The sequence below is a fragment of the Hyperoodon ampullatus genome, assembly GCF_949752795.1.
Source record: "Hyperoodon ampullatus genome assembly, chromosome: 1".
NCBI classification, from domain to species: domain Eukaryota; kingdom Metazoa; phylum Chordata; class Mammalia; order Artiodactyla; family Ziphiidae; genus Hyperoodon; species Hyperoodon ampullatus.
The window spans coordinates 94,378,912-94,431,981 of NC_136914.1; the positions used below are offsets into that span (position 1 = coordinate 94,378,912).

Sequence of the window (53,070 nt, forward strand, 5' to 3'; positions counted from 1 at the left end):
GTTAAGTGAATAGAACAGTTTGCACAACAGTGGACGCATTATGAGACCATTTTGTAAACATCACGTCTATAAGTGTATATGTGATGTCTATAAGTATATGTACACTTACAGACATGTGATGTGGCTAAGCAAAACACAGGGAGAAGATATTTCAGAAGGTTAACAATGGCGTCTCGTGGTTGTGAGAATTCCAGTGGTATTTTCAAAATTTAATTCATGCTCTGCATGTTTCCCAAGTTTTCTCCGTTAGGGATACACTATTTTTATAACTGGGGGGAAAGAGATTAAGAAAGAAATAAGCTATCTACCTTACAGCCATATTTTAATGCAAATGATAAATTCTTAGCAAGGTATATGGTTTAACCCTCATTGTTGCAACACCCATTTGTGTTTTATTTTTTAAACACAAAATTTTGAACATGAATCAATCTGTATTTTCATTTTCTACTATTTTGGATGGGAATTAAAAATGTACATATCTGATTAAATGTGCCCTCTTTGAAAAAGATGGGAATTTTTGTCTTATTCTTGGATCTTATTAATATAAAAATGAGAAAATATTTCTGAAAAATAAAAGGTAAATCACATTCTAAACAGTATCCTATGAAAGTCAAAAATAATACATAAAAATTTATTTTTTACAAGTGATTTTTCTGTAGACTTCTAAGACTTAAAATAACAAGTAGACTTACATCTTTATGAAATACACACCTAAAATAACTAATAACTCAAAGTTGATACTATAGTTATGAGGAGTTTAGGTAATTTAACATTCGCATAATCAAAAACATGGAGAAAAACAGCAATCTCTTACCCACCTAATTCACAGGAGTTATACCTAACAGAGCTATAAAAATAAGTAACAAATGGTTGTAAAGCAACCTATAAATATAAATGCCATTATAAAAATCAATCAATTAGCAAGAATTAAATTGCTCTGACACTTAAAATGTATTCTGTAATTCATACAATCCATCTAGAATTTTAGACTCAGAAAAGGAGAAAATACAATGTCCACTGGTACAGTGCTTACAAGAAACTGCACTTTAAAATTATTTTTTTACTTTATGCATCTGCAAAGAACTGGAAAGAGACACAAACAATAAAAGGTAGTTTTGCTGTGGAACTCTTGAGTTTTCACCATATTGTTGTTTGCTTTCATAGTTTAAAATGCATACAGCAAATAAATATTTTATTTGACATAGCACCAGAAGTAAAAATGTGGGAGAGAGGTGACATTAAATATGTGCTTTGAAGGAAAAAAAAACATGATAGGAAAAAACAATTTACTTTTAATACTAACACTGCCTGACATATTAGATAGTAGACAATAGTTAACTGGCAGAATTAAATCTCCTATTCTAAAATCCTGAAATCTAAGAGAGGCTGTATTATAATGATCAAATAAAACATCAAATGGTTCTTTCCAGTGGGAGAGAGTAAAAAGCAAACAAACAAAAATAAACTATCAATTAGTGTTCATAAGTGCCTGCTATGAGGATGCAATTTAACTCCTTACTTCCTTACCTTACCCCTTAAGACTTAAGATTTGAGCTTTATAAGTTTTTTCTATCCTTTCTTAACTATTAAAAACGTTGAGATATCTACTCTCCCTCCAAGCTCCATGCCCACAAAAATAAAAAGCTAGAAACAGTCTTACCCTTACAAACCTCATGTATGTTTTTCTTCTGGAATCTATCATTTCCCATCTTGTGTTATAATCATTACATACATGCTCTTTTAACCATACTAGATTTCAAACCCTCTGAGGGCAGGGTCAATTATACTGCATCTTTCTATGTATCTCACATAGCTTAGTAAAGTATCTTGACTAATACTCAACTTTCTATCACCTAAAAAGAATTAAGTCTTGGTAATTATTTGCAGCTTGGTTTAAAAAAACAAAACAAAACCAAAAAAACCACCACCTCTGGAACTATTATAAGGGCAATGTTCTCTCTGAGTGGAAGTATGCACGCAACTTGTCTGCTGTCAGTAAAGCACAAACCGGACCAAAATGCCTCTTCTCCCCTTTCCGCTTCAAAGGCTGGATTCCATCCAAGGCTGGATTCCATCCAAGTCAATCAATGTCTCTTAGTTAAGGACAAAGCCTGCCTAGGTTCACTTCAGAGGACCAGGAGAGGCTGATGTAATCTAAGGGGCTTTCTAGTGGTCTGCAAGTACAGGAGAATAAAATCAAAGTTTAACCTGTGAGCTACTGACCAGGTCAAAACCCAAAGAAAACGCTAGAATGTGGACCCTAAAGAGTCCTATAAAAGCCATGGAATCCATGTCTTACAGGTGAATTCAATCTACATCACACAAAGCTCACACCAGTTAAGACCTCAGTACAAACTCTGTAAATGTACCCCAAACCAACCAGCCCCTCACAAGTGAAAAGATGAGAATGTCCTAAGGTGTACACTACACGTTAAACTTTCTCACATACTCCAGGTCATTTCCCTGTCCTGTGGGTTAGTAACAGCCCACAGTAGAGGCAAAGTGGCAAAGTAGACGATCAATCAATATAATTCTATTTTCAAGATTGAAAAGTCTATGTTTGTAAATGCACAGAAAAAAGAACTGGAAGGTTATGTAACAGTGTTTAGCAGCAGTTATCTCTGGGGAGAGATATGACATAAAGTGGAAGTGTGCAAAGGGCGTTTTCTCTTATTATATATACATTGTATTGTTTTAATTCTTCATGAACATTGATTTACTTCTATAATGTTAAAAACAAAATTTTAAGTAAAATTTTGAAATGCGATTCTGTTTTTTCAAAAAGACTGAATAGACCCACATGGAATTCAACCGAAAAATAAATGCCATTTATTTGCAAAAGTTTGGCTACTAGAGACCTACAGATCAAACAGAAATAACACAATTATCCTATCCTACAAAATAAAAAGGAATGTTGGTAACATAACAAAAATGCCCATAGCAACTGTCACTCAACATTCACTACTTTTCATTATACAACATTAGCCACCAGAGGAATTTTGAGTACCCACCTCCCAAAATTACATACTGCTTATAACAATCCATAAGTTGTAAGAAGTTTTTAGTGTTTTGCACCAACAGATCATTGACTTATCGGTCTAATTTTCCATAAGTAGTACTATATACATATATACAAATATAAATTTACATGTCACTGAGGTTCATGTCTGATTGCCTTGAGAAAACCATTTCCCAATCTGAAAAGCAAACTACCTGGACAATCAATTCTTTTATCATTTTAATGGAGTATTCATATTCTCCAACTATTTGTCATGACAACTTTGGAGTTAAAATAAGTAAAAGTAAAATTTTATACAACTACGATTCCTGGGGAAGAAAGGAAGGGAGGACAAACTATGCTCTGAAAACAGCATAATGCAGCCATAATGCCAAATGTAAAGAACGTCATACATTTTAGCAAAGCAAAATAAGACTAAACATCTTTAAGAGTTAAACTGGTGAGCTCAGCCTCTTAAAAACTGAAGTATAGATAGCCAAACTTATCCTAAAGTTTCTTTCAATTTTAGTTCATTTTCTAAAAAATTTAAAAGAAACTATATTGAAAATAGCCAAAATTACCGTAAATTAGGAAGGAAAGACAAGCAACAGAAAAAAACCACATAGCAAATTATTTTGGAGAGGAGAAGTTTGTTTAACCTAGTTTATAAACCCATAATATAGTCACAGATATTTTAAAATATAAGGACATACAGTGTGCATGTCATTTCCCACTATCCCCTCATCAGGCTACTTTCTCCCTCTGCCCCATCATTGTTAGTTTTCCACTATCCCTCCAGATTTTCTTTGTACTTAGAAAAACAAACACAAATCTGTATTCTTATTCCACGGGTGCCCCCTTAACACACAAAGTAGCACATTATTCACACTGTCCTACATCTTGCTTTTTTTCGCTTTATAACATATTTTGGAGATCTTTCCATGTCATTACACAGAAAGCTTCCTCATTCTTCTTTTCACAGCTGAGCATGACTAGTTCTACCACAACTTCCATCTATCTTCTTCAGGCTAACCTTTAATGACATTCTGTTCAGTCAACTACTTAACACCTGAGTTAGTTCCCCCCCCCCAAAGATTTTTAAACAGAGAAAGCACCTCATTACCTAAATTTTATCCTTTTTAGAACCTTTTCAACGGGGTAGAGGGAAAACGCCGCACAATTTTCTCCTCTTATCACTTAAAATGAAGCTACAAATTAGAACGCAGACTTAAGTGAAATTACCTTTTTTTGATTCGGGGGATCAGCATAATAGCCAAATCAACAATTACTGTAAAAGTTTCTCTACTTCTTGGGCTTTTCCTTCACTGTAAAAGAAGACATTGGGGTTTCTTTCTTTCTTTCTTTCTTTTTAAGGTTAGGAAGGCTTAAAGTCGTAGAGCGTGGCATTCTGATAGCAAGAAACCGCCACCTGATTCGATCTTTCATTTGCCAGGTCAGAGGCCAAGGCTTTTACCTTTCAGGATTCTGCTCACTATTACTAACAGGACGACTTCTACACCGGCGAAAACGCACTCAAGAATATAAGCTCTGCGGCGCTACGCGTTGCAAACTACACTCCTGGGGCCAGAGCTCCAGGACGAGCTATACGGCTTCGCCGGCGGAAAGGCAGCTAGAAGAGCCAGCTGCCGCGGTGACAGGGAGCAGGCGGGAGCGGGTGGACGGAAGGAAGGAGCGGCGCCGCGCGGGGAACCCTCGAACCCGCGCAGTCGCTCGAGTCGGACGCGCGGAGCCGCGCGCTCCCCGGGGACCGAGGCCCAGACCGCGACCACTAACGGAACCAGCCCACGGGCGGCGGTGGCCGCTGCATGGACTGCGGACCGCGGCGCGAGGGCCGAGGGCCGGCAGGGCGGGGGTTCCCCGGAGGAGCTGGCCGTCCTGGCGCCCCATTGGGCTCCGCTCCAAACGTGCCCGAGTTGTGACAGGAATAAAGTGGGTCACAAGGCCTAACGGGTCCCCAGCGAAAGCCCTCTCCGCACCCGGTCTCCGGCTTTCCCGGCCGCTCTGCCGCTCGAATCGGCCCCAGCCCAAGAGCGCGCTCCAGCCACCCGGCCCCGCCGTGCACCCCAATCCCGCCCCTGCCCCGCAGGTAACCCCAGCTTTTCCGGAGGGCCCCTCAACCGGGGCGGGCCTCCGTCCCAACTCCCGAGAAAAGGCACATTAGGGCGACAGGCAAAACTTGGGCTTCAGCACCCGCCCGCCCCTCCCCTGGCCGCCGCCCCCCGGCCCCGTACACACCGCCCCCCGCTCCCTCCCCTTCCCCGCGCCCTCACCGTGTGGCTTGCGGCAGCTCCGGCTTCTTCCCTCCCCCACCCTGGAGCCTAGCTGCGGTGACTCGGAACAGCTAACCCGGCTGCGCCCGGAAGACGCCGTGGCTCCCAGCTCAGGCAGTACCTGGGCTGAGCGGCGCCCCCCACCCACCCCCAAACAATTCCCCGCGACTGCCTCCCGCTCCTCCTCCCCCTCCCTTTCCTTCCCCTCCTCCACCAGCACCGGTAGCACGCATGCGCCATCCAGGCAAGCCTACCGGCGGACGTCACGCCCCAGGCCCACCCGGTGGGGCGCCACTTACCGGGAGCGCGCACGCGTCGGCAGCCAGCTTTCGTTCGCCCTCTCGGTCTCGGGTGTTTCCTTTTTTAAGCCGGTCGCCGCAAGCCGAGGCTGTGATTGCACTCCTTCTCGGCGCATGCGTCATCAGTGACCCCCGCGGGCTCCGAAGGCTGGTGCTCTGCGTTCGCCCCTCCCCTCACTCTCCCTTTCCCCGGCGCGTCTCGGTGCGCATGCGACTTGCCTCGTTAGGCAGCCGTGAGCTGCGGAGGGATTCCCGGGCGCCGGAGGAGACTCCCGCTCCCTTGGGCCGCGCGTTTGCGCGATCCGCGGCCGCCGCCGGCAGTGCAGGAAAACCGAGATCTCCCTGGCGCTCCTTCCCCGCACCGGTTACTGGAAAGCAGGGGAGGCGGGGCCTGGTCGGCTGAGGGTGCGGCCGAACCCGGGAGTGTTAACTTTGGGTCAGGGCGGCTTTGGTTTTCACCCTGGATTCGAGGAGCGAGGAGGAGAGAAAGGGATCCAGAGGCCAAAAAGCGGACCCTCTCTCTCTTGAAAAGCAAATCATTTTGCCAACGCCAGGAAAAAACTTTCGGGTGTTGGCGGGCGAAAGACTTTTTTCCCCTTCCAATGGTATCACTTGCGTTTTGTCTCCTTGGACTGGAAGAGGGGATTTGTGAAGGTGACTGCATCTCCAGACTCTTCCCTTCCCCTCTCCTTCAGGTGCACTGCTTTAGTCGCTTCTGATTGGAGGCTGGGCCTGGGGAGACCGGACGTGAATCCTTGGCTGGAGGAGGGAAGCCAAAGAAGGTATGGACGTGCTCCTTTGGAGTTTTTACCTGGCCCTAAAGGCCAGGTGACAGTATAAAGGAAGATAGGAGATGAAGCAGTGGGGATAAACCAGGACCCTAATTTGCACTGCTTCCCATGTTGGAAAAACGTGTGAATCTCCCCCTTATCTTAGGGGGCAATTACTTCCCTCGATGGTTAAGACACACTTGGTCCACAAGGGAAAGCACATTTCAGTAGTTGAAAATTATTGGAAAAGAGATCTTTTACTTTCCTAATTCCTAATAGTTTTCATATTTTAATGAATGTCCTTGGGGTTTGAAATAGAAGCTATTTTCTTGTTTCAAAAAATAAACAACTGTTGTGACTATAAAATCCTCCCTTCAAGGTAACATTCATCTCAGTAAACATTTCAAATTCTTGCAGTGTACTCAAGATAAAAGGAACATCAGAATTGAGGAACTTATTCAGATCCCTGATCATTCACCTGAGGATTTTTCTGTCGACAGTGGGAAAGCATGATGGAGTCATCATATGACAGGATTTTAGTAGACATTTTTTTTCCTGCTTAGCAGTCTTTCCCTATTCTGATCATTTCCTTTGGAGAACTATCCTTTCTTCACTCTCAGACCATATGGTTGGGGCAGGACTCCAGAGGAAAACATTTGAGTTAATCCTCTGCCTTAGTTTAGACTTACTAAGAAGGGTGATCTCTCTTTTCCAGTGGATTTAAGTCTGGAAAAATGGAAGCCTGAAGCCATCTTCCCACTCACAGATTCTGAGAAAGAAGGCAACATGGAAGAAAGATTCAAAAATGGAGATTTGGCCTGGAGACATGTTTGATGCCCTGAATCCATTGCGGACTAGATAATTATGGAAATTTCAGCTAAGTTACTCAATAAATTCTTTCATGTATTTATTGCTTAAACCAATGAGGAGTTTTCTATCACTTGCGATCATGAGTCCTAACATACTGGTAGCAAGAGATGAGGCAAGATTAATAATACTGATAAGGAAGGTTTCAACTAGACAAGAGGGTTTGAATGCTTTTCCTAGGATGTGGATGTTTGGATTTTATTCTAGAGAAAGTGATCTCATATTCTGCATCGTCTAGAACCACATATCTTCAAAAATACCTTTGCAGGCTTCCCTGGTGGCGCAGTGGTTGAGAGTCCGCCTGCCGATGCAGGGGACACGGGTTCGTGCCCCAGTCCGGGAGGATCCCACATGCCGCGGAGCGGCCGGGCCCGTGAGCCATGGCCACTGGGCCTGCGCGTCCGGAGCCTGTGCTCCGCAGCAGAAGAGGCCACAACAGAAGAGGGCCCAACAGTGAGAGGCCCGCGTACCGCAAAAAAAAAAAAAAAAAAATACCTTTGCCCTTTTTAATGGTTCCATTGTCCTCTTACTCCCTAGGAATATATCATGTTCATCTTTGACTCCTTCCTCTCTTACTTTATGTATTTAATCATTTACCAAGACCTGTTGATAATCCCGTTTTTCTGCTCACTCCTCTGCCACCACTCAGACATTTCCCATGGCTCAGTTCACAACTTATCCTTCTGCCCATATTCTCTCAAAGACGAAAACTATCAGATATTTTTAATCACATTTCCAACTGCCAGACTCCACTTTTCCCTAAAAGAAAAATCCTGCCTCATAGTTTCATAGACCCTAAATTGTCCCCCAGCCTAAATCCTCTCCTTAAACACAATTTATGTAATTCAAATATTGTTCATTTCTTCTTGTCCACCTTGCTATAATTTAAACTGAGCATTTCCAACTCCCTTCCCAACTGATCTCCACAGGTGATGTCTTGATGGAGGCAATATAGCTTAGTGGCTAAGAGTACAGAATTGGGAATTAAAGGCCAGGATTTATTCCAGCCCCACTACTTAATATCTGCATGACTCTGAGTAAGTTATTTATCTGTTCTTCACTTTCCTCATCTGTAAATGAAGGATAATAATCCTGTCTCATAGGATAATTGAGAGAAGATATAGAATATAGAGAGTGTGTGTGTGTGTTTGTGTGTGTGTGTGTGTGCATTGTACTACCTGGTACATAAGAAATCCCATATTGGCTATTATTAATGATGTTCCTTTTTGTGTAGGTCTTACATCTCTTGCTCAATTTCTTCCCCTAGTTCCCTGTGTCCTTATGTCCTTTCTGTTCTTTCATAATACCTCTCTCATCCATCCTTTCCTTGACATTCCTAGTTTTACCACTGTACTTTAAGGTGAATTGGAACATGGGAAGTTTGATATGCATAATAGGGAATATACTGTTAGGGTTTGTTTTTTTTTTAAGAATCCTTCATGGTTTAATCAATTACTCTTATCCTTTCTAGATCCTTTAAAATAGAGGGAAGTCAATAATATGAGGTGGTATTATAGACTTTGTAATCAAAAGTCTAGGCTTAAATCCTGACTAATACTAAGAGACACTGAGCAAGTTAAGTAATTTCTCTGAGCATCAGGGTATTTATCTGTAAAGTGAGAAGAAAAGCATCTCAGAATTGTGATGATTAAGTGTAAATTACAAACTACTGCAGAAAGGTTAGGTGATAAGGATGGGTGGTTTTAGATTTTTATGATTTGTGGTTGAAACCCTAGGAATGGTTGAAACAACTCATAGATTTGCAGCTCCAGCCTACACCTCTCCTTTGGGTTCCAAACACATATCCAATTGTCTATCTGATGTCTCCTCTTGACTATCTCAAATATCTTAGATGCTCCCTTCAATCTGTTCTCCACAGAGCAGCAAGAATATTCTTTTAAAAATATAAATAAAATCACATGTTCCTACTTAAAATCCTTATTGTTTCCCATTATATCCAAATTCCTAATTGTGGCCATAATAACCTCTTTGATCTAGCCCCTGCTACCTCTCCAACCTCATGTCCTACCATTTTCTTCTTTTCCTGTAACACTTCCAGTTCCTTGCTAATCTCTCTGTATTCTCAGACTTTGGTACACGCTGTGCTCTTGCCTGGACCACCCTCCTACCTTTTATCCTGGCTGGTTCCTCCTCAATCTTCGTGTCTCAAAGATCTAACTACCCTATTTAAGAGGTCTTCCTCCTACCTCTCACCTGCCCCCTGCACATAGTACGCACAGTTATTCTCTATTACTGTGCTTTATTTGATATTTGTTTTCTTATCTATTAACTAGCTTCCCCCTGTCACCACTACATGGTAAATTCCAGGAGGCAAGAACCATGTGTTTTCCTCACCACTGTACATGCAGCATCCATTTCAATGCTTGAGTTAAATGAATGACTGAATGAATGAATGAATGAGATGAAAGTTAAAACATGCTAGAAGATTTTTAGGATCATTCTTATATTCCAAATTATGATTGTAGGCAGATTATAGTCTTGTCAGGAGGTAAACTTAGCAATGTGTATTAAAGTACAAAGGAGAGGTAAACTGAAAACGGTTAGTAAAACACTAGTACTGTGTTAGTAATTGAGTATTTGAGGACCCACAAGAATATATAACACTATAATAGACACAGCTAACACCTGTATGAGAGGCTGCTGAATGAGGTCCAAAATAGGCAACACAGAACATGAAGCACTCACCCTCTAAACAGCTGCTTACATTTGGACCCAGATACTTACTCCTTCAGCCAAGACTACAAGCTGGACAAAACTGGACCTAACATGGTCAAAACCTCCCACTCCCACTTTCAGGCCTATAAGCAGAACACATGAGAAGAGGGGGACGAGAGAATCATTGGAGCCACGTCTTACGAGGTTCCTGGAGAGCACTGTGGCTTTTCATTTCCCATTTATTCCCCACCACACTCTAAGTGAACAAGGCTCCAACAGAATCAGCTAGAGAAACTGCAGTGACTGTAAGAAGAGACTGGCATCTCACCTCTTGCAGGTTGTTGATATGCTCTGCATCCAACTACATGAACAGGAAGATAGAGACTTGGAGAGAAACAGCTAGCCAGGAAGTGGGCTGGAATAATATAACTCCTACAATCTGGCATGGCAGGGATATGTAAATTTCTGCAGGGTCCATCAATGCTGCGGAGAAAGTGCCGACCGGGTTTGAAACACCTTGACACCCAAGGGGAAAAGAAATTCTAGCAGCAAGAGGCTGGTATACTTCTGGGAGTGGGAACTGAGAGAGATCAAAAGAGAAAGAGCTGCAGAAAGAACTGATCGCCCATATCAAGGAACCATGCAGTGGAGAGGCTGCCTCTGAGTTTCTAGAACTCAATGTGCCCATTAAAAAGTGAACATTTTGATGCAATGTGGATTGTATTTACCCAGTTAGGAGAAACTTATCCCTTTCTTCCTTAATCTCCTTCCCAGTCCCCAAACCACAGAGAATGGAACTTGAATAGAGAGGGAAGTAATTGGCTAAAAACAAACTCCACCTTCCATCTTCAGAGTTCCTGAGTCACAAGTTCAGCCAGAGAACACCTGCTTGGGACCTGAGACTGGAGTTTTAAACCAGACAGACTTTTCATAACCAAAAGTGTGAGAGAAGAGTTAAAGAATATGTTCAAGATGTCTTTAGGGGACTTGCTAACTAGTGCAGCTTAATCAAATGATCTCATTAACACAAAAATTCCAATTCAGCTAGTCTGGGATGGGGCCAGAGATTGCATTTCTAACAAGTTCCCTGGGGCTGCTGCTGATTCTAGGACCACACTTTGACCAATAAGAGACACGATAAAGTAGGGAAGGGAGTTTCAGTAAAGCATGGTTGGCAGCAAGGAATAGAGAAAAATATTAGGTTGGCTATATGAAATATCCATTTTTGTAGGTCAAAATGTTTGAATATTGGCAATTTCAAAAAACCTTTTTAAGTTTGTATCCAAGCAAATAAAAATTCATTCAATAAAATGGGAAACACAATATTAAATATTAAATAATTCCCCCACATTCTAACAATTATTTATTTATACCCTACTTAAGTGAGAATGCATAAATGAAGTAGGGTATGAAATAGTACTGACCTGTATTGGCAAGCACAAGTACTTGCTAGAAGAATGTATTTATGTGTGTGTGTGCATTACTTGAAAAAGGCTGAGGCTGGAATCAAAACCAGCCACCTCTAACATGTTATAATTTTATGAATTTTACAAATGTTAAAGTTTTCATGAACTGTGCTTGTATGTAAAAACTACTGCCACCTGGTGGATTTGAGTTCAGAGTTAAAAGAAATATGGATTTTTTTATTCAGACATCTTAAATACTTTTAGTACTTCCTCTGTTAATTTTAACTTAAAAAAGGAAATAGGCAAATATGGATTTACTAAAAAAGATTACATTTAGGGGAACCTTTTGCATTTAGTTTCAACTGGAAGGGAAATAATGTTTATACTTATATTTATTAGATGGCATTAAAGTTACATTTTAACTTTATGATAATATGGCTTTTCCCTTAATTTCCACAACTGTTTTATCCTCAATAGGAATTTTTTCCATCCATTTGTTAGAGAATTTCAGGAGTTGGGTCTTATAGGTAATTATGTCTCTGATATGTGTGCATAAAGCTATAATAAAGACCACTGTGTGCAACTCCCAACTTTCCTTCCCTTCATCCCAATATGTATGTTTTCAAAACCTTTCTTTGCTATCTCAGAAGGGGTCTTCCTGATTCTTTTCAAAGTTAGATCATTTAATTTTACCTTTTCTGGTGAAATAAATTATCATTACCTTACTCAATCTGTATTTAACTTCCCTTCTACTTCATCATTCTCTGCAGCTTCTGTGATCCCAACTCACCCCCAAGAAGAGCAAAGAGCCTTTTCTGATTCCGTGTTAAACTGCCTCAATTCTCACCAATTTATTTTTGTAATCTAATCATTTAAAGTCTAGATTCTCTCACAGATATCAGTGAATATCCATAATCAGAATGATGGGTCATCAATACAAAAATAGTAGAAGAATAAAATCTGTTATTGAACTATTATTACATGCTGGATTTAACACCATTTTCTCTAAAAGTGGTGTTAATTATTAAGCCAAGATAAAACATCCTGCAGGTCTTCTTCAGTGTCCTCGTATTATATATTTTCTCATGATGAATTCTTCTATGATTACTATTAAAACATATGTAAGCCTCACAATATATTTTTCTCACTTCTCTTCATGATTTAGAAACTTACATTGTATGACATACAATGTCATACAGTTCTAATGATTCTGTTGCCTAACTGTGAGTGAGTATACTTAGTAAGTCAATATTTTCTAACTTAATAATAGAACTACTATTAAAAACTACAATAATGAGTGGAGAAGTTTCTTGTGTACTTTTCAGAATCTTTTTTTTTTTTTTTTTTTTGGTGCCGCGACTAGGATCAGAATCTTTAAATTGCATTTTTTCTATTGATTGGTTAATTTTTTTAATAGGTAAGAGATTTCAAAGAAAAGTCATATGGTCATAAGTTTAAGTATTTTCATTCAAAGCCCCTAAATAATAGACTTTAATATTGAAGTAAATTAAATGAAATTTCATGGTCCTCTTTCAACACTTTTATCCACAGGCCTCTTTGGAAGTGAGCAGGCAACACAGAGGACTTGTAATATTTTTGTTTTTGTCCAATAAGGATCCGAAAAAAAATAAATCACAAAAAAATATTAAGAGTTCAGTACAAATTCTAGTTTTGTTGGAGGCAATGAATATTCTAAAATACCTGAAAGTTTTTATAATGACATATAAGCTATAATTCTAATATAAAAAAGAAAAGAAACTTATTTATGAATTTTCTGATCTTTGATTATAAAGGCAGTGGCAAATAAAATATTCCATATATAAACACTTTAAAGCTACTTATTAAATATTTCTATTTGGTATCATCATTATCACTGTTTGAGCTATTAGTGTCATCATAAATAGAAGTGTTTCTAATTGAAGATACCATCACATCTACAATGACTTTTTGGGGGTTTTCTTCCAAATCAGTCTGTATTGCTCCAACTTCTGCTAGCTTCCATTCAAGTTCTGCAATAAATAATCCATCAATAAATCAGATAAAAATCTTGGAACATCTATATGAAACAGAAGTTGACTCTAATAAAATAAATGTGGAAATGATGATATATTTAGAACTAGATTACAATGAAAGTACTACAATATCAAGATACACATTGGATACAGCAAAGTTATACTTAAAGGGAGAAATTATGGTTAATATGTTTATTTTAAAATGACTGAAAATAGTGCTTTGAAAGTACAAATCAAGAAGTTAGGAAAAAAAAACAATAAAGTAAACCCAAAGAAAGCAGAATGAGGCATATAATGAAGAAAAGACTTTAGCAAAAGTAGAAAAACAAAATCAGTAGAGGTGACCAACAAAATCAAAAGTTGATTCTTTGAGGAGACTAATAGACACACCTTGGGCAAAAATGATCACAAGTAAAGGAAAGAAACCAAATAGTATAAAGATTTTACATGGGGCATAACCAAGTAAAGATTTTAAAGCCATGAGACTACTATGAGAAAAAAAGTATGCCAGTACATTTGAAAATTTTAGTGGGAAAATTTCAACAAAAATGTGAATTACGAAAACATATTCAAGAGAGAAACTGAAAAGAACTGAACTGATAACCAAAATCCCCCAACCCTGCAAATTCCATATTTGTTAAATTTATTCCTAAGCACTGTATAAATGAACAGACCATTTGTGAGGAAAATTACAAAATACACCTATGAGGAAAATTACAAAATATATTACATTATGAAAAGTAATACAATTGACCCTCGAACAATACAGGTTTGAACTGCAGGGGTTCACTTATACGTGGATTTTCTTTCAGTAAATGTATATTATAGTACTACGTGATCCATGGTTGGTTGAATCCACAGATGCAGAACCGCAGATATAGAGGGCCAACTGTAAAGTTATGTGTGGATTTTCGACTGCATGGGGTCAGTGCTCCTAACCCCTGTGTTGTTCAAGGGCCAACTGTAAATATATTATATTTATGAGGAAAATTACCAAAAAATGAAAGAAGACCAAAATAAGTGACATGCTATATCTTATTCATGGATAGGAACATTCACTGTTATTAGGATATCAAGTCTCCAACAATTAATCTATAAATATAATTCTAATAACTAACCAACAGTATTTCTCACAGAACTTGACTAATTCCAACATTTATATTAAATTTTGAAAAAGACTTGCTCTACTAGAGACAACTAGATTGTTAGAAAGGTACAGTAATTAACACAGTGCTGTATTGATTCAGGGATAGACAAACAGACCAGTGGAACATAGGAGAAATTTCAGAAACAGATTGAAGCTTTTTTTTTTTTTTTTTTTTTTTTGTGCAGTACGCGGGCCTCTCACTGCTGTGGCCTCTCCCGCTGCGGAGCACAGGCTCCGGACGCGCAGGCTCAGCGGCCATGGCTCACGGGCCCTGCCGCTCCGCGGCATGTGGGATCTTCCCAGACCTGGGCACGAACCCGTGTCCCCTGCATTGGCAGGTGGACTCTCAACCACTGCGCCACCAGGGAAGCCCTGAAGCATTTTTTTTAATCCTGAAAAATGACACTGGAAATATTAAAAGCCAGTGGGGGAAAAACACATCACATACATTAGGATGGTTACTATTTTAAAAAATAAAACAACGTAACAGGTGTTGGTGTGGATACAGAGAAATTAGAACTCCTGTGTATTGTTGGTGGGAGTGCAATATGGTGCAGCCCCTATGGAAAACAGTATGCTGTGGCTCAGAAAATTAAAGTAGAATTATCATATGATCTAGCAACTCTACTTCTGAGTATACACTCAAAAGAACTGAAAACAGGGACTAGAACAGGTTATTTGCACATCCATGTTCATAGCAGCGTTATTTGCAACAGCCAAAGATAGAAGCAACAAATCTTTCCATCAACACATTAATGGGTAAACAAAATGTGCTATAAAAACATACAATGGAATATTATTCAGCCTTAAAGCCTTAAAGAGGAAGGAAATCCTGACCCATGCTACAACATGGATTAACCTTGAGGACATTATGCCGAGTGAAATAAGCCAGTCACAAAAGGACAAACACTCCTCACTGAGAGGAGTCAAATTCAGAGGTAGAAAGCAGAATGGTGGTTGCCAGGGGCTGAAGGGAACAGAGAATAGGGAGTTATTGTTTAAGGATATAGAGTTGCAGTTATGAAAGATGCAAAGAGTTCTAGAGATGGATAATGGTGATGATAGCAACACAACAGTGAAAATATATCAATACTTAATGTCACTTAAAGATATACTTTAAAATGATTAAATAAAATAACATTATTTATAAATTAAGTCCCAGGTATGTAATGTATACCACAATAACTATAGTTAATAATACTGTATTGTACATTTTTAAATGGTTAAAATGGTAAATTTCATGTTATGTGTATTTTACAATTAAAATTTTTTTTTCAAATATAAAAATTAAAAAAAAACATGGACCAGATAACACACTATTCATGATAGTGATTGCTTAGTGAGGCAGGGAGGGGAACAGGATTAGGAATGGAAATACAGGTAACCTCAACAATATCTGTACTGTTTTTTCAATAATAAACAAATAGCTGAAGCAAACATGAACAAATGTTCACATTTGTTATTTTTGGTAATGATTACATGAATAGTTACTATATTATGGTCTGTATTCTTATGTAGTTTTTAAATTTAGAGGATAAGGTACAAGCTGAAAAAACAAGGTAGTAAAACAAAGAGGGGCCTTAGAGACTGGGAGAAGGAAAATTCTGGAACAATCAAAATACTGGAGGTCTTAGTAAGGCCAAAAGCAGTTTTAGGGGAATGAGAGAGTGAAAGAAAAGCTGTTAAAAATAGCTATTCACAATGGCTTTAATACGATTGTCTGAGAGAAAGATTTTAATAATACAGGATTAAAGCAGTTCCAAGAAATGACTAACTGAAGAATATGGTCTTAGAACTAGGTTAGAAAGTAAACATTATTTAAAAAGGTAAAAATATAAAGTCCTGTGCTGTGTACTGTCAAAAAGAAAATAGTAGTAGGCATAGTCCTCGTACCTGTTAGGGAGACAAAACTCAAAGGGAATTGGTTAACCAACAAAATCTGACAGTATGTAGGTAAGTGGAAAATAAGTTGTATAGAGAATATATGCTATAGAAATTCAGTAGAGAAGATGAAAACAGATTATAAATTGGTCCAGAATCACATAATGGAATAAATGGTAACCTAGGAGACCCATGAAGGAATAGGGTTTGGATGGAAGAAAAAAGTAGGGTAGGGTATTTGGGGTATAGGGAAAGAGTATGAAACAAAGTATAAAGCCATAAATGAGTTAAGTGCATCTGAGGTAGTGGTTGAAGACCAGCCTGGCTGGAGCAGCAACTAGGAAGCACTGAGAAGTATAATTGTATAGATGGGCTGAAAATTTCAAGCATATGATTCTGAATTTTTAACTTATTTGAAACAAGGAACCATTAAGGATTTAAGGAAATGCATGTTATGATAGTATTAATGTAGGAAAATTAATCTGGAGGCATCTAAGAAGAAAAAGAAGTAAGAGGAAATAAGAAATAAGAGGAAAAAACTTATGTTTTATGAAAATAAACTTTCATGATATATGTTATAGAAGTTGTTTTACAAATGAATTTAAAAGTAACATCATTACCTTCCAGCTTGAGATTTATCCCTCCACATTCTATAATTCCAATGAATTTGCCTTCTATCTGACCATTTTTATAAACAAAAATTGTTGGTAAACAATTGTCATGGCAGTGTTGAATACAGCTATTCACAATGGCTTTAACAAATTTAGTTTCAGGAAACTTTCTTGCTAGGAGACTAAGATGCTGGTTAACCAACGAACACATTGGGATGCTAAAAAGAGAAACAGTACACACAACGTTGTTAAAAAACAAGACTACTCATCTCAATCTAATAAAATAAGTGAAACATCTCCATGACAAAAATATATCTTTAGATATTCTTTTAATATAAGAGCATATCAATTGCTATCCTCTATTTTTACCTTTAATAAGGATGAACTATAGAGTTCTCTGATTTTTTTAAAAAATATATTTATTTATTTATTTGCCTGCACTGGGTCTTAGTTGTGGCACGCAGGATCTTTGTTGCAGCATGAGGGATCTTTTAGTTGCGGCATGCAGTTTCTTTAGTTGCGTCTTGTGGGATATTTAGTTCCGTCTTGTGGGAGCTTTAGTTGCACCTTGTGGAATCTTTAGTTGCATCTTGTGGAATCTTTAGTTGCATATTGTGGGATCTAGTTCCCTGACCAGGGATTGAACCCGGGTCCCCTGCATTGGGAGCATGGAGCCTTAGCTACTGGACCACCAGGGAAGTCCCAAGTTCTCTCATTTTTATTACAAACACCGTTATAGCCTGGGAATGAAGCTTGCTACCACAGGAATTTGCTGCCTAACTGAAGCTAACCACGTCTGACTTAGTATCAATTTAATCGAGCCAGTTCCTATTTTATAGCACATGATGGGGGGGCAGTGGTGGGGAGGAGAAAGAAAGAAAAAAGAAAAGAAAAACAAAGGACATATCTAGGGACTCCTTAGCGGCTCTGAATTGAAACAAGGGGATCCCAACTCTTCATCAAGGGTTTATTTCCACATGAGATCATCACATCTGAAGTTCTTATTTCCAGCTTCCTTGAATTCCTTTACTCTAACAAACTTCATCCATCCTTCTCTTTGACATGCCATATCCTGTTCCCCATCATCCAGAACTATTCTTCATCAGAAATTTAAAATTGATTGGAAATGTAACCAAAACCTACAATTCTTCCTGCTCTATCACTTAACTCTCATTACACTCACACTTTAATTAGTCCCTTTTCTCTCAGTCTATCACTCACTCACAGATTTATCAAATTCTTTCAAAGCTAATCCTCTGCTTTATCCCACACTCTTTCCATTTCCTATGGGGCCTTTATTTGTTATTCTGCTTCCCTCTCTTCCTGTTTTCTTAACCTTTCCTTCTCCACTTTACATAAACATATTCAAATTACTAAATTTTTAAAAAAGTCCCTTCTTACTCTCCCTCTAATAAACTACTCTCTCTCCTTCTGGTCACAGCCTAGATGAAAAAGCTAAAAAAAAATCTCTATGTTCTGTTCACTTCCCTTGTTAAAGGGCTCTCCTTTTTTGACTTCTGTGATAACACTTTCTATTAATTTCCTTTTGACTCCTTTGACTTCCTTCTTCTGTCTATACCTCAAATGTAGATATTCCTAGTAATTATGTCCTAGACCCTTTTCTAATTCTAGACACATTCACTGGGCAGTCCTACCCATTCTGATATCAACAGCTGATGAACTTCATCTCCCCTCCTCCCTCAACCAAAAAAAAAATTGGATCTTTATCAGTATTTTCTTAAAAAAAAAAAAAAACTCCAATAAAGATGTAAAAAAACCCCACAACAACACTGAATTTCATACATGTATTTCTCCTTTGTATGCATTTTCTCATCATTCATATACAGCATATTTGAAACAACAGTGTAGAGGAAAGAAATATTTGTGTGAACTGATGTTAATTAGGGAAAAGTTCTTTAAACAGACAAAATTAGTACTTTTTTCTCTTGTACTACACTTTATATGTCCTTTCAAAATATATATATAATGTTTAATTGGCCTCTTGTACTATACCATAAAAGCATCTTATTCCCCTTTGTATTCTCAACTCCTAAAACTTGTCACACCTATAGTTGAAGTCGAAGCTCTCTTAACTGAGTGGCTCATGCCAGGGCATACTGCATGCCCCAGGCAGGTGGTAACCCTTCTGGACTTTTGTCTGTTTTTTCCCTCTACACCTATTTATGCCCATTGCACATTTTATTATAATTAACAAATAAATAAAAATGGGACAACAAAAATCGTTGTAGTTCTTAAGAAAATCAAATGCATGCTTTGGAAAAACATGATAAAGCTGAACCACTAAGAAAAAAATTGCAGTTTAGTTCATTGTAAGCCAGACAAACATAAATGATAGAGGAAGAATAAGGATTTCTGCACTCAAATTGCTTCACATGTACTTTTGAGTTCTTGCTCCATTTTTAAACAGACGCTGAAAACTGAAATCAATGGTAATGCGCTAGGTCTTATCAATATTTGGGGGAAGACTTGTATATTTTTTAATTTGGCTTTTCTTTACCAGTTTCTGGCCTTTATCCTCAATATATTTTGCTAAACTTGTTTCACAAATTAAAAAAAAAATCTCAACAAAGTGGGTATAGAGGGAATGTATCTCAACATAATAAAGGCCATATATGACAAGCCCACAGATTATGTCATACTCAACAGTGAAAAGCTGAAAGCCTTTCCTCAAGATGAGGAACAAGACAAGAATGCCCACTCTTACCACTTTTATTCAACATAATATTGGAAGTCCTAGCCAGAGCAATTAGGCAAGATACATAAATAAATAAAGAAATGGCATCCAAATAGGAAAGGAAGAAGTAAAATTGTCACTATTTGCAGATGACATGATATTATATGTGAAAACCCTAAAGACTCCATCAAAAAAAAACTGAATAAAAGAATTCAGTAAAGTTGCAAGATAAAACAAATCAATTCACAAAACCCAGCTGTGTTTCTATACACTAATAATGAACTATCAGAAGGAGAAATAAAGAAAACAATCCCATTTATAATTGCATCAGAAAGAATAAAATACCCAGGAATAAACTTACCCAAGGATGTGAAAGACCTGCATATTGAAAATTACAAGACATTAATGAAAGAAATTGAAAAAGAAACAAACATGAAAGATACTTTGTGCTCATGGACTGGAAATTATTTTTGTTAAAATGTTCATAGTACCCAAAGCAATCTACAGATTTGATGCAATCCTTATCAAAATGCCAATGGAATTTTTCACAGAAAGAGAACAAATAATCCTAAAATATGAATAGAATCACAAAAAATCCAAATAGTCAAAGCAATCTTGAGAAAGAACAAAGCTGGAGGCATCTTGCTTCCTGATTTCAAACTGTATTATAAAGGTATAGTAATTAAAATGTTATGGCACTGGCATAAAAATAGACACAAAGATCAATGGAACAGCATAGGGAGCCCAGAAATAAACCCACACCTTATATGGTTAATTTATGACAAAAAAAGGCAAGAATATACAATGGGGAAAGGACAGTCTCTTCAATAAATGGTGTTGGGAAAACTGGACAGCCACATGCAGAAAAATGAAACTTGATCCCTATCTTACACCATACACAAAAATTAACTCAAATTGGATTAAAGACTTGAATGTAAGACCTGAAACCACAGAACTCCTAGAAGAGAACATAAGCAATGACATAGGTCTTGGTAATGATTTTTTGAATCTGACACCAAAAGCAAAAGCAAGGAAAGCAGAAGTAAATGAGACTACATTACACTAAAAAGCTTCTGCACACCAAAAGAAACTATCAATAAAATGAAAGGCAACCTACTGAATGGGAGAAAATATTTGCAAATCATATGTCTGATAAGGAGCTAATATCAAAATATATAAAGAACTCATATAACTCAATGGCAAAAAAAAAAATCTGATTTAAAAATGGGCAGAAGATCTGAATACACATTTTTCCAAAGAAGACATACAGACGGCCAACAGGTACATGAAAATATACTCAACATTGTTAATCATCAGGGAAATGCAAATCAAAACCACAGTGAGATATCACCTCACACCTATTAAAATGGCTATTATCAGAAAGACAGGAAATAACATGTTGGCAAGGATATGGAGAAAAGAGAATTCTTGTGCACTGTTGGTGGGAATGTAAACTGGTACAGCCACTATGGAAAAAGTATAGAGGTTCCTCAAAAAATTAAAAATAGAACTACCATATGATCTAGCAATTCTACCTTTGGTTATTTATCTGGAGAAAAAAACCACTAACTCGAGAAGATACATGCACTCCCATATTCATTGCAGCATTATTTACAACAGCCAAGATATGGAAACAACCTATATGTCCATCAATGGATGAATGGACAAAGAAATTGTGGTATATATACATTGGAATATTATTCAGCCATAAAAAAGAACAAAAATTTGCCTTTTGGGACAACACGAATGTACCTAAAGGGTATTATGATAAGTGAAATAAGTTAGAGAAAAGCAAATGCCATATGATCTCTCTTATATGTGGAATCTAGAAAGAAAGAAAAAAAAGCTCATAGATACAGAGCACAGACTGGTGGCTGCCAGAGGTGGGGGAAATGGATAAAGCAGGACCAAAGGTAAAAAAGTCAAAGCAGGGAATCACACAAAAATAATTTTAACTTAAATATTTTACTTTCATCTGACATATATAAACATACATTAATTTAGTAATCTTTGATACTGGCTCATGAGCTGCTCATCTATAGCTTTTCTCATCTAAACTATACCATAATACATTGTACCATAATACATCTGTATTTTCTCAGTGCACTCAGGCCAAAAAATCTCCCTTTCCTCTACAATATCTAATAAGTCATCAAGTTATATTGATTCTACCTCCTTATCTTATACCTATCCTCTCCTCTCTTTCTCTACTGCTTTCCTCCTTTCCTGTCTCATCTGAGCAACATCAGATTGTCCTAATTGGTCTCTGTGTTTCCAGTCATGGTTCCCCAAACCCATCCTAGACCCTACTGACAAAGTTGGCTCAGCAGGAAAATCTCATCATGCAACAAATGCCCTTCCCTCGATTGTAAAATCCTCCAATGGCTCCTCACTGCCTTCAGGATAAAGTCTGGGCTCCTCAGGGTAGCTTTCAAGGTTCTCTGTGGTCTGGCTCCTGCCTATCTCTCCAGCATTATTGTCTGCCTGCCACCATATTGCTCAAGGTCCTCTAAAGCAAGATGATCCCTCTTATTACTGTACCTTTGTTCAAGCTGCATACCCCATCGGAAATACCCCATTCAGTCTGTCTACTTCCTCCAACTCTGTAAACTCGGGGAATCTTTTCTTAATTTTTGAGGTCAAGACCAAGAATTATTTCACAGAAAGTTCTGTACTTCCACCCTCTAAGAGTAGAACTTACTACTCCCTCTTCAGTGCCTTTACTCTACTCTGTATAGAATTCAATCATAGCACCTAAAAGATATTATTATTACATCTAATTGTCTCCCTCTACTGAAATATCTTTAATGGGAGAGATAGATGCCTTATATGCCTTTGCACCTTCAGCATCTACAAAATCCTCAGAAATCAGCTTAACACTAAGTGATGTTATATGTGTATATGTATATATGTATATGTTACAATTTATGTAACAAAAAGCTAAGAGAAAAACAAATTAAATGCATTATATATTTAATTTACATTTCAGAATATATGTATACATATGTATTCTGATAAGTATAACCTGCAACAAATCTAGATACTGCTTTATTTTAGTGGACAGCATACTAAAAGTAATATTAGAAAAACATGTACTGCCTAACTTAAATCAGTTTTCCACACAAAGCAACGACATAAGTACTTTATAAGTTTCAGTTTCCCTCAAATAGGTGAAATGCACCCACAAATATCTAATTTAGAAGAATTTTATGATTACTATCACAATGAGAGCTGAGTCGGTGGTATGACCCACTTATGGGGTGGGTGGTGTTAATGGAGGAAGGCAGGTGGGCATTGGTGGTGGTGGTGAAAAGTATGGAATTAGGAGAGTATGGCACAACAGACTGCAGTGCAGGGAGAAAGTGGCTACCTGAAGGCAGTTCTGACAGCAAGCGGTAGGGAAAAGACTTGGTGTTGGGGTTCAAGGGCCAGAATTGAACCCCAGAAGATCTGTAAAAACTAAGGGAGACCTATGACATCCGAAAACAAGTTAAGGGCCTAGTTATGATATTTGAGGTTCAAAATATACAGTTGGGTACAGGAATAATGTAGAAGCCCCAAATTAGAACTTGGACACAGGCGTAAGACTGAATAAAATCGAAAACAAGGATGACTTGAAGTTAAGCCACTAGGTTCACTGGCCCAGAGTGAACTAGATCCCTTTAAGGTAACCTAAGCAGGCTGAGCCTATAAACTTAATGGCAAAGAGACATTAAAATTACAGAACTTAGGAATCTAGTTAAAAAACAAACTCTTACCCTCCTGTAAAATTTTTAGAAGGCAGCTAGAAGCACAAATTTATCAGTTATACTTTACATTATTAAAAAGTTATTAAAAACTAGACTTTTCTAAAGAACATGTGTAACAAATAATTGTTTTCTGCTTTATAACTTTGATTATAGATTAATTTTCTTAATTTTGTACTAACACATTAATACATTTTCTTAATGTCAAGAAAACTAATTTTATTTTTTCTTGGCTGCGCTGGGTCTTAGTTGCGGCACGCGGGATCTTCGTTGCGGTGTGTGGAATCTTTTAGTTGCAGCATGCGAACTCTTAGTTGCAGCATGTGGGATCTAGTTCCCTGACCAGGGATCGAACCCGGGCCCACTACATTGGGAGTGTGGAGTCTTAGCCACTGGACCACCAGGGAAGTCCCAAAACATGTATTTTATGTAACTATCTTAGACTGCCCCCCAGGAACTTTCTGAGAAGGTCATAAATACTTAAACTATTATGAAAACAGATTCTTACTCTTTGAGTCCATCAAAGCATAACAGTTTGAAACAGACTAGATGAGACTAAAACACATTCAACCTCTTTTATGAATTTTTGAAAATTATTGGTCAAAACTAGTTATTTATCTAGAAATAACCATTAAAGTAAATTTTATACTATGGTATGAGCATTCAAAACCAACATCTATTCTGCTAATCAGAATGCATCTCAGAAAAGACATTCAGTGCATCACTTCAGTATATAACATTTATCACACACAGATCCCAGTATTATAAATGTCAGTGTTTCTCATACCTATTTGTGAAGAATGAATATCAGCAGCATTTACATGTTGGTTTTACCATATAAGTGGTACAGGTAAAATGGGAATTGATTCTTTTTAAGGCTTTAAACTACTCAAAAATTAATTACCAATCTTTTTAGTTACAAGAAAAGTAATGTCTTCTTTTATGGGGCATGGTGTCCTATTAAAATTTGTTTGAGAAACTGGTGAGTTGGTAAACAGCAGGGTTCTAATTTGCCTAAGTTGCTCTGTTCAGAATTTCTCTGAGGATCTGAAGAGAGAAGAAATTTTTTATACAGAGAATGAGATGAGGACATGAGGGCTACTGTCATGACCTCTGTTCTTATTTGGCTTGGAGCCCAGGCAGAGGGGCTGGGACCAAAAGCTAGAGGGGCTATTTCCATGAGAGATGTGTGAAACTATGGGAGCTAGCAGCTCCTCTGGCCAGGAGTTAGGGAAAAGTCCACTCTTCCTGGTAACTGTTACAGCAGGCTGGTGAGGCCTGGGGACATATGGGTTATACTTAATACAACTAGGCACTCTAAAATTATCTGTTTTGGGGGAATAAGGGAATGCAAGGGAATTATTCAGTTAAAGGAGACTTAAGAGCTGAATTCCCTAGCAGTCCAGGGGTTAGGACTCAGTGCTTTCTCTGCCATGGCCCCAATATCTGGTCATGGAGCTAAGATCCTGCAAGCCATGTGGCTCGGCCAAGAAAAAAAACAAGAGAGAGGCTTAAGAGACCTGATATATCCAAATGCACTGCATGATCCTTGATTGGACCCTTGTTCAAAAATATATGTATTTATGAAAGAGATTTTGAAGTCAGTTGAAGAAATTTGAGTAAGGACTGCCTAGGTATTAGGTGAGAAAATGGTTATATAGAAAAATGCCCTTATATTTTGAAGATGCATGCTGAGGTACTTCAGATTAAAGCATCGCATAATTTATTTTGAAATGGTTCTACAAATACACACACATACACATATAAACAAAATGATACAAATATGGCAAAATGTTCATTGTTGAATCTACCTGGCTGGTATTTAGGGTGCTCATTTTATCATTCTTTTTACTTTTCTGTATGTTTGAAATTTTCTATAAGTTTTTTAAATTAACTGTCAAACAGTACTTATTTTTCTAAGAAGTATGACAAGTTCTTTAAATTAGACATGAAGGGCTTCCCTCGTGGCGCAGTGGTTGAGGATCTGCCCGCTAATGCAGGGGACACGGGTTCGAGCCCTGGTCTGGGAAGATCCCACATGCCGCGGAGCAACTAGGCCCGTGAGCCACAACTACTGAGCCTGCGCGTCTGGAGCCTGTGCTCCGCAACAAGAGAGCCCGCGATAGTGAGAGGCCCGCGCACCGCGATGAAGAGTGGCCCCTGCTTGCCACAACAAGAGAAAGCCCTCGCACAGAAATGAAGACCCAACACAGCCAAAAATAAATAAATAAATAAATAGACATGAAAATATATTAAAATACCTAATTTAATCCCTGAAGCCAGTGACTCTACACATATATTTTTATTTATTTATTTTTGGCTGTGTTGGGTCCTTGTTGCTGCGCGTGGGCTTTCTCTAGTTGTGGCAAGCGAGGGCTACTCTTCGTTGCGGTGCATGGGCTTCTCATTGCAGTGGCTTCCCTTGTTGCGGAGCACGGGCTCTAGGCACGCGGGCTTCAGTAGTTGTGGCATGCAGGCTCAGTAGTTGTGGCGCACGGGCTTAGTTGCTCCGCGGCATGTGGGATCTTCCCAGACCAGGGCTCGAACCCGTGTCCCCTGCATTGGCAGGTGGATTCTTAACCACTGCGCCACCAGGGAAGCCCATATTTTTCTTTTTTTAATTGAAGTATGGTTGATTTACTTTATTTTTCTTGATTAATCTTTGTTATATGCTTTATACAACATTAAAACCAGAAATACGTATACTAAAAATTAGTATATTAGCCTTTTGCAAAAAGCTATGGTAATTACCTTGATCTGTATAGGTGAATTATAACCCACACATCCTTTTCTGCATTTGTGACTTCATTCACATACTGATTTCCAGAAATTTCTCTTAATTCCCCAAATTTTTGTTTTTTCTTAAGAGCTTTCCATTCCTGTAACCGCTTTTCTCTATTAAAAAAAAGAAATTAAATTACATAAGAATATTGTTATATTCTTAAGGCCACCCCCATATACAGTAATAATTTAGAGCAATGAATGTAATGCTAGTACATATCAAACACTTTAAAGAGTAACTATTAACAGCTTTACAATGCCAGTTTCTCTTTTTATGTGGGTATTTGCTTTATCATGGGTATTGTAAAGTATAAGAAATTAGCTACTGACTTTATTTTTGTTTAAGACTAAGTCAATCATAGCTATAGAGAGTTTATTTAGACATTGGGCCAACAAATTCTCATATACGGCTTAAATAAATAAAGGGAGAGTATACATAATAACTAACATTTATTGAGGGCTTACTATGTTGCTAGGTGCTGTTTTAAGTGCGTTAACTAATTTAATCCTTGCAAAAACTTTGTGAAGTTAGTACTATTACTATCTCCATTGACATGCTCTTAATTATCATGCTAAGCTGACTTTCAGTTCAAAGCCTTTGTGAATATATGCAATTAATTGTTATAAATGTATTGCAGGTAGAGAGGTGGTAGAGAAAGAGTGATTATGAGTATGGACTCTAAGGTCAGACTGAACTGGGTTTAAGTGCCAGCTCCCACTTACTAGTAGCGTGGACTTGGGCAAGTTATTTAATCTTTCCAAGCTTCAGTTTCCCCCAATGTGAATAAAACTAAAATCTGCTTGCATGGGATTGTTCGGGATTAAGTGTAAACACATAAACTTTTTAGGGCAGTGTCTAGCACACCATGAGCCTTTCATAAATGTTACCTAGTTATTCATCTATAGAGAACCTTAAAACCTTGTTAAACAAATCTCAAAATTTACATACTTTGATTTAGCTGTTGAATACTTGAGTTTATGAAGCAAATCCAAATGGTTCTGACATATCTGCAAGTATGTTAAAAGTTACTGACTGTGTATCTCTAAGTACCTGGAAGTACTTACTCCCATTCTTTCTCTGTGTATTAACTATATTTTCTTGTTTTCTGTACAGTAAGTCCTCTACATACGAACGAGTTCCATTCTGAGAGCACATTCATTAAATCCAATTTGTTTGCAAGTCCAACAAAGTCAGCCTAGGTATCCAACTAACAATTGGCTATATAGTACTGTACAGTAATAAGTTTATAATACTTTTCACACAAATAATACATAAATTACAAACACAAAAAATAAAACATTTTTGATCTTACAGTACAGTACCCTGAAAAGTACAGTAGTGCAGTACAATAGCTGGCATACAGGGGCACTTTGGCATCTTTGAAAGTTCTCAACTTGAAGGTTTGTATGTAGGGGACTTACTATATTTAGCTCTGGCATCTGGGGTCTTCCTGATCCTAGAGAGACTGCCCCTCTCTGAGCTAGCTAGTTCCCAAAGATAGCAAACACTCACCAGAGAGCACAGTCCTCAAATGCAAACCAACCAATCCAGAGCCCAGTCCCTCAACTACTTCCTTTACTGGGCTGAGCCACTATCCCCCTGCCCAAATCATCCCCTGGGCTTGGTACCAGACAATTAGAGATAGGCACTACAGTCCAGAGCTTGCCAAATTTTTTCCAACTAGCCAATCCTAAATCTGCTTACCCTTCCTAGCTCGTCTTTCCCACAGAAACTACATAAAGGCTCATATCCATCTTAGCCTCTCCCTCCTCCTGCCTCTTGACCAACTGGTGCTTCCCTGTGTGGCCCTGCATTGTGGGGCATGCCCCCTACTCTTGAGACCTGTGAATAATAATGGCAATTATCTCCTGATCTGTTGGCTTCACCAAACCTGAATATATACAAAATCCTGGGTCTCTTTTAAAACACTGTGTCCTTATTTCACATATTAGAAACATGTCCAGCGAGACCACTCACTTTATATAACAAGTAATCCAAGCAAAATTAAGCCTAGAGGAGAATGTCAAGAACAGTAATCCAAGTCTAGGGCCCTCTCAGTCTTCAAACTGAAGGTCTTCAATTTTCCTTCTACTGGCCCAGATATTCAGAACTTACAGTCACTCCAGAGAGCCTTTGGGAGCCCTATTTTGTTTGCATTGAGTATTTGGCATCACTAATGTCTCTCATTTGATCTCATTGGCTTAATATCTTTCAGAATTTTCAAGAAGTTTTTGTTCCAATGATGGCACTATGCCCTACTTAATGGTGCAGCTATCAACTACTTTTCTTCTTCCTCCGCTCTTCCACCTTCTCCTCCTCATTCTTCTTTACTTTCAACAGAATTGGGCAGGGAAAGACATAAAAACCTGGATTAGCTTTGCCATCAGGAAGTGACAGAGTGTTCAATGGCCTGCATTTTTCACCTAACAGTCATACCAGTTGTGATTCAGTCACATAAACAGAAAGCCCTCTATAGCTATTTTAAGCAGCAAGAAGCTTAATCTGAGGAATTAAGTGCTTTACAAACTTAATGGAAGGATGAAGGAGGAGGCTCCAGACTGGGCTACCAGGAAGACTCCCAGAACAACTTTGCAAAACTGGTCTGCCAATGGAACAGCTTTCTCCGCTGCAATCCAGAAACTGGGGAATCTGGAACTAACGTTCCAATTGGGCCCTAGTATCCCCTACTCTGGTGATCAGAAAACCCCTGTAACAGTTGTCTCTAGGAACCTATCTCCTTAGCAGAGACTGGGAGAAAATATTTGCAAAAGTCGTATCTGAACTGGACTGTTATTTGAAATATACAAAACTCTAAAAACTCCACAATAAGAAAACAACCTGATTTAAAAAATGGGCCAAAGGTCTTAACAGACACCTCACTAAAGAAGATATACAGATGATAAATAAGCATATGAAAGGATGCTCCACATCTATGTCAACAGGAAAACAAAATTAAAACAATGAGAGGCCACTACACTCCTATTAGAATGGCCAATATCTGGAACACTGATAACACCAAATGCTGGAGAGGACTGGAGAAACAGGAACTCTCGTTCGTTGCTGATGGGAATGCAAAATGGTACAGGCACTTTGGAAGACAGTTTGGCCGTTTGGTTTTTTTTTTTTTACAAAACTAAACATACTCTTATCATTTGATCCAGCTATCAAGCTCCTTGATATTTACCCAGAGGTACTGAAAACATGTCCACACAAAAACCTGCACACAGATGTTTACAGCAACTTTACTCATAATTGCCAAAAGTTGGGGACTTCCCTGGTGGCGCAGTGGTTAAGAATCCACCTGCCAATGCAGGGGGAACACGGGTTCGATCCCTGTTCTAGGAAGATCCCACATGCCACAGAGCAAGTAAGCCCGTGCACCACAGCTGCTGAGCCTGCGCTCTAGAGCCTGCAGGCCATGACTACTGAAGCCCACACGCCTAGAGCCCGTGCTCCACAACGAGAAGCCACCACAATGAGAAGCCCGCGCACCACAACGGAGAGTAGCCCCCACTCACCGCAACTAGATATAGCCCATGCACAGCAACGAAGACCCAATGCAGCAATCAATCAATCAATCAATCAATAAAATAAATTGCCAAAAGCTGAAAGCAACTAAGATGTCCTTCAGTAGGTGAATGGATAAATAAACTGTGGTATATCCAGATAATGAAATATTATTCAGTGCTAAAAAGAAATGAGCTATCAGGCCATGGAAAGACATGGAGAAACCTTAAATGCATATTACTAAGTGAAAGAAGCCAATCTAAGAAGGCTACATACTATATGATCCCAACTATATGACAGACTGGAAAAGGCAGAACAGTGGAGACAGTACAAAGATCAGGGGTTGGCAGGGGAGAGGAATGAATAGGCAGACCACAGAGGATTTTTAGGGCAGTGAAAATACTGTGAATGGTACCATAATGATGGATATATGTCATCATACATTTGTCCAAACCCAAGAATGAACTGTAATGTACATTATGGACTTCGGGTGATTCTGATGTATCAATGTAGGTTCATCAGTTATAACAAATATATCACTCTGGTGGGGAATATTGACAATGGGGGAGGTTATGTTATGTGTGAGGCAGGAGGTATATTATATAGGAAATCTATACCTTCCATCAATTTTGCTGTGAACCTAAAACTGCTTTATAAAAAGTCTTAAAGTTTTTTTTTGTCATTGCTCTTTTGTTTTGGCTTTAAATGAGGGATTTGCTTTAAATCAGCACTATCAAGACTACTACAGAATTTTCTCTTAACAATAAGTAAAATTTTAAAAGGCTACAGGTTCCTTTTTCCTTAGATCCAAAGTGACAGCAGAGATACTGAAATAATATTAGAATTTGGTGACCAGAATTAGAGTTGTACTTTTGATGTGGAATATGCAAGGGAAAGAACTTCTGTGTGTAATATCTCTTTAATCTCTGTGGCAGAGACTGTTTGGGTGTTCATCAGTATAGCTTCCTCTTCCAGGACTCACAGGAAGACTATATTTGCCAGCGTCCTTGGCAGTTAGATTAGGGCCATGAGACTGGATTACGTCCAGTGGAACATGTGTGAAAATGATATGTACATTTCTATGACTTATCCCTGAAATGTCCCATCCCATCTTTCATAATGTCTTCCTGGTCCACAAGCCTGGATGTTAAGGATTCTGAGATGATGAAGCCCCTAATGAAATGTTCATTGCAGCACTATTTACATTAGCCAGGACATGGAAACAACCTAAATGTCCATCGACAGATGAATGGATAAGGAAGATGTGGTACATATATACAATGGAATATTACTCAGCCATAAAAAGGAACGAAATTGGGTCACTTGTAGAGATGTGGATGGACCTAGAGTCTGTCATATAGAGTGAAGTCAGAAAGAGAAAAACAAATATCGTATATTAACACATATATGTGCAATCTAGAAAAATGGTACAGATGAACTTATTGGCAGAGCAGGAATAGAGACGCAGACATAGAGAATGGACTTGTGGACACAGTGGGGGAAGGGGATGGTGGGATGAATTGGGAGATTAGGTTTGACATAAATACACTACCACATGTAAAACAGATAGCTAGCGGGAACCTGCAGTATAGCCCAGAGAGCTCAGCTCTGTGCTCTGGGATGACCTAGATGGGTGGGATGGGGTGGGAGGTGGGAGGTGGGAGGGAGGTCCAAGAGGGAGGGGATATATGTATACATATGGCTGATTCTTTTCATTGTACAGCAGAAAGTAACACAACATTGTAAAGCAATTATACTCCAATTAAAAAAAAAAAAAAAAGAGCCCAGGTTCCTAGTCATCACCTGGAGAAGAGCTGCTCAGAAGAAGCTTGTAAAACATGCATCATCTGTGAGTGAGGAACTTTCTTGTGTGAAACCACTAAGATTTTGCATTTGTTTGTTACAGGAGCTAGCATTATCTTAATAAATTCTGCTGACGTGACTGTATCAATAGATTTATGATTGTTGAATGATCCTTGCATTCCTCGAATAAACCTTAATTATTCACTATATATGCTTATTTTAATACACTGTTTTATTTGCTAATATTTCATTTAAGATTTTTGCATCTATGTTTCAAAAGTGAGATTAATCTAAAGCAGTATTTATCAAGTTGAGGCATGTGGACATCCCACATGAGAATTACTTGGGAATGGCAGGTTCCACAGATGGGCATATTCCTGAGACTCAACCCAAAGTAACTGAATATTACCTCTTGGTACTGGTCTCAGGAATGTGTATTTTTAACTTCATATTATGGATGGTTATTAACACAGTAGTAAAGCGACCCCAGATGTGTGCATCTTCCATCAATAATTTCTATGGCCAATTCTCTTTCATCTCAACCCCCACTAACTCCCCATTTCAAGGGCTATTTTGAAGCAAATATAAGACATCATGTCATTTCATCTGTAAATATTTCATTATATATCTCTAAAAGACGAGGATACTTTAAAATTTTTGATTCACATGGCATAATCATATCTAAAACAATGGTAATTCCTTAATATATTCAGATATTGTTCAAATAATCCTATTTTCTCCATTTAAAATTTTTATTTAATTGTTATAAAATATCCATAACATAAAATTTACCATGTTAACCATTTTTAAGTATACAGTTCAGTAGCATTAAGTTCTGGCCCCATTTTTAAAGTTTGTTTATTCAAATGGGAATCCAAATTAGATTTATAGAGTGGTTATTATATCTCTTAAATCTCATTTAATACACAGATTCTTTTCCATCTATTTTTCCCCTAGAAATTTCTTTGTTGAAGGAAACTAGATTGCTTGTCCAAACTTTCCCACAGTCTGAATTTAGCTTATTATATTATCATGAAATCAATTCACACAAGAAATCAAAATTTTTAGTAGTAAAGCTAGGTGATTATTTTGACTAACCAACTTAAGATCCATGAGTCTATTATTTCCCGTCTGTACTAGCCTTGTTTGATTGTGATAGTAAGATTATATTATCAATAAATGTAACAATGTCATATGCAATTTATTAGTAAGCTTTTCATCTTAGTAAAAACATAGGGATTATCTGTGCCTTGAAAAGTAGAGAAAAATCAGCTATACAATAAATTTTAGGAAGCAGGCTATCTTCTTAATTATGCTTTCCTCTCTCTTATTGTATCAATTTTGGAAAATATTTTTTCATTTTAAAAATGATGTATATGTTCATGTATCAGATACTCTCCTGTGTCTGGCTTCTTTAATTCCATATAATGTTTTCAAATTTCACCAAAGTTTGTGAGTATCAGTAGTTTGCTTACTTTCTTACAGAGTAGTATTCCCTTTCATGAACACACTACAGTTTGTTTATTCATTCACCTTGCATTCATTTATCATATCGATGGACTTTTGGGTTGTTTCCAGTTTCTGGCTATTATGAATATTCATGTACAAGTCTTTGTATTGACAGATACCTTCAATTCTCTCAAGTAAATATCCAGGAATTTAATTGATAGGTTATATGTTAAATGCATATATAACTTTAGAAGAAATTGCCAAACTATTTCCCAAAGTTATCATATTATGAGAATTGCAGTTCCTCCAAACTATTTAGTTTTAAATTGTAACATAATTCATATACAATAAAATTCAACGATTTAAAGTGTATTACTCAGTGATTTTTAAAATATTCACAAAGCTGTGCATCCATTACCACTATCTAGTTCCAGAACAGTTTTACTGTACTAAAAGAAACCCCATATCCATTTGTAGTTATTCTCTATCCCCTCCATCCCAGGCCCTGGAAATTAATAATCTGCTTTTTGTCTCTATAAATTTTCCTATTCTGAACATTTCATATAAGTAGAATCATGTAAAATGTGACCTTTTATCACTGGCTTCCTTCCTTAGCATAACATTTACAAGGTTCAGTCCTGTTGTAGCATGTACCAGTTCATCATTTCTTTACATGGCTGAATAATTTTCCATTGTACGAATACACCATATTTTGTTTATCCACTCACCAGTTGATGGACAGTAAGTTTCTTTGTACTTTTTGGCTATTGTGAATGCTGCTACTATGAACATTCATGTACACGTTTTGTGTTTTCGATTCTCTTGGGTGTACATATCTAGGAGTGGAATTGTTGGATCATGGTAATTCTATGTTTAATATTTGAAGAAATTCCAGACTGCACCATTTTACATTCCCACCAGCAATGTATGGTGATTCAAAATTCTCCACCTGTTCACCAACACTTTTGTTATTTTTCTGTCTTCTTTATTATAACCACCCTGGTGGGAGTGAAATGGAAACTCACTGTGGTTTTGATTTGCATTTCCTTAATAACTAATGATATTAAGCATTTTTTCATGTGCTTATTTTCCATTTATATACCTTCTTTGGAGAAATGTCTATTCAAATCCTTTGCATGTTTTTTAATTAAGTTATTTGTTTTTTTGTTGTTGAGTTTTATGAGTTCTTTATATATTCTTAGTAATCCCTTATCGTATATCTAATTTGCAAATATTTTCTCCCATTCTGTGGGTTGTCTTTTCACTTTCTTGATAGTGTCCTTTGATGCACAGATATTTTAAATTTTGATGAAGTCAAATTTATCTATTTTTTCCTTTTTGTTGCCTTTTGTTATTTTTGGTGTCATCCGAGAAATCATTTCCAAATCCAATGTCATGGACATATTCCCGTGTTTTGTTTGAAGAGTTTTATAGTTTTAGTTCTTACATTTGGGTCTTTGATCCATTTTGAGTTAATCTTTATATATGATATGAGGTAGGAGTCCAACTTTATTCTTCTGCATGTGGATATCCAGTTTGCCTAGCACCATTGGTTGAAAAGATTGTCCTTTCCCCATTGAATGTTCTTGACACCTCGTTGAAAAATCATTTGACTATTTATGAGAGAGTTTCCTTCTGGTCTCTCTATTCTATTCCTCTGGTTTGTATGTCTATCCTTACGTCACTATAACACTGTTTTGATTACTGTTGCTTTGTAGTAAGTTTTGAAATCAGGAAGTATTGGTCTTCCAACATTGTTCTTTCTCAAGATTGCTTACTTTCCAGGATCTGGATGTGTTTCTTTTTATTCATTCTGCCAATTTCTGCCTTTAATTTTAGATTACTTGGCTTAATTTAAAATCCATATACATTTAAAGTATGTAATGTAAGTGCCTGACATTAAGCTTTTGATTACTGAGGCACCTATTTTAAAAGACATCCATCTTGAAAACCATACTGCCAGCTGTATGACACAGCTACTAGCAAAACAACCAGATAAGGAATTAGGCTGCTCCCACCCATGAAAGTCTTTCTTTCAGAGAGCCCTGGGTAACCTAGATAACTGACCACTTGAGTGACCCCTCTTCTCCCTTCCTGTGCTCTAATTCCAGCTCTTATGCTCTACATTAGCCAATAAAGAGTGAACACATGAAACCTAGATACCCCATCAATGGACTCTAATAAAGGCACAGACGCAGGTCCCACTCCCACCCCTCCACCAGACCTGGCTGAGTGGCCCTCAGGCATGCTATGTGTTCTTCAGGATTTCTGAGGAATAAATCTTTTTCCTCGAAGTTCTCTCAAAGTTTCTTGCTGAAGTGCATCCTACAGTCATAATACAAACCACAGGAACCAGTCCAGTCACAGCTATGAGTAATACAGGAGGTGAGTGCCTCAGGCATTCCTAGCCAATAGCATCACTATCGATAGGCTGGGACTGACACAACAAAGTAATTACTGAAAAGGAAGGACTTACTTCTGCCATTTAGCTATTTTCTGTATTTCTATATCTTATATGCTTTTTGTTCCTCAATTCTTCCATCATTGCTTCTTTTTGTATTTTTGTATTGTGGTATACCATTTTGATTTCCTTTCTCTTTCCTTTTCTGTATTCTTTTAGTTATTTCTTAGTGATTACCTTAAGGATTAAAATTAATTTCTTACAATAACCTACTGTGAATAATGCCAACTTAGCTTCAATAGCATACAAACACTCTGCTCTTATACATCTTGATCCCTCCCTCTTTATATCATTATTGTTACAGACTACATTGTTATATACTGTGTCCATTAATATCGATTTATAATTATTGTTTTATAAACTTGCCTTTTAAATCATATAGAAAAAAGGGAGTTAAAAACCAAAAATACAGTAATATTGGCTTTTATATTTACCTATACAGTTACCTTTACCTATGATATTTATTCTTCGTATGGTTTTGAGTTACTGTCTAGTGCCCTTTAATTTCAGGCTGACAGACTCCTTTAGCTAATTTTTAGGGGAATTCTAGTACAGTAAGTCCCCAACATACGAACCTTCAAGTTGCAAACTTTAAAAGATGCGAAGGTGCATTTGCATGTCCAATCACGTAAGTTAGTTCATGTGTCTGGTGTACATTGTCACATGCATGCATCCTCTACAAGTGGTTGTACTTTTGGTACTTTACTGTACAGTACTGCATACAGTACAATAGTACAGTAGTACAGTATCTTTATTTCAAGCCCAGGATGTCCAGAAACAAGTGTAAAAGCAGCAGTGATGTAGCTGGTACTGCTAAGAAGTGCCAGCTGTTGTACTATACTACTGTACTTTCCAAGGTTAAGATTAAAAATGTTTTATTTTTTGTGTTTGTTTTTTATGTTTTGTGTGAAAGGTTTATAAACCTATTACAGTACAGTATTATATAGCCAATTGTGTTAGTTGGGTACCTAGGCTACCTTTGTTGGACTTATGAACAAATTAGACTTACGAATGTGCTCTCAGAATGGAACTCGTTCATATGTAGGGGACTTGCTGTAGTAAGAAACTCACTTAGATTTTATCTAGGAATGTCTTAATTTCTCCTTCATCCTTGTAGCATAGTTTTGTCAAATACGGAATTCTTGACTGACAGGTGTTTTTTTTTTCTCTTGCAGCCTCTAAGATTTCTGAGGAGAAATTGGCTGATAGTCTTTTAAAGGGATGTGTCTTTGTGTGGGTCTCTGAGTTTACCCTACTTGGAGTCCATTGAGCACCTTGGATTTGTAGACTTATGTCTTTTGTCAAATTTGGGGAGTTTTCAGCCATTATTTCTACAAATATGATTTGTGCTTCTTTCTTTCTCTTTTCCTCTGCTGGGACCCCCATACTATATATGCTAGTTCACCTAGTAGTGTACCACAAGGCCAGTTAGGCTCTGTTCTCTCTTCTTTATTCTCAGACTCAATACTTTCAATTGTCCTATCTTCAAATTTTCCCTATCTTCTCTATCTTCATATCTGCTTTTGAAGCTCTAGAGTGTATATTTCAATTCAATTATTGTACTTTTTGGTATCAGAATGTCTTCTTGGTTCCTTTTTATAATTCCGATCTCTTTATTGTTATTCTCATTTTGTTCATATGATGTTTTCCTGTCTTTGTCCATGTCTTCCTTTAGCTCTTTGAGCATCTTTAAGTTGTCTTAAAGTCTTTGTCTAGTAAGTCTGACACTTTGGCTTCCTCAGGTATATTTTGTATTGATTTACTTTGTTCCTTTGTCTGGGCCATACTTTCCTGTTTCTTTTTATGCCTGCTTTTTTTGTTGTTGTTGAAAACTGAATATTTCATTCAATTGGTAACTCGAGAAATCAGATTCTTCTTCCAACCCATGTTTTTGTTTTTGTTTTTGTTTTTTTATATCGGGTGTGTCTGTGCCAGGATCAGCCTCAGGTGAAAGCATAAGGTCTTCTCAGGTCTTTTCTGAGCCTTCAACTTTCCCAAGGCTTTCTAAATTCCCCCATATATATGGTTGTTTTTGAATGTTAAAAAAAAGAAACCAGAAGTGGCTCCTTAAAATCTCCCGGAAGCCACTTGAGCCAGTGAGGGTTGACAGAATGACTGCCAGTCTCTGGGTCTGTACCTCTGCATTCAGAGCAGCAGTCTGCAATCAGATCACAGAATCCTGATATTTGAGGACAAAGTCCTTATTGCCTACCCTGGCTCCAGCAAGAAACACAGGATGCTGTTGAAACAGCTGCCTTCCATGGGGCTGGGGGGTGAGGGATGGATAGCTGTTACTACACTGAGGACTGAAATCAACCAATACTAACTGAAATTTACCAGACAAGCTTTATGCTGTAAGCTACAAGTGTTCAAATAGACTCCAGAGTTCCAAAGCCATAATTTCAGACCATTTCTGCCAGTACAATTGCTACCTAGGTGGACAGATGGATTCTTGGAGCTTTCTACTTCACCTTTGCTGCTGTCCACTTGGCCAGTCATTTTTGGAAAATCCCTCAAATTTGGGTTTCTATTTAAACTTTCACGAACTCATTTTAGCATCTATCAGCAGATCTTGCCCATGGGGGATTACTACTATGGTGTTTTAATGGTGATCTTTCTATTTTCCTCATTCTGTCTACACTTATTAATTGGAATTCTTCAGTGAGGAAGAATTGTTACTTCTTCTGAATTTGTTCATGTATTCATTTACTTATCTATGTCACTATAGGATAAGGACTCAAGGATAATTACTTTATTACTTATTTTATAATTCAATATTATAGTAATTAATTTGGTTGTTCAAGTTGTTCCAACTCTGGCCAATCTGAGATCTTTTAGTTTGGCTCCTGTGCCTTGAAAAAAGTTTTTAGCACTTCCTTAACTTTCTGATACTACAAAATGCCCCAGACTCATACTGTTCTTTCTCAACTCACACTGTTGAATAAAGCAGTTCTTTAAGAATCACTGGTTCCGGAGGAGACCTTCAAGATGGCGGAGGAGTAAGACGTGGAGATCACCTTCCTCCTCGCAAATACATCAGAAATACATCTACATGTGGAACAACTCCTACAGAACACCTACTGAATGCTGGCAGAAGACCTCAGACTTCCCAAAAGGCAAGAAACTCCCCACATACCTGGCCACATGGCTGACAGGGTCTTGGTGCTCCAGCAGGGTGTCAGGCCTGTGCCTCTGAGGTGGGACAGCCAAGTTCAGGACATTGGTCCACCAGAGGCCTCCTGGCTCCATGTAATATCAAATGGCAAAAGCTCTCCCAGAGATCTCCATCTCAACACTAAGACCCAGCTCCACTCAACGGCCAGCAAGCTACAGTGCTGGACACGCCATTCCAAACAACTAGCAAGACAGGAACACAACCCCATCCATTAGCAGAGAGGCTACCTAAAATCATGATAAGGTCACAGACATCCCAAACACACCACCGGACATGGTCCTGCCCACCAGAAGGACAAGATCCAGCCTCATCCACCAGAACACAGGCACCAGTCCCCTCCACCAGGAAGCCTACAACCGACTGAACCAACCTTAGCCACGGGGGGCAGACACCAAAAACAATGGGAACTATGAACCTGCAGCCTGCGGAAAGGAAACCCCAAACACAGTAAGTTAAGCAAAATGAGAAGACAGAGAAACACACAGCAGATGAAGGGGCAAGGTTAAAAACCCACCAGACCAAACAAATGAAGAGGAAATAGGCAGTCTACCTGAAAAAGAATTCAGAGTAATGACAGTAAAGATGATCCAAAATCTTGGAAACAGAATGGAGAAATTACATGAAATGTTTAACAAGGACCTAGAAGAGCTAAAAAGCAAACAAACAATGATGAATAACACAATAAATGAAATTAAAAATTCTCTAGAAGGAATCAATAGCAGAATAAGTGAGGCAGAAGAATGGATAAGTAACCTGGAAGATAAAATAGTAGAAAAAACTACCACAGAGCAGAATAAAGAAAAAAGAATGAAAAGAATTAAGGACAGTCTCAGAGACCTCTGGGACAACATTAAATGCACCAACATTTGAATTATAGGGATCCCAGAAGAAGAAGAGAAAAAGAAAGGGACTGAGAAAATATTTGAAGAGATTATAGTTGAAAACTTCCCTAACATGGGAAAGGAAATAATCAAGTCCAGGAAGCACAGAGAGTCCCATACAGGATAAATCCAAGGAGAAACACGCCAAGACACATATTAACCAAACTATCAAAAATTAAATACAAAGAAAAAATATTAAAAGCAGCAAGGAAAAAACAACAAATAACATATGAGGGAATCCCCATAAGGTTAGCAGCTGATCTTTCAGCAGAAACTCTGTAAGCTAGAAGGGAGTGGCAGGACATATTTAAAGTGATGAAAGGGAAAAAACTACAACCAAGATTACTCTACCCAGAAAGGTTCTCATGCAGATTCGATAGAGAAATTAAAACCTTTACAGATAAGCAAAAGCTAAGAGAATTCAGCATCACCAAACCAGCTTTACAACAAATTCTAAAGGAACTTCTATAGGCAGGAAACACAAAAGAAGGAAAAGACCTACAATAACAAACCCAAAACAATTAAGAAAATGGTAATAGGAACATACATATCGATAATTACCTTAAATGTGAATGGAATAAATGCTCCAACCAAAAGACACAGGCTCACGGAATGGAAACAAAAACAAGACCTGTATATATGCTGTCTACAAGAGACCCACTTCAGGCCTAGGGACACATACAGACTGAAAGTGAGGGGATGGAAAAAGATATTCCACACAAATGGAAATCAAAAGAAAGCTGGAGTAGCAATTCTCGTATTCTTAGTTTCATTCTTACAATACTTCATTCAAAAACTCATAAATTATCCAAATGAATCACTGTACCTATATATTTCAATAGCTCTCATATCTTCATCATCAAATTCATCTTCAGCTTCCTTCAACTGTGCAAGAGTCATCTTTTCATATGGTTTAACTAAAACAAAATAAGTTGTAGATAACTGAGTTATTTAAAAGCCAATTTTACTTTAGAGTCACATGTCTAGAAAAAACAATATATTAGATAAATGGAGATCAAGAATATCTTTAATGTTTCAGTTTCTCCAGCATATAAACTATATTGTGGCTGACTGCTTCAGGTTTGTTTAAAGTGCTATTACTGCCTCAGAGTTCACAGAACTACCAGGCTGCATTTAAAAGCAGATGTGAAAATCAATTAGACCTCATAAATTTAGATTTCCTCAAGTACCTGGAAATTTTAACAAATAAGACATTTTATATAGAATGATCAAAACAGAAAGTAATCAGAAGGTAGAGAAATATGATAGAGAAAAAAAAGCTCACTAGGTTAGATACCAGGGCATTTCAGCTCTGATATTAACTAGCATGTAACTTTCAACACATGAATTAGAAATTTTAGGTGTCAGCATCCTAATTTCAAAAGTATGGGTGGGATTTATATTAAATTATTTCTAATGTCCTCTCTCCCTCTAAATTCATGAAATACATGATCACTGTCATAACTGTATAATTCCCTTCACCCAGCCCACCAAATGCACAACTATACCCATTGCTTCTTTCTGTAAACGTAAAACCATTTCTTCAATTTCATCTTTTGGCTCTTCTTTTGGAGGAAGAATGCCAAAACCTCTTAAAATTTCATTCCATTCTGTATCTTCATTTGGATCCTATATAAAAAATAAATAAAAAATCTATTAGCACAGTTGTGCATTTTAATATATGTAAAATCGATTTCCAACCATGTAATTGTTCATGAACTCTACAGGTAAACTAGAAAATTAGTTTCAAAGAATAGAACAAAATGGCCTACTTTTTTCCCATTTCCCAGTTCCGTAATGCAACTACATACTTTGATAAAAAGAATACATCCTCTATCCTCAAAGTTACACTGAGATGTTTAGTAAAAAATAAATCTAAAAAACATATATCAAATGTTAATGAAGAAACTTGTAAGTCATGGAAAATTCTCTGAAGACTATTAATAGGCAAAACTAATTCACATCATGCAAAATACTGTTTTCTTTTTCTACATAAGCATTCAAGACCTCAAGGTGGACTTGCTTCTTTTCAGCTATATAGCTTCATGGAATTCTTACTCCCAAGTTAAATCTTAGAAGAGGTTAGGAATCGTTTCATAATTCAATTTTTGTCTAACCATAATTTCTTTCTTTGAAACTTAACCTTGTTTTCCATGTTACTTAGGCTTTGATGTTTTATTTGCTGCTCTTCCTGAAACTGTCTGTCATATATCAACTATATTGTCTTTCTAGTCTGCTGTCCCTTTTCTCTGAGGTTTTCAGAGAAAAGGAGAACTTAATTATATACATGAGTAAATACTGCTGCAAATAAAGTAAAGGATAGCCTTGAATGAGCTCCACCTCTGGGTATTCACATCCTGCATAATCCCCTCTCCTTGATTATGGGTGGGGACCATGGCATGCTTCTAATCAATAGAATATGGCAAAGGTAAAGGAATATAATTTCTTTGATTTCATTCCATAAGATAGTAACTTTCATCTTGCCAGCATTCTCTCACACTTGCTGGCTTTGATAAAGCAAGCTGACATACTGTGAGGTCCCCCATGGAGAGAACTATGTGACAAGGAAAATGTAGTCAACAATCAGCTAGACACTGAGATCCTCAGTCAAATAGCTCCAAAAGAACTGAATTCTGCCAACTACCATGTAAATAAACTTAGAAGGGGATCCTTCAGATGTACTCTGTTGTACCTTCAGATTCAACCCCAGCTCTAGCTGACACTTTAATTGCAACCTTGTTGGAGACTCTAAGCAATGCCTGGATCCTTGACCCATAAAAGCTCTGAGATAATAATTGTGTTATTTTAAGTCACCAAGTTTGTGGTGATTTGTTATGCAACAATGGATAACTAATACAAGTATCATATTATTTCTCCTCTTCATCCTATTCTTTGGGCAAAGTTTTGGGTTTTTATTCACACTGGTCTTTTACTGGTCTCTCTATCCACAAAATCTTCTGATCTCCATTCTTTCTATATGTCTTAAAACAATTAAGTCACCATCAGCAGGAGTTCTGCACTTGGTAATGGCAGACTAGATAATTTGGATCAAGCCTCTTACTGAGAACAGCTAGTAAAACTGGACAAAATAGATGAAAATTAATTTGAAGGCACTGAAGAATCAACAAAGCAGTGAAGAGAATTATGGTAAGAAAATCCTGGATGAGAAGTAGACCCAGAGAAAGAAGCTCTATGTTTGGGTCCATTCCCCTTCAATCAACTACCAGTTCTGAAAGAGGCCAAGACGCTGAGAAATTGAATAAAGGTGCACAGATTCGAGCACAGTGACCAAAGACAGAAATCAATAAGAAAATGATAACTAGGAGATCATCATATATTTGGAATTAAAAAAAAATTCTAAATGACCAAAGGGTCAAAGAAGAAACCACAATGGAAATTTAAAAGCATTAGGAATGGAATGATAATAAAGCCACGTATCAAAAATATGTGGGCTATAAAGAGAGCAGTTCATGAAAGGAATTTTACACCCTGAATTTAACATATTAGAAAATGGAAAAGGCTTACAAATTAATATATAAGCATCCAACCTAAAAAGCTGGGAAAAGAACATCAAAATAAACCAAAGGTAGAAGGAAGGAAATAATAAAGATGAAAACAGAAATTAATGAAATAAGAATCGAATATATAATACAGTGGGTTAACAAGGCCAAAAATTGGGTCTTAGAGAAGACTAATAAACACTTGCCAAGATTGATAAAGAAAAAAAGTGAGAAGACATCACCAGTATTAAAAATGAAAGAGGGGAACTCCTGACAGATAATACAAATATTTAAAAAGAGAAGCCTCTCTATTGTGTTTTGCTCATATTTTTTTCTACTTTAAGGTGGAAGCTTAGAGCAAACTATAAACCTTTTTTTTTCTTTTCAAGCACACATAGAATTTTATTTAAAAAAATTTTTAACATCTTTATTGGAGTTCTTTTCTAATTATAACCACTTAAGCTACAAATATTCCTTTAACAAATTCTTTAGCTGCATCCTACAAGTTTTGGTATGCTGTATTTTTATTATTATTCAGTTAAAAATACTTCTAATCTTATGATTTTTTGCTGACATTTTTATTTGGAAGGATACTGCTTAATTTTCAAATATTTTGGACTTTTCTAGGTATCTTATTAATAATTTCTAAGTTACTTCTGCATGGTCGGAAAACATACTTTGTGAAGATTTTGATTTTTTGAAATGCATTTACTTGTTTTATGACCCAGCATATGGCATATCTTAGTGAATGTTCTACATAGTGTGAAAAGAATGTGTATTTTGCCACTGATGGGCTTTTTTCTCCACAAATCAATAGATTGTTGACAGATTTGTTCAGATCTTCTATTCTGCGATTTCTGTATCTAGTTGTTCTATCAATTACTAGGAGGAGGGGTGTTAAAATCTCTAGTTATGATGTGGATTTGTCTATTTCTCCATCAGTTTTTGCTTTATGTGTTTGAAGCTTGATTATGCAAATCCACAGCTATATTTATGATATTTTCCTGATGAATTTCTCCTATCATTATAAAATGTAGTAATCCTCATCTTGATGTCTATTTTGTTTGTTACTAATACAGTTTATACCCCTTATTCCTAAGTACTGTTTAAATAACATGTCTTTTTCAATCCTTTTACTTTAACCCATGTTTCTTTGTATTTAAAGTGTATCTCTTTTAGCAATATGTAGCTATGTATTGCTTTTTAAACTATTCTGATAATCTCTACTTTTTAATTTAAGTGTTTACTCCATTTATACTTACTATAATTGTCTTTTTAATTTTTATTGGAGTATAGTTGCTTTACAGTTTTGTGTTAGTTTCTGCTGTGCAGCAAATTAATATAATTGTTAATATTAGATGTAGAGCTACTATTTTCCTGTTTTTAATTAGTATTGTTTGCTTTTTTGTTCCTCTGTCCCTTCTTTGCCTTCTTTCGGTTAATTAAATATTTTCTAGAATTATGTTCTTTGCAACTGGCCTTTTAGGTATACATCTTTGCATTATTGCTTTAATAATTGTTCTAGAAATTATAATGGTATCTTTAACATATTACAGTTAATATTGTAGTATTTTACATAAAATATGGGAAACTCACTTAGTATAGTTCCATTTACCACTATCCCATCCTTTGCCTTACTGCTGTTATATATATTAACATTTACAATATATTTGAACCCCTATAATACAATGTTACAATTTCTACCCTAAACAGTTATAATGTCTTTTAAGAAAATTAAGAGAATAAATATATTTAGTTTTTAGAATTTACCCACATATTTACCATTTAAGGTGCTCTTCACACTTACTTTTAGATCCAGTTTTCCACCTGATGTAATTTTCTTTCAGTCTGAAAAAACTTCTTTGCATTTCTTACCCTTCAGATCTGTGGAACCTAATTCTCTCGGTTTTCATATTTCTGAAAATGTCTATTTTTTCCCAGTTTTTTTGATGGATAGTTTAGCTGGATATAGAATTTTGGTTTGAAAGTTTTCCCTCCAGCATTTAAAGCACTTTAAAAGCCTTCTGGCCTCCAATGTTTCTGATAAGAAGTCAGCTGTCAATCATATTGCTGTTCTCCTGTATATACATAACATACACATCTTTACATTATGTCTTTTCTCTGGATGTTTTCAAGATTTTATCTTTTGATTTCAGAAGTGTGTCTATGTGCTTGGTGTGGTTTTATTTGTATTTACCCTGTTTGGAGTTCCCTGAACTTCTTAGATTGTTAAGTTTATGTCTTCCCTCAAACTCTGGACAATTTTACCCATCATCTTTTTAATTTTTTCCTGCCCCCCCCACCCCATCTTTCCTCTCCTTCTAGGATTTTTGACACGATGTTACATGTATGTTAACCATGTATTACAGTTAGATGTATGTTAACCAATTTAACAATGTCCCTTCAGTTCACTGAATCTCTATTCACTTTTAATATTTTTCTCTCTGTTCTTAAAGTTGGACACTTTGTATTGATGAATCCAAGTTCCCTGACTCTTCTGCCATCTGCAATCTACTGTAAAGCCCATTCAGTGAATTTTTTATTTCAGTTGTTGATCTTTTCAGTTCAAGAATTTCCATTTGTTTTATTACTGTTTCTCTTTCTCTGTTATGATTCTCCAACTGTTAATTCATTTTCCTTTAAGTCCTTGAATATATTTATAATAGCTGCTTTAAATTCTTCATTTGCTAATATCAACATCTGGATAGTCTCAGGATTTGTTTCCATTGGTTGCTTTGCTTTTGAATATGAGTCACATTTTGAATATGGCTTTTCATTCTTTTTCTTTTCTGCTTATATAATTTTTATTGCATACTAGACATTCAGGATGATACATCATAGAAATTTATGATTTTTTATGTTCCTCTAAAGTATGTTGATTTTCATACTTGAAGGCAGTTAACTTGGTTGGACTCAAACATCAAACTACTTCAATTGAAATGGGCAGCAGCCAAAACCTCAGATCAGTTCAGTTCTTTGACCTTCTAGTGGCTGCTTTTTGCCAGGCACCTTGGGATCTCCTATACACATATGGAGTTTGGCTGACAAATAAGAATTTGTGTGGATTTTACATGCAGAATTTAAGGATCATCCCTTCTGATTTTCCTTTCTGAGACTTCCTCATGATTCTCCCACCACTCTACCAGCCCAGGACTTTGCCCTCCAACATCTCTATTAAAATGGTAGTTTTCTGCCACCCCATGCCATATGATTGTAAAACTCCCTCAACTATATCTAATCTTCTTTTTAAACTATTGTGATAATTTTAAAATATGTTCACAAATTCTTTCATGCACCTTTTTTGAGAGTTGAAGCTTAACCCACTTCCATTGAGTATACGCTGAACCTGCTGTCTCACTTCTAATAAACTGAAAATATGATAGAAGTGACACTATGTGATTTCTAAGACTAAGTCACAAAAGGCACTGCTGCTGCTTTTTCCTCTCAGTCTCTCTCATCACTTGCTCTGGGGGGAAACCAGTTACCATGTTTTGAGGACACTCAAGCAGCCTGTGTTAGTCTGCTTGGGATGCCATAACAGAATATCACAGACCAGGTGACTTAAATAGAAATTTATTTTCTCACAATTCTGGAGGCTGGAAGTCTAAAATCAAGGTGCCAGCAGGGTTGCTACTGGTGAGAACTCTTCTCCTAGTTTGCAGGAGGCCACCTTCTTGTTGTGTGCTCACATAGCCTTTCCTCTGTGTGTGTGCAAAGAGAGAGAGCATGCTTCAGTGTCTCTTCCTCTTCTTATAAGGATACTGATCTTATCAGCAATGTTTTGTAGTTTTCAGTGTACAAGTCTTTTGCCTCCCTGTTTATGTTTATTCCTGAGTATTTTATTCTTTTTGATGCAATTATACATGGAATTGTTTTCTTAATTTCCTTTCTTATTATTCATTGTAGTGTACAGAAATGTCTTCATCAAATTTTATGGTCACTTTTTATAGTCTCCTACTCTTTGAAGATAATTTCAATTTGGTCTTATGTTTTTTTAAACATAATAAGCATAGTTATTTTATATCTGTTTCTGATCATTCAGATAACTGAAGTCTCTGCAAGTCTGTTTTTGTTGGTTCATGCTCATAGTGCCCTGTTCCCTTGTGTGCTTGGTTACTTTTGACTGATTTCTGCTTGATGTCCTTGAAAACTTATCTCCATGAATTCTAACATAAAGATGTCTTCCTGCACGAGGATTTGCTATTTCTTCCAGGTATTTATGAGCACTACAGTATATAACTAATTTATATAAAATTCACAGTTTGAAGTTTGTTGGATCACCCAGACAATATGCCTTAGGTTGCAATCTATGTGAGAGCTCTCTTGAGCCACAACTTCTTGGGGATAGGTTTTATTGCTTTTCTTTTTCTCCCCTGCTCCACTAGGCATCAAGATGACCTTCCCTGAATTCCTCTAGACATGGGTTTATATCTGGTTCATACTCCTATTAGTTTCCCATGCTTTCATGGACCATACCCTTTGATTCCTTGTCACCCTGTGATTACACCCAGGAACGAACTGCAGATTGCTAAGATGGCCTTGTGGTAAAACTGGCTTTAAAACTCTGGAAATCCATTCACCTGCTTTTCCACTTTCCCTTTGATTTTAGTCTCATCGTTTACTATCACGTTATCTCTGATGCTTTTAAGGAGATAGGTTTTACATTCTATCCAGCATTTTTACTTGTATTCAGCAGGAGACTTGGTCCAAATAACTGAGCCCTCTATTATCAGAAAATCCAGCAGTCACCTTTTAAAAAACCCTCCTAGCACTTTGCACCCCCTACCTATCTCTCTTTTCTCCTTCCTACTCAAACTTCTTAAAATAATTGTCTGTATATGCTGTAACCACTTCCACCTCCCATTCACTCTTCAATCTACTCCAAATTTGGCTTCTACCTCCAACACTCCTTTCAAAACTGTTCTAAGGTCACCTATGAGCTCCATGTTGTTATTTTCAATGGATTTTCATTGTATTTGATCTCTTAGGCAGAACTGGGGAGAGTTTGGCATTCTTTTCTTGTTAAAACACTCTTTCTTGATATTCATGATATCACATACTTATGGTTTTATTCATACCTCTCCATGACTGCTCTTCCTTAACTGATCTGGGAGTTAGTTGCAATGGGATTTAATAGTAAACGTTGTATACTCTGATCTTCCCTTCACTTTTAGAAATTATCTATGAAATTGTAATAAGAGAAATAGAAATAGGCACCTCAATCTATTTGAAAAGGTATTATGGCATTTATCATGACACAGTTATATCTGACTCTCTCATTCCCCCACAGTAAGCTCTTTTAGAACAAGTCCACAACTACACATAAGCACTGAATAACTGGCTATTGAATAAATCAATGAATAAATAAATGAACAAAGATTAATATGCTGTCATCTCTACTCTCAATTACATTTCAGCCTATTTCTTGAAGAGCAGACAAAAATCAGGACAAATTTGCAATGTTTTTACATAGTGAATAAAATGCACTTGATAGGAATCTATTATTAACACAAAAGGAATATCCTTTAAAATTATATGTAATATTTGTTCAAAATATCCTAATAAATTATACAGCATAAACGATTACCAAAATTAAATATGTAAGACTAGAAAAATCACAGTGGTTTTAATCTGGGATAGCAGGTGGGAAGAAGCTTTTCTGAAGTTGGAAATGAGAGTTTTACTCTGATTTAAAAAAGGAAATAAAAGCTCAGCCTTCTGCTTAATAATGCAGCTTTAGATAGAGGAGCAACCTTCTTACGAATTAATGGAAGTTTAACAGAGTTTTTGTGATCAGGTAGGAGAAACTCCAGGGACAGCTGGTCTTTCTCAAGACAGATGCGATTATTAGGGTTTCCTCTCTGACCTTTTTAAAATGTAGTGGGGCAGGATACTTAAATTTAATTACACTTGGGCTAAAGCTGATGGTCTATTTCTTAAGTCAGAAATAGCGAAGCAGTAAGATTTCCAGGATATAGGTGTGAAACGCAATCCAAAGGCTTTCTCCAGCGACAAACGGAAGTTTTTCTTGAGTGATGAAAAAACGGCGTTCTCTTAGAGGTAATTTGAATTTCTCTCCAATCGTGACAGAGACGCAAGCAAAATTTAGCTCTCACTGAAAACAAATGTTAGAACCTAACCCCTGTAGGCTGCCCTCCCCATCGTGCTCAGCCTCCGGCCCAGCCAGGGACCCCGCTGGGGTGTCCAGGCTCGCCGGAGGCCGCGACTCCCACCTGCATGGTGTTCCGCCTCGCCCCTCACACGCCGGTGTCGTCTAACTCCTGGCGGGGACTCCTGGCTCCGACGTCCCCTCGAAGCCACAAGCGAGCCCGCCGAGGTCCTAGCTGTTCCCACTGCCCACGGGGAGGGAGACGGGAGAACAAGGGCCTCTGACGCACGTGCGCCTGGCGCAGCTCTGTTGCCAGGCAACGCGGAGGCGTGGCCTAGGAGGTTGCTGTGGGTACTGACGCACCTGGTCTTGGGCATTTATCCCAAACAGCGCGTATTCCGTTCGTGTTACTGGGGTCGGCATTCCTCCCACCCTTCCCTCCACCACCTCCAAAATCACGCGTTGTTTCCGTGTCTACGGCACCCTTCAATCCCTGAGCCCTGTCTTCATGGAGAAGTAACAAAATCCTGGGGAGAGAACTCTTCAGAGTAGAAGTTCTTAACGTGGAACCCATAGCCTATATTTGGATGGACTTCAGGGGGTGCCTAGCCCCAGCCCTCGATGCACACATAATTGTGTTGTATGTGTAAATTTTGGGGGGTATTTAAGGACCAGAGCTTTCATCAGATTCTCAAATGGCTCTCTGCCGCCACCTTAAAAACCCATTGCCTTAGGAGACAGGAGCTCAGACTTTAGGTAGGAAACCTAGGCAGTTTGGTTCCTTGGTGTTTAGATGAAGGAAAAGGATGTTTACTGGGAGCTGCCAGGAACATGAGGAAAACATGATGTTATTGCCAAAGAAGTTTATACCCATGGTCACAAAGATGCGAAAAGATTTGGAAAAGAAGAAAAAATGTTTTTAGTGACACAGTTTTAAACTCGGGCTCAGCATTGGACTACTCCATCTGTAGTGCCCAGTTAATACAAATCGTACACTCCTAATAGCCTATATGTTTTGTTTTATTTGTGTGTAAAATATTAATATTAAATATAAAATATTTTAAAACATCACACTATTTTTGTAACCATGTTTTGTTTTCTTCTTTTTCTCATTCCCCTCCTCCTCCTCTCCCCACCCCCCCTTCCTCCCTCATTCCCCTTCTACTCCTCCTCTTTCTTCTTCTTCTCCTTCTTCTTCTTTTTAATATCGGGGAGCCCCCCAAAATGTAAGTGGCCCAAGTCTCTCTAGATTTCTGACAGGCCCTGGGAGCTGCTGCTTGAATTAGCAGTCAACTCCCTTTCTTATTTTGACAATCTAAAATCCAGGCTAGTTGGATTACTGTGCATAGCACTAGCTAACACTGCCTATGCATTTAGAGCTTTAGAGCTCTTTTGTTACCGAATTAAGTCCTATGGACCCTGCTCAGCCCCTAGCTGGGCAATAGCTCTCTGCCTTGGCGGGGGGAGGGTTCTTTTTCCATTCACGTTCGAGCAGCCAAATAATGAAGCCAAAGCTGAGATCAACACAGCACAAGCTTTATTCAGTGGCCAAAGAATGGAGAAGCAGGAACTGAGTTCACAGATCTACTTCTTGCCCACGTGTCCAGAGGGCTTTAATTTTAAAGAGTAAAGACAAAGGGAGGAGGAGTGAGGTTAATGATGGGGAGGCATATGCATTAGTCTACTGGGGAAGAGGCAGAGTTTTTTCCAAGGGAATGGAGTGCCACCCCTTTTTATCCTTTTTTGGTCCTTAATATCCAGTCTTGGCCACCAGTAGGTATGTCATTTAATATGCAAATGTAGTAAAATCAGCATATAATGAGATTCAGGGTCTGTTGGAGGTCAGATCTGTCACCGTCTTGGTCCTAGCTGGTTCCATCTGGTTTTTGTTTGTTTGTTTGTAGCTTCCTTTTTTATTTCTGGACCCTTTAACGATTTATGTTAACTCTTGCTGAAAGTGGGGGTTGGCAGGTTTTGAGCAAAGACCTGGAGCAGCTCTGGCAACATTCTCTTGTCTCAAGTCTGCATCTCATCAAGGTAATTCATTTTTTAAAGAAGATACTTTTTGTTCTCTTCTGCTCCTTCTTTCTCATGTTCTTCATGTGGGTTGACAAGAAGTGAAATTCAGGGACTCTCTTAGAAAAAAGCATAATTTAAGCTATAATCAGGGGTCATCATTAGTAAGACAAAGGCTTGTTAGATACTCTGAAGAATGTAAGAACTAATCCTATCCACACAGAGAGCCAGCCTTCTCTAATCAGCCAGCAACCGGCTGGTAGAGTAGGCGGTTATCCAAGAGGCCAGGTCAGAAGGGAAAATCCAGGGGAATCTGAAGGGAAAACCCAGGGGAACCTGAAGGGAGAGAATCTCAACATCCATATGAGGTTAACTGTGCCCACTAGACACTGATTTGATGTAAAAAGTTCACCCACTGTGTTCATGATTCTCTACTAGTAAGATTGCATTCTTTCTGGACAAGGCTGGTTGCCTTTCAGATGCTGCAAGGTGAAACAACTAGATAACTATTAAGAACGTACTGTATAGCATAGAGAACTCTACTCAATACTCTGTAATGACCTATACAGGGTAAGAATCTAAAAGAGAGTGGATATATGTATATGTATAACTGACTCACTTTGCTGTACAGCAGAAACTAACACTACATTGTAAATCAACTATACTCCAATAAAAAAAAAAGATAAACCTAATACTACTACTTGGTAGAAAAAGCTGGCCTCCTGTTATGTTAGTAGCAATAAGACATCTATTTTGCAGTGTATATATCAGAACTTGTTTATTGGACTATTGGATGGATCATGGCCAAATCCTCCAACTAGTATAGTTTTAGTTGGTATTCATGTTCTAAGATTGTTAGCTATTTGGCATTCTGGTATTTTGTAAGAGCTAGTGATTTTGTCACTGAAGAAATCCAAATAGAATAAACTAAAATCACTCATCAAAACTCAGCTCTACTAACTGCCTTTAATAAAAATATCAAAAGAGCATTGTATATGAGTACCATCAACAGCCTCAAGGATCTAAGGAACATAATTATTCACAGCTTTATTATACACTATCTATCATTACAACACTAAGAAAAAACATTTTAAGATGCTTTTTTAATTTTCAACAAATTAAACATTTACAATCTCAATCAACTTTTACTGAGAATGCTTACAACACAGGGATTCTCAAACATGTTAAACTTAGCAAGGGTTGTTTTTCAGAAGAAAAAAAAATGTCAGTGCATCTTGTATTCCATAGCATTGTTTCTGCAGAAAATAGCTGGCATTCTGTCAAAAAAAAATTGAATTTAGATTCAAGTATAAACGGGTATATGAATGTATGTATATAATGAGCATATATACAAGTCTATATACACTTCCTTTATACATAGACATTTCTATAAATATTTTGTCATGTATGATAAAGTTGACATCTGAGGTATTTCTCAGCTATTCTTCAACCTGCATGTTTTTAATTACCATTTAATCTCTCTCTGATGAAATGCTTATTCTGTATGCCAGTATTTTCCAAAGTTTTACAAAAATTATTTAACTGTATAAAAGCAGTTTCCTAAAGCTCATTGATGCCAACAAGATTTATGAATATGTTGCAGTTATTCCTCATGTATTTGTAACTAAATCATCCTATTTTATACCTAACCATAGTCTAAATAAATATAAGTCATCAGGACAGAGTAAGATCTCAGATAATCAGATGAGAAAAACAAAGAAAAATTATTATTGAAGTGTTTCTCTATCGACAAGATAAAATGAAATCCTGAGTGAATTAGTATATGTGGGCCCTAATCTTGGAAACAATCCAAATAAAGCTATTTTTCTCAGTTGCAGAGAGAATTTTTTGCTAACTTGATCAAGTCATGGATTAAATTCCATTTCACATTTATGAGCACTCTAACACTTAGTTTAGTGTTAAAATCAGACATTTTTTCCATTTAGTATTAAACTATTTTTGTTCACATTTTATAAAATGCCTCAACA

At 37.4% G+C, this 53,070-nt stretch overlaps 1 protein-coding gene and 1 long non-coding RNA gene across 2 annotated transcripts; one reads left to right on the top strand and one right to left on the bottom strand.

Annotated features, from left to right (window-relative positions):
• Positions 1-5,846: 5,846 nt before the first annotated feature.
• On the top strand, positions 5,847-7,260 carry LOC307056031. Its single transcript, XR_013810995.1, has 3 exons — positions 5,847-6,193; positions 6,284-6,370; positions 7,074-7,260. It is a non-coding gene; the product is annotated as an uncharacterized lncRNA (long non-coding RNA).
• A 5,898-nt stretch (positions 7,261-13,158) lies between these two features.
• PDCL2 (phosducin like 2) lies at positions 13,159-41,080 on the bottom strand (the record flags this gene model as incomplete). Its single annotated transcript, XM_079704242.1, has 5 exons — positions 40,966-41,080; positions 40,284-40,374; positions 26,151-26,294; positions 16,968-17,176; positions 13,159-13,316 (listed from the first exon to the last, which is right to left on the bottom strand). The coding sequence occupies exons 1-5, from the start codon at positions 40,994-40,996 to the stop codon at positions 13,159-13,161; spliced, it is 633 nt and encodes a 210-aa protein (XP_079560368.1). The 5' UTR covers positions 40,997-41,080.
• Between the last annotated feature and the right edge of the window lie 11,990 nt (positions 41,081-53,070).